Below are 72089 nucleotides of genomic sequence, written 5' to 3'. Positions count from 1 at the left end.
CCTTGTTGTAGCCCGGACATATGCCATCCTGTTTTGTTTCTTTTTCCTTTTTGGAAAAACGGACACAATTTCACCTGTCTCTTTTTGTTTGATTTAGTTTTTCTCCAACAACAGGAAGTAGGGACAACTTGTGTATGCGATTTTTGCTGTTGTTTCCTCCCCCCCCCCCCCCCCCCCGTTAATTGTTGGTTTTGCTGTATTGTACATGTGATATTGTTTTTTTTTTGTTTTTTTTTTGGGGAGATACTGGGAAGGAGTTATTGAGAGTTATTGAGAGACTGAGAGACAGGGATACAAAATGCCACCAAAGAAACAACCTGCCCCTGTGGGTGGTAGCAGCAGTAGGAGATCAATAACAGGTCCGGAAAGTGGGTCCAAACAACAGGGTTTAAATAAATTTTTAGCCCCAAGTTCACCAGGATTTAAAACTCCACAAAAACAAAATACTATAGACCCGGGTTCCCAAGCTCTGACCCAAGATAATGGATTGACGGAGGGAGGAGGAGAGAGGCCGGTATTAGTGTCTTCTACACCCTTAGATGCGAGGATGATAAAGGACATACTCTGCACAGTCTCACGGATGGAGAATGCAATGGGTAGTATAGCAACTCAGATTGGGGCAGTGCAGACGGATGTCAGTATAATAAGGGATGACATGGGAAAATTAGACAACGTTTATTGAGATGGAAAAAAGGGTCCCCGGGCTGGAACAGTCGCTTCAGAATTTAGAGAAGGAGGTCCTCTCTTTAAAGGAGAGGAATACTAAGATGGAGCAAAAAACTAATAAGCCAAGAAGATAGATCAAGAAGATCCAATATAAGGTGTGTGGGGAACCCAGAGCGGGTAGAAGGAGATAATTGTACCGACTATATGGAGAAATGGATAAGGGAAATTGTAGGGGGATACTCTCTCCTCCCTTTTTTTTTGTTGAAGAGCACATAGGGTCCTATGAAAAAGGGCTCCCGGGGGAACACCCCAGACAGATATTGGTTAAATGTTTATTAGTCAGGGACCGCGATGCAATACTATCTGATGTTAGAAATTCGGAAAAATATCAAATAGATGGTAAAAAGATAAGACTGTTTCCTGATTACTCCGCGCATACCAATGCCCATAGGAAAGAATACATCACAGTTAAAAAAAGATTGAGGGAGGCTGGCTTAAAGTATAGTCTACTTTTCCCGGCAAAATTAAGGGTAGAGTACAAGGACAGGACTGTTTTCTTCCAGGCGCCGGGGGAAGTTAGTGAATGGGCGGACGAGGAGGGTCTCTGAGGCGGGGGGGGGGGGGTCAAAAAGAGTCCATATGCTGAGATATGGAGTCACCCCGACTGCTGTATAGTCGAAGGGGGGGCTATTTAGGGTGGGGTGGTATTTTGGGAGGGGTGGTTTGTTTGGGAGGGAGGGGAGAGGGGGACGTGTTTTTTTGCTCCGCCTTTGCTAGATGCTTAGAATCCTTTCGTTGAACGTGAGGGGTTTACGCGAGAGAGTAAAGAGATATGCTATCCTTGAGTGGTTGAAGAGGTTCCTGCCAGCCATCATCTGCCTCCAAGAGACACATCTGGATAAAGAATCCCTAGGATGGTTGCAGAAGAGATGGATAATGGAGGGTTACCATTCAGTGTATACTACTTTCTCTAGAGGGGTCTCAATTTGATACATAATAAGATTAGATTTGAGTTTCTGGCAGTGGAGGTGGATGACTATGGTAGGTACCTCTTCTTATATTGCAATATAGAAGGTGTCAAAATGGTAATCGCAAATGTATATATTCCACCGCCATATAAACCAGATGTTTTGTATAGATTGCACAGATTTATGCTGAATAGAAAAGAAGCTATGATGATGCGATAGGTGACTAATGCGGTAATGGACCCACTCAGGGATAGAACGTCTGGCAGAGGTGGAAGAGCAATAAAGGTGGATTTTTGTAAATTAGCCCAAGAGTTTAATTGGGTGGATGTTTGGCGTCTTCAAAACCAGACGGAACCATGTATTCCTGCTACTCTAAAACACACCAAACTTGGTCAAGGATTGACATGGTTTTGGGAAATAAAAACTTGATATCTCAAAATGGGATTAAGATAAAGTATTTACCTATGGCCCTATCAGACCACACTGCAGTAGTTATCGAATTAAATCTGATTAAAAAAAAATACTATGCCACCATTTAAATTTAACTCCCAGTGGTTAACAAGGATTACAGATAAAGAAAATATAATGGAAGAACTAAAACATTTCTTTTTAGAGAATATTGGCACGGCTAGTAGATTAATTGTATGGGATACTGCTAAGGCATATCTAAGAGGACTGCTTTTTAAAAAGGTGAATTATTGGAAAAAGAGTACCAGAGAATTAAGTAATGCTCTAGAAAAAAAAGTTGAGGTAGCAAGAATGACCTATATAGTACAGCCTACAGAATACAACAGGAAAATATGGGAGGAACATCAAGAAAAATTAAAGGTATATCAAATGGAGAGAAGTAGGAAAGAACTACTTTTCCAAGGGATAAGCCTAGCTTCAGAGGGAGAAAAAGTGGGCAAAATTCTGGCAAGCATTGTAACAAACCAAAGAGGGAAATCATGGATAGGGGCAATCAAAGATAAAACGGGTGAAATAATCACTACACCGGAAGGAATTAAAGAAGTGTTTCTGGACTATTTCCAGGAACTATATAAATCCAGGGCTCAACATTCAAAACAAGATCTGGACAAATACCTAGATAAGATACCTCTTAAACAGATATCTCAGCCCCAAAAAGAATACTTAGAAAAAGAAATACTGACGGCCGAAATAAAGGAAGTCCTGAACAAGGTAAAGCCGAATAAGGCACCGGGGGGTGACGGGCTCCCTTTTGAAATATATGAAGAGTTCTCCAAGGTGTTATTACCGGAGTTAAAAATAACATTGAATGAGGCCAAAAGAATGGGGAATATACCAGAATCCATGAAAGAGGCAATTATAACTTTAATCCCAAAAAAGGACAAAGAACAACTTGACCCAGGATCCTATAGGCCAATATCTCTTTTAAACACGGACGTTAAAATTTTGGCAAAGATTTTGGCCGAGAGGTTGTCGAAAGTAATCGGGGAAGTTATAAATCTGGATCAAACAGGTTTCATACCGGGGAGAACGATTTATTCAAATATAAGAAGGCTGTTTTAAATATTGAAGCTAATAAACTACAATCTGGGGAAAAAAGCTGTGCTCTCATTGGATGCCCAAAAAGCATTCGATTGTATAGAATGGGACTACCTATGGGCGGTATTAAAAGAGTCGGTATAGGTGAGGAATTATAAGTTGGATTCGGCTAATATACCACAATCCTAGAGCAAGGGTGATGGGGATGGGAGCTTGTCCCCGCCTCTTGCCCTATATCGGGGCACTAGGCAGGGATGCCCTCTCTCACCATTACTATTTGCTATTGCAATCGAGCCATTAGCATGTATAATAAGAAATGATAGAGAGATTAAAGGTTTTCAATACGAGGGTGGAGAAGAAAAACTTTTGATGTACGCGGATGATATTCTTTTGTTTATGTACAACACTGGGGATCAGTTAAATAGGGTGCTCGATATAATAGATAGGTTTGGTTCCTTTTCCGGTTTAAATATTAATTGGGGGAAGTCACATATGATGATGTTAGGTGACGTACAATTACAGAGGGAATTAAGGGTTCAGGTGTTAAAGAAACAAGATAACTTTAAATATTTAGGTATACAAATTTCCGGAAATATAGCTGAATACGAAAAACATATACTCCCCTTATTAAAAGAACTCAGGACTAAATACATATTTGGCGTCGTTTACCGATGTCAATACAGGGCGGGTAACCTGATAAAAATGATTTTTCTCCCTAAAATCCTATATGTTCTCCAAAATGCCCCGTTGAGGTTACCGCAGAGTACTTTTAAGGTACTTGATAGTCTAATGGGGGACTTTCTTTGGAAAGGTGCCATCCCCAGGATAAAAAAAGAAGTGTTGCAACTCCCAGTAAGCGAGGGTGGTTTAGCTGTTCCAAATTTTTTCTTTTATTATTTAGTTGCACAATACGGTCACATAAAAGGTACTTTGAATGGTTTGGTTGCTAAACAAGTCATAAATAGATTAGGGTGGAAAGAAGAGTGGAATCACTTGGAGGTTTTAGAATCTGGCATGTTGGCCAAAAAGAGCACAAGTAATAGAATATTGAATTTATTAAATTATATATGGGTGGAGATTAAAAAAATATTAAAGATTAAAGGGTTTCTGCACTACACACCCATTTGGAAAAATATAAATCTTAAGGAATTAGACACGATTAAGAGTTACATAAATTGGGAAAAAAAGGGATAAAATACCTTAGTCAGATAGTGGAACAGGGTAAACTGAAAGATTTTAATATAATAGTTGGTGAGTTTGGGATCCCCCAAAAAGACATGTATAAATATTTTCAGCTTAGGAATGCTCTGCGGATGGCCCTTTAATAAGATAAATATAAAAAAGAAAAATCGTATATAATACATAAATTTACTAAAGAAGGGGAAAGAGGTGGTATAACTGCAAGAAGATATAGGATATTGATGGAGAGTAAAAAGAAACAAATTCTAATACTTGCTGGAAAAAAATGGGAAGGCGAAATTCAATCCCTTACCGAAGATAAATGGGAAGATGCCCTTAGAAGTTACTCAATGGTCTCCAATAGGGGCTCACATAAGATCTCACAGTTCTTTGTAGTCCATAGGTTGCACCGATCCCCACGGTTGTTGAAGATAATGGGTGTGAGAGCTTCGGACGCATGTTCAAAATGTGGGGGAGAAAATGCTGATTTAATACACTGTTTCTGGAGATGCCCAAGGTTGATTAGATACTGGAGGGAAATTTTGGAGACAGTACAGGTAATTCTGAAGGTTTATATACCGGAAGACCCGGTGATCTGCATTTTAGGGGCAACTAAACATCTAAATTTAAATAGAGATATACGTGCGGTTCTCTGTAAAGTGCTATTTCAAGCTAGACTCCTTATACTTAAGAAATGGGTGGGGGCAGATCCCCCGATGGTGAGACAATGGAGGAAAATGGTGGATAATTCTATTAAGGAAGAACGAATGATGGAGTGCCACGGAAAAAAAAATATTGAGGATCTTTGGAAAAAATGGATGCTTTAGGGCAGGATTTACCATAATTTTTTTTTTTTTTTTTTTTTTATATACACGTCCCCCCTCCCCATCTCATAAGGGTGGGGGGAGGGTAAAGGAAAAGGAAAAGATTGGGGTTAATGAGGGAGGGGGAAAAAAATAGTTTAAAACAATTGTTCAGGAAAAAATGGAAACGTACTGTTTAAGATGTGACTTGAAGATATTTATATTTATGATGTGATTGGAATGTATACGTTTTCTTTTTGTATAAATGAAAATAAAGATATATACAAAGAAAAAAAAAAAAGGCAACCTTCCTATTGGTTAGCTATTTAGAATATTCGTCTTTTTTTTTCTCCAATCTGTACGGTCGTTCGCATACTCCTTCCCGACGAGCGTCCCCGTCACCATGGGAACGCATGTGGGATAGAATATACCATCGGATCTGAGTTTTCACAATCTCAGGAAAACTCAGATCCGATGGTATTTTATAATCCACGCGCGTTCCCATGGTGACGGGGATGCTTGTCGGGGAGGAGTATGCGAACGACCGTACAGATTGTAAAAAAAAAAGGCGAATATTCTTAATAATGTTTTATTTTCCATATTAAAACATGATTCCTTCTCTTTTGGTGACGTCATCGGCGCAGGCGCACTGAGGGAGTGCTGAGGAGGCGAGTCTCCTTCTCTCAGAACGCCTGCGCCGAATGAAGACAGGCGCGGGATTTGAAATGTTGACAGGGCCAGCCGGAGGAGGAGAGCGCTCGCTGGCCCTGTCAATCAACAGGAGGAGGGGGCGGTTTTTTGCAGCGGCTACCGGCAATTAGACACCCTACTTGCTGGTAGTGAAGTGATTTGCATATTTTAAAAGATCGATTTTTAAGGAAACAAAGCCACACACAAAGGTAAGAGCCCTATATAGGGAATAGTCGTTAAATAAGGATTTTAACAAGCCCCTAAAATAAATTGCGTTTTGGGGATGACAGAAGCCCTTTAACCACCTCCGGACCGCCTAACGCACATGTGCGTTCCGGAGGTGGCAGCGCTGCGCACAGTCACGCATATACGCGTCATCTCGCGAGACGCGAGATGACGCGAGTATGCCCGCGCGTGCGCAGTTCGCGCCGGCATTTCACGAGAAGTATTTCGTCAGCAACCTGCCAGCCAATGATCGTGGCTGGCAGGTTGCTGATTTTTAAAAAACCAATCAAAGTGCCAGATAGCAGATCATATTTGTAAATATGATCTGTTATATGGCTGCCTGCTCCTCTGCTGGTCTTTTCGTCGGTTGGATCCAGCAGAGGAGAGGCTTCACAGTGAGTACACCAAACAATACACTATAGCCCACTGATCACCCCCCTGAACCCCAATAACCCTTGATCACCCCTTTGATCACCCCTGTCAATCACAAGTGAAAAGAAAAAAGTGATCAGTGCAAACTGTCACTTTTTTTTTTCACTGTTATTGACCGTTAGGTTTTAGGTATAGTTTAGGTCCCTTGGTTAGGTAGTTAGCGATCAGTTAGCGCCCAGCCCACCGCACCGCAGTCGTTATTCGCTGATTAGCGTATCGCTAATCAGCATTTGTACTTTTATAGTATCTGGAAGTGATCAAAACTGATCACGGTCAGATCTATAATAGTACTAGTGTCACTTTAGTTCGCCCTCCACCCAAAACGCAGTGTTTGCCCGATCAGGCCTGATCGGTCGCCCCACACGTGCGTTCGCCCACACCCGCCCCACCGCAGTGACAAAAAAAAATTTTTTTTTGATCACTGCACATTCACTTTACACGCACTGCGGCGATAAAAAAATCAGTTTTGATATTTTTTATCAACCGCAGCGGCCTCCGGTACTTCGCTAGCCTCCCCTTTGTAAGACAGGCTTGCTTTTTTTTCTTGGGTAGTCTCAGGGAATACCCCTAAATTTAGTTGCCCACATGTCTAACAGGGGGTATTCCTCTGAAGAGGCCTACAGGCTTCTGACCCAGTCGGATGAGGAGTGGGAACCCTCATCTGATGAATCCAGCGGGTCAGAATACGAACCTGTAGAAAGCAGTGGCTCTCTGACCCAAAGTTCGGACGAGGAGGCTGAGGTCCCTGATACCACCAGGCGTACCCGGCCCCGTGTCGCTAGACCACAGGTTGCGCAGGATCCGCTTCAAGAGCAGCAGAGTGGGGCTGGTGCTGTCGGATTACGTGGTGAGGCATACACCAGCAGCCCAGCCCTCCCTGGACCTAGTACCAGCACTGCCGTACAACCTGGTGAAGTAGCGAGCACCAGAAGGGCAGTTGAAGCTGGTACGGTGGCACGTGCAGTAGTGGACCCCGTCGCAGCCACCGCAAAGACGTGCCCGTAGAGCCCCTAGAATCCCAGAGGTGCTGGCAAACCCTGATTGGCAGTCCCCAACTTCAGCCGCACCTGTAGTTTTCCCTTTCACTGCCCAGTCTGGAGTTCGGGTTGAGACGGCTCAGATCGGTTCGGCCCTGGGATTTTTTGAGCTGTTCTTGACTGCGGAGCTTTTAGACATAGTTGTGGCCGAAACAAACAGGTATGCCACACAATTTATCACCGCTAACCCGGGAAGCTTTTATGCCCAGCCTTTCCGGTGGAAACCAGTCCAAGTTTCCGAACTTAAAACTTTTCTGGGCCTCCTCCTCAACATGGGCCTGACAAAAAAGCATGAATTGCGGTCATATTGGTCCACGAACCCGATTCATCACATGCCCATGTTCTCTGCTGCCATGTCCAGGGCACGTTTTGAGGCCATCCTGCGGTTCCTGCACTTTAGTGACAACACCGCCTCCCGTCCCAGGGGCCCACCCTGCTTTTGACCGGCTCCACAAAATTCGGCCCCTCATAGACCATTTCAACCAGAAATTTGCAGATATTTATACCCCAGAGCAAAACATCTGCATAGACGAGTCCCTGATACATTTTACCGGGCGCCTTGGCTTCAAACAATACATCCCAAGCAAGCGCGCCCGGTATGGGGTCAAATTGTATAAGCTCTGTGAAAGGGCCACAGGCTATACCCACAAATTTCGGGTCTATGAGGGAAAAGATCAGACCCTGGAGCCGGTCGGTTGCCCTGACTACCTGGGGAGCAGTGGGAAGACAGTTTGGGACTTTGGTGTCACCCTTATTCGGCAAGGGGTACCATCTTTATGTGGACAATTTTTACACAAGTGTGGCCCTCTTTAGGCATTTGTTTCTAGAACGGATTGGCGCCTGTGGTACCGCGCGAAACTAGTCGCGCGGGCTTCCCCCAACGGCTCGTTAGCCACCCGTCTTGCAAGGGGGCAGAGGGCCGCACTGTGTAACGAAGAACTGCTCGCGGTGAAATGGAGAGACAAGCGTGACGTTTACATGCTCTCCTCCATTCACGCAGACACGACAATACAAATTGAGCGAGCAACCCGTGTCATTGAAAAGCCCCTCTCAGTCCACGACTATAACCTCCACATGGGAGGGGTCGACTTCAATGACCAGATGTTGTCTCCGTATTTAGTTTTCCCGACGCACCAGACGCTGGTATAAGAAGGTGTCTGTATATTTAATTCAATTGGCTCTGTACAATAGTTTTGTTCTCTACAGTAAGGCTGGGAGAACTGGATCCTTCCTCAAATTTCAGGAAGAGATCATCGAGAACCTCCTGTATCCAGGAGGTTCCGTGGCCCCAACCACCAGTGTAGTTAGCCGTCTACACGAGCGACATTTCCCCAATGTCGTTCCTGGTACCTCAACCCAACCGTCACCCCCGAAAAAGATGTCGTGTCTGTAGCAGGAGTGGAATAAGGCGTGACACCCGCTATTTCTGTCCTGACTGTCCGGACCACCCTGCCCTATGCTTTGGAGAGTGTTTCCGGAAGTACCACTCACAGGTACACTATTAGCATAGGGATCATCTCACCAGGATAGGCACACAGGGCTATTAGGGCCCATTCACTCACTGCTGCTGCAAACGTCTCCTTTCACATGGGACAAAGTGCATAACGCACTTCGCCACATCTTTGGGCGATTTGCGCTTTGCACATTGTCCCATGGGGAAGGAGAGGTTTGTTCTATAAAGGTAAAAAAACAAAAAAAAAAACAAAAAAAAAAAACAGGTAAGCAAACAGGTTAATGTTTAGTTCCAAAAGTTAAAGTTACATGTTCTGTTCCAAAGTTAATAAAATTATTGCGTTGTGGCCTGGTTTTTTCTTTTTTTTTTTTTTTTTTTTTTACCTTCCAGGTGGACCAACCGATCGACCAGCTGCAGCACCGATGTGCATTCTGACAGAAGCATTGCGCTGCTGTCAGATTACACGCAAGTCGGTGTATGCGGCGCTGCAAGACGGGATTTTCTCCTCTGCAGTGACAGATACGTTTGCCGAGGCATACGAGCTGAGGAGGAGGCGGCGTTCCTATGCTTTGGCAAGCACTTTGTATATATATATATATATAAATAAAAAATCCCGGCAATGATTTATTCATCCACATCGATTGATGTGAATGGAGAAATCTGGTTTGCCAGGGCATACGAGCTAAGTGGGTATGGATGTAGGGCGGAGCTCCTATGTCCTGGCAGACGCCTTTCCCCTCCATTTTTTTTTTTTTGGCAGAGATTTTTTCATCCACATTGATCGATGCGAATGAAGAAATCTGGCCGTTCATTTTTTTTCTTTCAGCCCAGAGGCTGAACGGAAAAAAAATCTCATTACCTGTATGCTCAATATAAGGAGAATAGCAGAAACTCCTAATGCTGGCCATACATGTAATGATTGCGGAGACCCTCAAATGCCAGGGCAGTACAAACACCCCACAACTGACCCCATTTTGGAAAGAAGACACCCCAAGGGTATTTGCTGAGGGGCATATTGAGTCCATGAAAGATTTAAATTTTTGTCCTAAGTTAGCGGAAAGTGAGACTTTGTGAGAAAAAAAAAATAATCAATTTCCGCTAACTTATGCAAAAAAAATAAAAATTCTATGAACTTGCCAGGCCCCTCATTGGATACCTTGGGGTGTCTTCTTTCCAAAGTGGGGTCACATGTGGGGTATTTATACTGCCCTGGCTTTTTAGGGCCCTAAAGCGTGAGAAGAAGTCTGGGATCCAAATGTCTAAAAATGCCCTCCTAAAAGGAATTTGGGGCCCCTTTGCGCATCTAGGCTGCAAAAAAGTGTCACACATCTGGTATCGCCGTACTCAGGAGAAGTTGGGGAATGTGTTTCGGGGTGTCATTTTACATATACCATGCTGGGTGAGAAAATATCTTGGTCAAATGCCAACTTTGTATAAAAAAATGGGAAAAAGTTGTCTTTGCAAGATATTTCTCTCACCCAGCATGGGTATATGTAAAATGACACCCCAAAACACATTCCCCAACTTCTCCTGAGTACGGCGATACCAGATGTGTGACACTTTTTGATGCCAAGGTGGGCAAAGGGGCACATATTCCAAAGTGCACCTTTCGGATTTCACCGGTCATTTTTTACAGATTTTGATTGCAAAGTACTTCTCACACATATGGGCCCCTAAATTGCCAGGGCAGTATAACTACGCCACAAGTGACCCCATTTTGGAAAGAAGACACCCCAAGGTATTCCGTGAGGGGCATGGCGAGTTCCTAGAATTTTTTATTTTTTGTCGCAAGTTAGTGGAATATGAGACTTTGTAAGGAAAAAAGAGAAAAAAAAAAAATCATCATTTTCCGCTAACTTGTGACAAAAAATAAAAAATTCTAGGAACTCGCAGTGCCCCTCACGGAATACCCTTGGGGTGTCTTCTTTCCAAAATGGGGTCACTTGTGGCGTAGTTATACTGCCCTGGCCATTTAGGGGCCCAAATGTGTGAGAAGTACCTTGCAATCAAAATGTGTAAAAAATGGCCTGCAAAATCTGAAAGGTGCACTTGGAATATGGCCCCTTTGCCCACCTTGGCAGCAAAAAAGTGCGACACATCTGGTATCGCCGTACTCAGGAGAAGTTGGGGAATGTGTTTTGGGGTGTCATTTTACATATACCATGCTGGATGAGAGAAATATCTTGGCAAAAGACAACTTTTCCCATTTTTTTATACAAAGTTGGCATTTGACCAAGATATTTTCTCACCCAGCATGGGTATATGTAAAATGACACCCAAAACACATTCCCCAACTTCTCCTGAGTACGGCGATACCAGATGTGTCACACTTTTTTGCTGCCAAGGTGGGCAAAGGGGCACATATTCCAAAGTGCACCTTTCGGATTTCACCGGTCATTTTTTACAGATTTTGATGCAAAGTACTTCTCACACATATGGGCCCCTAAATTGCCAGGGCAGTATAACTACGCCACAAGTGACCCCATTTTGGAAAGAAGACACCCCAAGGTATTCCGTGAGGGGCATGGCGAGTTCCTAGAATTTTTTATTTTTTGTCGCAAGTTAGTGGAATATGAGACTTTGTAAGGAAAAAAGAGAAAAAAAAAAATCATCATTTCCGCTAACTTGTGACAAAAAATAAAAAATTCTAGGAACTCGCCATGCCCTCACGGAATACCTTGGGGTGTCTTCTTTCCAAAATGGGGTCACTTGTGGCGTAGTTATACTGCCCTGGCAATTTAGGGGCCCAAATGTGTGAGAAGTACCTTGCAATCAAAATGTGTAAAAATGGCCTGCAAAATCTGAAAGGTGCACTTTGGAATATGTGCCCCTTTGCCCACCTTGGCAGCAAAAAAGTGTGACACATCTGGTATCGCCGTACTCAGGAGAAGTTGGGGAATGTGTTTTGGGGTGTTATTTTACATATACCCATGCTGGATGAGAGAAATATCTTGGCAAAGACAACTTTTCCCATTTTTTTATACAAAGTTGGCATTTGACCAAGATATTTTTCTCACCCAGCATGGGTATATGTAAAATGACACCCCAAAACACATTCCCCAACTTCTCCTGAGTACGGCGATACCAGATGTGTCACACTTTTTTGCTGCCAAGGTGGGCAAAGGGGCACATATTCCAAAGTGCACCTTTTGGATTTCACCGGTCATTTTTTACACATTTTGATTGCAAAGTTCTTCTCACACATTGGGCCCCTAAATTGCCAGGGCAGTATAACTACCCACAAGTGACCCCATTTGGAAAGAAGACACCCCAAGGTATTCCGTGAGGGGCATGGCGAGTTCCTAGAATTTTTTATTTTTGTCGCAAGTTAGTGGAATATGAGACTTTGTAAGAAAAAATAAAAAAATAAAATCATCATCATTTTCCGCTAACTTGTGACAAAAATAAAAGTTCTATGAACTCACTATGCCCATCAGCGAATACCTTAGGGTGTCTACTTTCCGAAATGGGGTCATTTGTGGGGGTTTTCTACTGTCTGGGCATTGTAGAACCTCAGGAATCATGACAGGTGCTCAGAAAGTCAGAGCTGTTTCAAAAAGCGGAAATTCACATTTTTTGTACCATAGTTTGTAAATGCTATAACTTTTACCCAAACCATTTTTTTTTTGCCCAAACATTTTTTTTTTATCAAGACATGTAGAACAATAAATTTGGCTGAAAAATTTATATATGGATGTCGTTTTTTTTGCAAAATTTTACAGCTGAAAGTGAAAAATGTCATTTTTTTGCAAAAAAAATCGTTACATTTGATTAATAACAAAAAAAGTAAAAATGCCAGCAGCAATGAAATACCACCAAATGAAAGCTCTATTAGTGAGAAGAAAAGGAGGTAAAATTCATTTGTATGGTAAGTTGCATGACCGAGCGATAAACGGTGAAAGTAGTGTAGTGCCGAAGTGTAAAAAGTGCTCTGGTCATGAAGGGGGTTTCACCTAGCGGGGCTGAAGTGGTTAAAAGGACTTTTGGGTCTTTGAAACGTTTTTCAACTAAATAGATTGCGATCACACTTCCTACACTCTCTGTCCCTTCCTAAGCGCAGCTTTGCCTGACTAATAATGAGCCGAACACGCGACATCGGGTGCTATATAGCACCCGATCACGTGTTTCGGCCAGCCAATCACTGTTATGCCAGTAACAAACAAGGCTACGGCATTACAGTGAGGGCAGTACTTACCTGCACGTTTGTTAGCTGCATAGCAGCCAAGAAACGTGCGGGGAGGAGACTCGAGCATGGAGCTCGAGCACATGTGATATTCGGCCGAGTACCGCCATGTGCCGAGCATAGCGATGCTCGAGCCAAACAGCAGTTCAGCCGAGCAAGCTCGCTCAACACTATCTGGAATACATCTGCTAAATGCTGTAAATGCTCTTCATAAGTCTTGGACTAGACCATCATACAAGTACAGCAATACGGATTCAAAGTTTTTGTGCCCAAGACATCTTTCTATGAGTCTCTGGAATGTCCCAGGGGCGTTACACAGTCCAAATGGCATGTAGTTGAACTTGAACAGACCCATTGGGGTAGTGAAGGCTGTTTTCTCCTTATCTTCAGGTGCCATGGGGACTTGCCAATAGCCATTGGTTAGATCCAGGGTTGAGAAATAAGCAGTCCTTGTGTCAAATGTTGTTAATTTGGCGATAATCCACACAGAAACGGATGGTTCCATCCTTCTTCTTTACCAGGACCAAAGGGGCAGCCCAGGGGCTGTGACTATCCTGGATGACATTAGCTGTTTTCATGTCCTGAACCATCTTCTTTACCTGCTGGTATAGGGCAGGAGGCAATGGCCTATATCTTTATTTGATTGGAGGTTGAGTGCCAGTGGGAATAGTGTGTTTTATTAAGCTCGTCTGACCATAGTCCAAGGGGTGTTTACTGAAGACTTGGTAGTGGTCCAACACACCTTTGAGTTGTTCAGCAGAGGTGGTGGCATCTCCGATGTGAAGCTCGGCCCACCAAGGTTGGTCAGACAGATTTTTGGCTGCATCCGCTGTTTGAAGCAATTGCTGTGCCTCAGCAGTAGGGGAATCCAGGACGTCTTGTAGACGGACATGACGTAGACTCGCCACTGGATAATATTTCTTTAGTTCCACAGTTTCATCATTTAGATTGAACAAGCAGATGGGTACTCTTCCACGCGACACAGTGACCAGGCTTCTGGCTACTCGGACAAGAGGGCGATTCTGTTATTGTAGGGGCTCCACGAGGGCCTGGTAATCCTGACCTCGGACCCCGATGCAAGCTTGGCACCATAGCAGGGTCTCTGCTCCAGGTTGAAGTCTAATAGATTGAGCATCGTTGATGCGAACGCGGCAGATTTCTCAGTTAATGAATTTTTGTTGAGCAGTTAGCACTTGGAGGGTCTGGCTGATGACACTGGGTGCCGTTAGTAGGGTTTTCTGCAAGGCTTCTTGCACTTCAGTGTAACAGTTCCCGATTACATTCATCCCAAGGACAATGGGTTCTTCATCGTCATCTGGAACTTGAATCACAACTACTCCCTGGTGTAGGAGTTCGGTATCTTTGATCCGTATGGTGGGTTCCAATAACCTAGGATGGGTACCGTTTGGCCGTTAGTAGCTCTGATGTGGATCCAGGATTTCGTGGGTCAATTGGGCTCCTTTCCGGCATATTTCGAATGCTGATCGGCGAATGGTAGTTACTTGAGATCCGGTGTCGTTCAAAGCAGTAAAATTAACAATACAAAAAAAATATACATAACATTTTCCACCCCCATTTGCTCACCTGTGACAGGCCGGATGCCACCATCTTGCTTGAAGATCTCGGCCGAAATCCTGTGCGGCGCAAGATTACATCATCACGCCGGCTGGCATGTTGACGTATATGACGTCATCACGCCAGCCAGGATGATGATGTTATCTCGCGCCGCTCAGGATTTCGGCCGAGATCTTCAAGCAAGATGGAGGCTGGCGGCCCATTGCGAGCAAATGGAGGAGGTAAGTTTAAATATTTTAGTTTTTTATACTATTTCAGGTTAAATCGATTCGCTGACACGAAGCACAGGGAAATTCAGCTTCTAGGCGAACTGAATTTATCCTAAAATTCAAATTGAATTCCACTTCGTGGTATTTGATTCGGTCATCTCTAAATTCAGTGTCTGCCTCTTTTAACCTTTCTGTTTGATATTTTTAATCAACCTTTATCTTTCTCTTCTGTCGACATTTTCCAAGGTAAAGTTATCTGAGATGTTGAGATTTCTCAGTCTTTGTCGCAGAAATAGTCACTTTCCCTTATGTTGTAATGGTTTTGAGATCTCCTTTAATACAATACATGCCTCTCGTTAGACTTGTTAGTGTGTACACAAGATCGGAGGAGTGGAAGAACCTTCATGATTCTCCCTTGTTTAACTGGAGTCACTAAATCAGTTATTGAGTGGAGAGCTTCAATCTGAGTGTGACTCAAGTCTGGTTATGAAAGCAAGAGTGAGGAATGATGCCTTGCTCAGGTAGACATACAGTATAACCATAGAAACTGAACATAGAAACAAGAAATGAATTGTGTATGAGGAACCCGTGTATGAGCACTTACTGGGACTAAGGTCTCCTCTTCTTCATCCAATCAGATAAAGCCTGAGCTTTCTTCTCCTTCCATCTCTAGAATATTGGCTTTGCATTTCTAGCTATGCTCTGGTGACCTGGGATTCCAGCTCACTTTCTATCACAGCTACTATAGCATCCTGAAGATGTGGGACAGATAATCCTAACACACCTGTAGTCTTCAAAACCATTGTTTCCAGAAGCTGATTTAACTTTTCTGGACCGGAATCCTGTATTGCCCAGAAGACCTATTATTTCTGGTCTGATTTGAGTGGAAATCAGCCGTTCATCCAAAAATCCCTTCTAATTTTCTCTTTACTCATAGTTGATGTTTAGATGTTTGTTCCAACACCTTCTTCCATCTGGATGTTGTTTACACTACATATTTTTAAAAGGAGTCAGTCAGCAGGTTTGACCATGCTAAACTGCTGACAGCAGTAGACTAGGGACCTGGGGACAACACCCAACAACATACTTTTTGTGGAGCTTTTCTCATCAGGATAGTGTGGAATATGAACTTTTATTCTGCCAGGTTCTTCTCTTGCAAGTTTACAGTGAAGAGTTCTTTGCATTGATCTACTTTGCAGTCCCTCACCTCCATGCTGAGGTGACAGCTGTAACATCCAACCAGAAGACCAGCACACGCTGTCACCCTAGGGGCTATGAAGCAGCTGGAGGCAGAGAAACTCTACAGTGAAGCTCACACACTGATGAAAGAAAAGCTCCACAAAAAATGTCTGTTGTGCTCTCCTCCAGCCCCAACCTAGAGCTGTCAGATGTTTAGCATGGTGAGAACTGCTTACAGATCCTCTTTAAAGTAATATTTCAGTCTGACATATTAAATGTCCTATGGTCATAAATATACTGTATAATTCTTCTGACATCCTAGCATACAATCAGCACACAAATAAGTGTTTGCTGATTTGCCGGGTGATCACGCAGAAGAACTTTCATAGGAACTTTGTTCACCTGATCATCAACCCATCTAAAAGGGCCTTTCAGACATGTCAGGGATTTAATCTATTACTTAATTTCATATACTTCTTTAAACTTAACTAGTATACAAAAAGCAAACAAACCACGATTAGAGTGGACTCAGGAGTTCGGGAGGTTAGAGGAAAGCTCACCCTAACGTTATCGGGAACCTGTCCCTTAGAATGGCCATGTGGAGGGCTCTAGAATTGATTGTAGTAGCTCCTGATCTGACCCTAACATACAGAGGTGCTCCCTCAAGCACTGGACCCTGACCGTGGTATTAGATTGGGGTGATCGCCTCACAAGGGCGACTCCAGGTACCACATTACCTACTACTCGAACCTCTCAATGTGCTCTTGAGCTACTCCAATGGGTTTTTCTCTTGTCATGGAGAAAAGGATGGAAAAAATGCTTGGACAATGTCTGGACGATTGCACTCAGTGGACGCTGCCATTACTGACAAGCCTTATAGGGTTTGTCCAGCCCCTAATATTGATGACCTATCCTCAGGATAGGTCATCAATATCTGATCGGCGGGTTCCGACACCTGGGACCCACCTGATCAGCTAATAATGGCCTATTCTTGAGGATAGGTAACCACTTTCGAAACCCTGGACAACCCCTTTAGCTCTTAGGTTAGGCACAGATGAGCTTCGGGTGGATTGTGATTTCCCAGTCTGGACTCTGCTTCTGCATTATAATGATTTACAATGCGTGTGTTTTCCTCCAGACCTCTTCTGTGTTGAATGGCACTGACATAATCTTGTCAGTACAAATCAGTATAGTGGAAGTCGGGCAGAGGGACACACGGCATTATAAATTATTATAACGTCATGAGCAGAGGGAGCACCACCAATGAGGCAAGAGGGGGCAGTGGAAGGCCATGGGGAATTAGCACTTTCCTTGTGGTGAAGGGGTTAGGTTAAGACATTGGCATGGGGAGGCCGTTTCAGTTTTCGCCTCAGTCAGCCGAAAGGCTAGGTGCACCCCTGTTAATGAGGTCCGTCACAGGAGCAGAGTCCAGACATGGTTTTGTAAATTTTTCGATTTGTCTAATGTGTTTTAGACTGAAAATCACCCGCCTTATCGCATCCATCCACAGTTTCGTTATAGACTGGAATATCCTTTACCATTTTCGGTAATTGATTATAGTTTTGTTAATATTGAATGCAGCTGCCCGCTCAGGTCATTTTCTCCTTCTAATGTCCTCATCTTTTGCATTATAAGGCAGGGATCAGCAAGCCTCGGCACTCCAGGTGTGGTGAAACTATGACTCCCAGTATGCACACTTCCTTGGCTGTTCTCAGAACTCCCATAGAAGTGAATGGATCATGCTGGGAGTTGTAGTTCACAACAGCTGGAGTGCTGGAGGTTGCTAACCCCTGTTATAAGGACTGGTATCTGTAACACAGGACACATCACTCATATCTTGCCACCTTATCTTATTATAGTGAATCTGTGTAATATTGCGGACTTAGCCTGACAATCAATGCGTCCTTGACTCAGTTTGACATCCGAGGACATGTATGGCAGATGTCTGCACTTTAAAGATAGTGTCCCCTTCTGGGAGGAGTAAGCACCATTTTAAAACAGCAGGCACCAGGAACTAAGGTCTGCGATTGGCGATAATGCTGATCGCAGACATTTAACCTCTTAGTTGCCTTTGTTCATTGTGACTACAGTATCTGTGGCAGCTCTTTCTGGAAGCGCTGCTCTGACAGGGTGATAAAGGCTCCTCCATGTGGTGATTGGGGGAGCCATAAGCTGTTCATTACCTTCAGCAGCCTCAGTCCCTCCGATGGATCCAAAGCTGCGCAGCTATGTTCCTGCTCAGGCTCTGCCAGTGGCATGGTTCAATAGGAACATAGCACAACTGCCATAGACTGCAATGCTAGTGCACTGGAGACTGTGGCAGAAGCGATCTGAGGATTGGTTGCTCAAGTTGCCTAGGGGAACTTTTAAAATGTGTAAAAATAAGAAAAAAAAAGGTTTTAAAATATAAAAATAAAAAAATGTAATAATTCAAATCACCTCCCTTTCCCCATAAAAAAATAAAAAATCATAGGCATCTCTACAGCACAGAATGCCAGGAGCATTAAAATATTCATTTGTTTATCCCGTACGGTGAATGCTGTAATGGAAAAAATATGGCTGATTCATCGACTGTCACTTCACCTCCCCCAGAAAATTAAATAAAAAGTGAACAAAAAGTCATACACACCCCAAAATGGTATAACAGAAAACTGCAGGTCATCCCTAAAAAAATGAGCCCTGACACGGCTCCATAAATATAACAAAAGTTATCAGGGTCAGAATATGGCAATGAGAAGAAAAAAATGTTTTTATTCCAGCTTTTTCTAAGTATTAAAACACAAGAAAACTACATAAATGTGGTTATCGCTGTCGTCATACTGACCCGGAAGATGAAGGGCATGGGTCAGTTTTACTGCATAAGAAACTGTTAAAACAAAACCCATAAAACTGTGACAGAATTGATTTTTATTCCAATTCCATCCCATTTGGAATTTCCTGCAGATTTCCACTACATTATATGCAATATTAAATGCTGCAATTGAAAAGTACAACTTGTCCAGTAAAACGCAAAATTCTCATATGGCTAATAGTGAAAAAACAAAAAAAAAGTGGAAACGCAAAACTGAAAGGTTTGCAGTACTGAAGGGTTAAACACTGATTTCTACATTCGCTCGCTCGCTCAGCGGTGGCATCTTCTTTCCTTCTCTGGGCGGCTTCCTGTGCCTTAGGGCTGATTGCTCACAGGCTGACTGTCTATGGTAAGTCTCTGGACGTGGAACATGTACGGGTTGTGATAAAACGGATCCTAGTTGTTTCTTATTCACATTTCCTGATCCTGAGAATTTATTGTTTTTGATACATTTCCCCCATTGTAAGAAAAAAAAGCACAATTTCAGGAAGCACATGTCCTGGCTGGCTCGCCAAATGGGGACGTTTAATTCAGAATGTCTTTCTTCTGATGTAAGAGATGTGGAAAGGTGGGCACGGGCAAAAATGAAGAGTCCTCCATGTAGGATAAAAGTAAGAATGTTTAATGGATACAAAAACGTTACAAAATGTAAAGAAAACGTCACAAACTGTGTGTCTGGAAAGTATAAGCCGTGACCCCTGGGATGTGAATGGTAGCATATCCCACCTCAACCTTGTGAATCACTGATGTCCCACCTACAAGAATAGTGATAGAACGCTCTGTCCCGCCGGCCACCGTGTGGGAATTATGGTGCAGAGGCTTCAGAAATATCCTATCCAGAAGATTCAGTAGAACTTGTAACTTCTTCATTTACCTCTCTGCACTTTCAGGGTTTAGGAGTCCAGTGGGCGGTCCCAATCACAATCATAGGGAGAAAGCAGTCAATCCCTGATAGGACCGCCCACTGGACTCCTAACTAGGGTCGAGCGAAGCATTCAAGCTGAAATTTGGTCTTTAGTTTAGGAAAACTTCCATTCGCAACTAATCCAAATTTTCCCACGTTTTGTGGCAACAAATCAGGTTTTCTTAACATCGAGGCTGCATGTGTTAAAAACTGAAAGTAAGAAGCCCGGGGAACTGCATTATCACCCATAATTCCGTGCAGCCCACCAATCCGCAGATTGCCATCTACTGTGATGTCACAGCCCTATAAACCCTCCTCCCGCGCGCTCTCCGCCTTTGTCCTGCGAGCTGAGAATAGTGAGAGACGTGGAGAGCGCTCATGCGCTAGGTACAGTGTTGCTGCAATAACCCACCGGCCATGGCTGGTGTTCGCTGCACTTTGACTTGAGAACTATTGAACTAACACGCTCTTAGAATGAATCCTGACAGTCTAGTTCAATGATACGCAAAGACTGAGCGCCGCAGCGCCCCCTATAGTTCAGACCCACTGTATGGCGGTGAATGTAGAGAGAGCTGAAAAGCAGTGCAGCCCCGATACCAGCGCAAGGAGCCGGAGCCCACACTGTCCACTGCCTCTCCCGCGCGGGCTGTGTCCAAGCAGTGGAATTTCAGAGGGTTTTTTATTGTTATTATTAATTTTTTATTGTATTTTTCTACTTTTCTAGTAGTAGGAACTCTAAAGCAGTTGGTAGGGCAGTGAATGATCCTGCTGGAGCTGCGGAATCGTCCCTGTCTCGTGTCCATCATGTCTAATCTTTGTCAGGAATGTGCACTGGATGAGTTAGGTCACTTAGAAGATCGTTTCCGACCCATCACTACAGCACACAGGGCGACAGGGGCTGCTGCGTACACGCTCCGGTTCCCCCGATCCCTGCCGATCGCGGACATCGGTGCACACACCTGGTGGCGATGGCGCCTGCTGCATGCACCAGTGGGCGCAATTTTTAAATGCCTGGTTGCCAATGCAAATTTACTGTTGGCGGTCTGGAAAAGGTCAAGTAACAAGCCTGACATTAGGCCACTAATTGGGATGAACACCATTAGGCAGAGGGTGCTGGGTATACACGGGTTATTGCGAATCGTGACAAATTAAATTGTAACAAAACAAACTTATTGGCGAACTTTGGCGATTCTGCCGAATCAAACTTTTCTAAACTTCGCTCATCTCTTCTCCTAACCCCAGAATGAAAAGAGATGTAAATAGAGAAATGACGAGTTCTACTGAATCTTTTCCCACAAAGCTATATATGAGTCCGCTCCGCTCCTCCTGCTCTATAACCTGCTGCCTTCAGCTCAGACACCATCTTCAATGTGACAGGCGACATCCCGGGGCCACCATGTGCAATGTGATCTGTAGGTGCCAGGCACTTTGTATTGCCACAATTTTCACACAACAGCATAAATAACAATCTGGTTTTGCAAAAATTGTGGCAACATCACAACATGTAAATGAGCAGCACCCAGTGAGAATAGTCAGGGGTAACGCGGCTTCTAATATGGGGTCACTTAGGGCAGTACCGCCTGTATAGGCAGCCCTGTGTGCAGCAGTAGACAGAAGATCAACAGCAATGCTGATGCAGAAAACACGGATGAGGACGCGTGCAAGGAGATCCAGTCGTAGTAATGAGGAACATAGGTGTAAACTCCAGGCCGGTTGGCAAGGGCGCAGCCATCTCCCCAACTTACAATGCCAGCTTGATACCAAACCCCACTGACTTCACAGACCAGGGGTCCTCCAGAGTCGCCCTGAAACACATAATGAAAGTCCAACAATTGATTTGATCAGGAAATCACTAAATCATTGCAATATCGTAGGTGGGAGATATGGTCGTGTTCGCGGAGGGGCCACATGGAGCTAGTGGGCCACAGCATATAGGCATCCTTATATACTTCACCACAGGGGTTCACCACAGCCTTCTAATTCAGGACTTGCAGTATTGTACGGATGTGACAGAACCTTAAAGGCACCGTGATAACACGTCCCTGTTATCTCCTGACGAAAGCCATTGAAGAATCAATGAATATATTCTTGCTTAAAGCTTATATTACACGGACAGATAATCTTTCAGATCATTACTACCAAACGTTCGCAGTAACGCCCGTTAGTGATGATCTGGCAGTGTAATACTGCCACTGATTGGAGTTTTTCAACAGGTCTAAAAATCCTTGTTTACCTGCAGCAGATTGTGCTGTGTAATCCCGATCTGCTGCCGGCAAACAACGAGTCAGTATGGGGAGGAGCGATGGCATAACGATCACTGCTCCCCATACTGTGGAGGAGATCGCTGCATGTAACAGCAGCAGTCTACTTCTCTAACGAGCTGGCGATTGCTGGGAAGGAACGCTTCCCTCCTGATGTGAGATGGCGAAACGCCTCTCATTGTGTGAACACTGTGTTTGTGTAATAGAAGTTAAATGATCTGGACTGACATTCTGCTGTTTGGCCACAAGAGGTCGCTGTTTCCTAAGCACAGCTGCAGACTGCATTTCTATGTTCTGAGAGGTTAAAGGGGTTGTTTCACCTCAGTAATCACCATTTAATCACTTCCTTGTAGTCCTAGGATGGTTTCTGTAATATAGATTCATTTTCCAATTTGCCCCTCTGACCTCTTATTCCTCTTTATAGTGCCCCAAATTCCATGCTCATTTCTAGGGGTTACGGCCACCACTGTAATGTAAGCAGTGGTTGGCCGCGCAGATGCACAGAAACCCTATCGGCCGGCTGATCTGTTCCTTCCACAGTCACCAGCTTACAAGAAGCAGACCCGGGTCGGTAGGACTAATCGTGCACACATCTCATACAATTTTGGCGTTTAGGATCCTAGAGACTGAGACCAGGCCTGTAGTTAGTTAGATAGTTGTGTTGATCGAGAATGCTCAGCCGAACACCAGTTCGGCCGAATACTGCATGTGCTCGAGCGCAATACTTGAGTCTGCTACACAGCCAATAAACATGCTGTTAAGTACTGCCCTTCGCTGTAATGCCTTAGCCATGTTGGTTACTGGCATTACAGTGATTGGCTGGCCGGAACGCATCATCGGTAGTGTTGATCGAGCACCATAGTGCTCGGGTGCTCTGGCCGAACACATAGGGATGCTCAGATTCTTTACCGAGCACCCGAGTATAATGGAAGTCAATAGGAGAATCCGAGCATTAAAGCAGGCACCGCCTGCTCTGAAGAGGGGAGGGCGTCTGGTTTACAGGAAAAGGTCAGAAATTGATGGAAACACCACCGAAATGGTTCGGGAACAGCATGGGGCGGATGTCTGGACGCATCTTGGACTCCCAGGTCGCTGCTGGGAACGATGTTGTCTGAGTAGTACGCCACTTTTACAGACTGACAATAATACGCACAAAACTGAAGATAAAATCGATTTTAGAGGAAAAATTGTTAGGAAACATTTTTTCCTGTATATTTACTTGTATATAAAGTGCCAAAAATTACAAGTAAGAGGCCCTCCGAAACAACCTGTATATCACATAAAGGAGGGCCTCATTCACATTGTGATACAATAGTTCAGGTAGTGGGACTCCTACACTCATAAAGCCTATGCACTAAGTGAAAGGGCGGCCAAAAATTACAAGGAACCGTCACTCAAATAAACCCTTTATTACACATAAAGGAGGGCATCATACGAAGCCTTGATAAATTATGATTGATGTCCGGCTGGTGACTAGTGATGAGCGGCAGGTGCCATATTCGATTTCGACGAAATATTCGAAAGAATATTCGTTTTATATTCGTCGAAATCGAATATTCGTCATTATTCTTGTTATCGCGATTAAAATGCGATTTAAATAATCGAATTTCGATTTTAACTTAAAGGCTACTCTCCTATTGAAATCGCAATGCGATTAATTCAAGTTATAATAATCGAATTTCGATTTTAACTTAGCACTGCTATATTCCATATTCGTTAATTCTAGCCTAATATAGAATATAGCAGTGCTAAGTTAAAATCGAAATTTGATTATTATAACTTGAATTAATCGCATTGCGATTTCAATAGGAGAGTAGCCTTTAAGTTAAAATCGAAATTCGATTATTATAACTTGAAATAATCTATTGCGATTTCAACTTGGACCTGGTTTACTATGGTTGGCTTGGTAGAATTAGCGAATATGACGAATGTATTCTGCATCTTCGTTTTAGCTACCTATTCATCAACTTCGCTAATTCTAGCAATCATATAGGAAAGATTACTATAGAGACAGCTAAGTTTAATTAGCGATGCGATTATATGACTGCTTTTAAAAAAAAAAAAAAATAGAATAATTATAATACCTGATAATTATTATAATTATTCTATTTATAAAAAAAAAGGAAAGTAATATAATCGCATAGCGAATTAAACTTAGCTGTCTCTATAGTCAACTTTCCTATATGATTGCTAGAATTAGCGAAGTTGATGAATATGGAGCTAAAACGAAGATGGAGAATACTTTGTTATCTTCGTTTTGTGGAATATGACGAATACATTCGTCATATTCGCTAATTCTACCAAGCCAACCATAGTAAAAATTATATGCAATGGCCTTCAGGTGAGCTGACCCTGTAAAAGATTGTAGGTGAAGGCCTGTTGGTGAGATGACCCTGTTAAAAATTATATGCAAGGACCTGTTGGTGAGGTGACCCTGTAATATATAGCACCCGATGATGCCTTCTGGCCAGCCAATCATGGTAATCCCAGGAGCCAACATGGCTACTGGCATTACAGTGAGGGCAGTACTTACCAGTCAGCTTCTGCCCTTCACAAGCAAGGAGTGGGCATGGATGTCTGACCTCTGTGAGGTTTTAAGAAACTTTGAGGAATCAACACAGATGGTGAGCGGCAATAATGCTATTATTAGCGTTACCAACCCACTTCTGTGTCTACTCAAACGCTCGCTGCTCACAATTAAGGTGGACGCTTTGCATGTGGGAGAGGTGGGAATGGGGGAAGACATTACAGAGGGTGATAGCCAGACCACCCTCAGTTTATCTTCTCAGCGCAAATTGGACGATGAGGAGGAGGAGGAGAAGCAGGAGACTGTTGCCTCTGCTACAGAGGGTAGTACCCATGGAAGTTTAATTCCATCTGTTCATGGTGGATGGGCAGAAGAGGAGAAAGAGGATGAGGAGATTGAGAGTCATCCTCCTGATGACGACAGTGAAGTCTTGCATGTTGGAACTCTGGCATACATGGATGACTTTATGTTAGGCTGCCTTTTCTGTAAACTAAGCGTTTTACGCCTTTTGGACAACACCGATTACTGGTTGTTCACCCTTCTTGACCCCCGCTACAAAGAGAACGTCTCATCTCTCATTCCTGTGGTGGAGAGGACTAGCAAAATGGTGCAATACCAGAAGGTCCTTGTGGAAGAATTGCTCCAAAAATGTCCAGCTGACAACGCTGGCGGCAGAGTATGTAGTTCCTAGGCCAACCGAGGGGGGGAAACTAGGGGAACACACAGCAGTTCCAACAGAGGCAGGGCAACACTCTCCAAGGCCTGGGACAGTTTCATGACACCCCGCCAGAACCCTCACCATGATGCGTGGCCTAGTGTCACAAGGAGAGAAAAGCTTTGGAAGATGGTGAAGGAGTACATAGCAGACCGTGTCAGCGTCCTCAATGATCCCACTGTGCCTTACAACTACTGGGTGTCCAAGCTGGACACGTGGCATGAACTGGCGCTCTCAGAGCGGGTATTTAGTGCTGCTGGGGGTATAATAACTGATAAGCGTATCCACCTGTCAACTGAAAATGCTGAGAGGTTGACTCTTATAAAAATAAACAAGGCCTGGAATGACCCTAACTTCTCAACTCCACCAGAGGAAAGCGACTGAACATAAAGGCACTTTAAATGTGTTTTTTATAATGTACTGAATACACTGTATTCCCATGCACCACTTTCACCACAAAAAAGAGTACATGGTTCAGTCTTCCTTTTCTCATCCTACTTCTCCTCCTCTTCCATCATATCAACATGCTTATTAGTCTGCCCTCGCTCCTAATGTTGTAGTGGGTTAGCTCACCTGCAGGCCCTCGCATATAATGCTTTAGAGGGTCAGCTCAAGAGCAAGCCCTCGCATGTAATGTTTTACAGGGTCAGCTCGCCAGCAGGCCCTCAACTACAATCTTTTAGAGGGTCAGCTCACCAGCAGGCCCTCACCTACAATCTTTTAGAGGGTCAGCTCACCTGCAGGCCCTCGCATGTAATGTTTTAGAGGGTCAGCTCACCAGCAGGCCCTCACCTACAATCTTTTAGAGGGTCAGCTCACCTGCAGGCCCTCGCATGTAATGTTTTAGAGGGTCATCTCACCAGCAGACCCTCAACCATAACGTTTTACAGGGTCACCTCACCAGCAGGCCCTCCTCATAATTTTTTCAATGGTCATCTCAGCAGCAGACACTCGCCCATCATTGTTTCGATGCTCAATTCAGCAGCCCTCAACCATAATGTTTTGGATTGTCAGATTACCAGGCCCTTGCTCCTAATGTTTTTGAGGGTCACCAGCAGGTCCTTGCTCCTAATGTTTTTGAGGGTCACCAGCAGGCCATCATTCATAATTTCTCAAGGATGTATGATGCCCTTCTTAATGTGTAATAAAGGGAGTATTTGAGTGCCTCTTCCTTGTAATATTTAACAGCCCTTTCACTTAGTGCATAGGCTTTATGAGTGTAGGAGTCCCACTACCTGAACACTTGTACCACAATGTGAATGAGGCCCTCCTTTATGTGATATACAGGTTGTATCGGAGTGCCTCTTCCTTGTAACTTTTGGAAGCACTTGCACTTTATATACAAGTAAATATACAGGAAAAAATGCTTCCTAACAATTTTTTTCTCTAAAATCTATTTTATTTGGGGTTTTGTGTGTATTATTGTCAGTCTGTAAAAGTGGCGCACTACTCGGACAACATCGTTCCCAGCAGCGACCTGGGAGTCCAAGATGCATCCAGACGTCCTCCCCATGCTGTTCCCAAACCATTTCAGTGGTGTTTCCATCAATTTCTGACCTTCTCCTATGAACCAGACGCCCTCCGGTCTTCAGAGCAGGCGGTGCCTGGTTTAATGCTCGGGTTCTCACATTGACTTCCATTGTGCTCGGGTGCTCGGTAGAGAATCCGAGCATCCCGAGCACTTTGGTGCTCGATCAACACTATTAGTTAGGTTTTCTGTTTGCGTCAGGCCACAAGTGTAACTTTCATTCTTTTTTTTATTTTTCTATGTGGAGGGGCAGTGATACTGACTATTTTTGTAATATAATTTAATTACTGAAATCGCACATTTCTATTAGAAAAATAGCTCTAAAGTTGCCCATTTTGAGCCATAGCAACGCTCCTCTGTCCTCTGTTTACATAACTGTGGAGACTTGCTAACACTGACTGTTGTATAAACAGAGGACAGAGGAGCGTTGCTATGGCTCAAAATGGGCAACTTTAGAGCTATTTTTCTAATAGAAATGTGCGATTTCAGTAATTAAATTATATTACAAAAATAGTCAGTATCACTGCCCCTACACATAGAAAAATAAAAAAATGAATGACAGTTACACTTTAACTGCTCTTAACAAGGACTTGACGTCTAAAGTGTAAGTTCCCACCTGAGAGCTGAGAAGCTTCACAAGTAATTCAAGTCAGGCTGGTGTATTCTGGAGAAGCACTATAGGTACGCGCTGTTAATCAGTTGTTGGCGGAGGAAATTATTATTGCATGGAATGAGATTGTAAGCTGTTGTACCGCAGTCTAGTCCAGATTATGCAACCAAAATAATTGTTCCTGACTATAGGGTAATAACAGGTAAGGCATGGCTGTTCTACTTGAGCCCGCCAGTAGGTAAATTTTCCGCTAATACCTCCAGCATCCATCGGAGGGCGCCGCGCTGTGCAGCACAAGGGTCTTAGCCTCCTGGCTGGGTGTATGTAAATGTATTGTGTGTAACCAGCATCTGTGGTCGCGTTCATGACCACGTTTAAGTAAAATACAGTTTTTGAAAAACTGGTGTTTGGGGTTTCTTTCCTTGTTTGTGACTTCGCTGTATTATCCTGGGGAGCCCACCCCGGTACACGGCCTACACTGACAATCGTCTAGATGATCGCATAGTGTAATATAAGCTTTAAGAGGGTTGTGAAAGAATGAGGGGAGGCAAACCCCCCACTTGGCCAGACCTGTAAAGGAAAGTTGACTGACCTGCTTCCCGGCTCCCCGCTCCTTCTTCTGCAGGCATGCGATGCTTCACTGGGCTTCCTCGATGTTTGACATACCACAGCCAATGCCCTGACACGGTGGAGGCCAACTCTCTTTGCGCCATGACAAATGGTCACATGTGACTGGCTGCGGTTGTCAAACAAGATGTTGCCATCGGAGCATCACAGGCCAGTAGACGGAGTAGGGAGCCGGCGCAGGGAAGTAGATAAGTAATCTTTGCTTTACAAGTCTGGCCAAATGATAGGGTTTCCCAACACCCCGCGCCCCCACCCTTTACCATTGCTTTTAGCTCTGCTACATCTGTAGTTTAGGACAAAAGAGTCTAAAAAAAATTAATAAATAATCTGAAGACTTCTGCCATAAGAAGACTCGTCACCCACCTGGCAGGAGTCCTTCTGCCCAGCCGGGTATCCTGCACAGATCTGGTCACTTGGAATGATCTCCTGGCTGGCACCAATGTTGGAACCGATGTGGTACATGTCATCACAGGCACTGGTGCTGATCAGAGGCACCATGACCTGCTGCAGAGTTTGCGGGTACGGAAGATTCACTGCAGAAAAGAAAATCAATGAGTGAGGTCACACAGGACAAAATTCAGGAACACAAAACCTAAGGGCCATCTCCATCTCTAGGCTCCTCCCTGGGTCCTTCATCCCTTACTTCTTCTCTTACACATAAAGTAGGGAATACACTTGTCTTGTCTTCTTCCTTCTGTGCTCAGTTCCTGCTCTTTGATCATAACCTTCTTTGTATTACTATGAACATTTTTTTTATCCCTCTCAGGATACCCCTAACTATCGCAAATACAGAGGTTTACATGCAATCAATGCTTAGGGTTCCCACTGGGCCGGTCATTTAGTGCCCCTGCAGGATGTTTTTTTCTACCAGGAATAATAATTGCCAGCATTTTCCCTTATGGACTGTTACTAAAAAGCACTTCCATTGTGGAGCGCTCATTAATTCCCCCCACTTGTGTTAAGAAAAAATAAACTCACCTTATCCATTTGATGGCGCCGCGGTCAACACTGGCTGCTCACTGAAAGCTCAGGACAAGATCTGGGAAACGTCATCACGCTGGACCTGTGCTCCAGCACGATGACCTTTTGCAGGTCTTGTCCTGAGCTTGCAGTCAGCAGCGAGTATTAGCCATAAAATGGATGAGGTGAGGTTTTAGGTTTTTTTGCACAGAGAAGAAAAGTAGGCATTATTAATTTAGGGAAGCACTAATAGGAGCATTAGTAATTTTTGGGAGCATTACTATTACTGGGGGCACTAATGGAGGCATTAATATTACTGATGGACTCTAATGGGGACACTATTGCTTCTGGGGGACACTAATGGGGACATTACTATTACTTGCGGCACTTTTACTTCTGGGGGGCACTAATGGGGACATTACTATTACTGGGGGCACTATTAATTCTTGGGGGCATTAATAGGGGCATTATTAATTCTGGAGGACACTATTTGGGACATTAATATTACTGGGGGCATGATTAATTCAAAGTGTACTAAAGGAGATATTACTGGGGGCATTATTATTTCTGGGAGGCACTAATTGGGGCATTAATATTACTGAGGGGCACTAATGGGGCAATATTAATTCTGGGGGCACTACTATGTAATATGGGCATTACTATTACTGGGGACACTAAACTGGGCATTATTAATTCTAAGGGGTGCTAATGGGGTAATTTATATTAATGGGACCATGATTAATGCTGGGGGATGTTCATGAGTGCATTAATATTACTGGGGGCACTAATGAAGGCAGTAATATTACTGGGGGCACTAATGAGGGCAGTAATATTACTGGGGGGCACTAATGAAGGCATTAATATTACTGGGGGCACTAATGAGGGCAGTAATATTACTGGGGGCACTAATGAAGGCAGTAATATTACTGGGGGCACTAATGAGGGCAGTAATATTACTGGGGGGCACTAATGAAGGCATTAATATTACTGGGGGCACTAATGAGGGCAGTAATATTACTGGGGGCACTAACGGCATTATTAATACTGGGAGCCACATTATGACATAGCAACTGAAGACCCAGTGTTAGGCCACGCCCCCATACCCACACCCCCTTGAGGATGTGGCCTTGTCCGGTATCTTTTGAAGGGACAGGTGGCAAGCCTATCAACGCTCCAGATTGTCACCCGCAATATCTCCTCTCTCTCTCAATCTGGCTGTGAAATAATGAAAAAAATTGTCAGAAGTCTCCTGGATGACGCAGCGCCCTGAGCGCTCAGATCCTCCCGATGCAGGTGGCAGTGACCTTGACTAACAGCTCAAACTACTTTCTTATGCTCGAGGTCTGCCAAACACATGTGTATAAAATCCCATATGTCAGGAGATCTCCTTCATCACAAGGTCATTCTTAACTCTACACCCCGTCAAAAAAGTCTACTTCACTAGTGTTGAGCGCGAATTTTAATCGCGAATATCGGCACTTAGCTACATCCCTAGCAACCAATAGGAAAGCTGCCTACCCCTTAGTGTTAATCAAAAATATTCTAATCATGAATACATTACATTGCCGATTTTCACAATCAAGTAAATAATGACTGGAGATCACGAATTCTTGAATTTGCTAATTTATGGTGAATATTCAGCAAAAAAATTCACGAAATATTGCGAATTTGAATTCTGCTTATGCCGCTCATCACTATACTTCACCAGTCCTGTCTCCAATAACCCAAAAATGACTGATACTTTTCCCTCCTGGACCTCTATTCTTTCTTCTGTAGACCACCGACTATCAGAATGCTCTGCCCTACTGCTATTGAGGGCACTGATTTCTCTGGCCGCACTTTCAGTGGATCATTCACTTCTTCTACTTCCCCTCCTCTTCCTCTTGCTGTTGTGGTTTCTCAGGATTCAGTCCTAGGTCCTCTCCATACACTATCTGACATCATGTCCTCCAGTGACTGTCTGTCCTCTGTAACATCATGTCCTCCAGTGACTGTCTGTCCTCTGTAACATCATGTCCTCCAGTGACTGTCTGTCCTCTGTAACATCATGTCCTCCAGTGACTGTCTGTCCTCTGTAACATCATGTCCTCCTGTGACTGTCTGTCCTCTGTAACATCATGTCCTCCTGTGACTGTCTGTCCTCTGTAACATCATGTCCTCCAGTGACTGTCTGTCCTCTGTAATATCATGTCCTCCAGTGACTGTCTGTTCTCTGTAACATCCTGTCCTCCAGTGACTGTCTGTCCTCTAACGTCATGTCCTCCAGTGACTGTCTGTCCTCTGTAACGTCATGTCCTCCAGTGACTGTCTGTCCTCTGTAACGTCATATACTCCAGTGACTGTCTGTCCTCTGTAACATCATGTCCTCCAGTGACTGTCTGTCCTCTGTAACATCATGTCCTCCAGTGACTGTCTGTCCTCTGTAACATCATGTCCTCCAGTGACTGTCTGTCCTCTGTAACATCATGTCCTCCAGTGACTGTCTGTCCTCTGTAACATCATGTCCTCCAGTGACTGTCTGTCCTCTGTAACATCATGTCCTCCAGTGACTGTCTGTCCTCTGTAACATCATGTCCTCCAGTGACTGTCTGTCCTCTGTAACATCATGTCCTCCAGTGACTGTCTGTCCTCTGTAACATCATGTCCTCCAGTGACTGTCTGTCTTCTGTAACATCATGTCCTCCAGTGACTGTCTGTCCTCTGTAACATCATGTCCTCCAATGACTGTCTGTCCTCTGTAACATCATGTCCTCCAATGACTGTCTGTCCTCTGTACCGTCATGTCCACCAGTGACTGTCTGTCCTCTGTAACATCATGTCCTCCAGTGACTGTCTGTCCTCTGTAACATCATGTCCTCCAGTGACTGTCTGTCCTCTGTAACATCATGTCCTCCAGTGACTGTCTGTCCTCTGTAACATCATGTCCTCCAGTGACTGTCTGTCCTCTGTAACATCATGTCCTCCAGTGACTGTCTGTCCTCTGTAACATCATGTCCTCCAGTGACTGTCTGTCCTCTGTAACATCATGTCCTCCAGTGACTGTCTGTCCTCTGTAACATCATGTCCTCCAGTGACTGTCTGTCATCTGTAACATCATGTCCTCCAGTGACTGTCTGTCCTCTGTAACATCATGTCCTCCAGTGACTGTCTGTCTTCTGTAACATCATGTCCTCCAGTGACTGTCTGTCCTCTGTAACATCATGTCCTCCAATGACTGTCTGTCCTCTGTAACATCATGTCCTCCAGTGACTGTCTGTCCTCTGTAACATCATGTCCTCCAATGACTGTCTGTCCTCTGTAACATCATGTCCTCCAGTGACTGTCTGTCATCTGTAACATCATGTCCTCCAGTGACTGTCTGTCCTCTGTAACATCATGTCCTCCAGTGACTGTCTGTCTTCTGTAACATCATGTCCTCCAGTGACTGTCTGTCCTCTGTAACATCATGTCCTCCAATGACTGTCTGTCCTCTGTAACATCATGTCCTCCAATGACTGTCTGTCCTCTGTAACATCATGTCCACCAGTGACTGTCTGTCCTCTGTAACATCATGTCCTCCAGTGACTGTCTGTCCTCTGTAACATCATGTCCTCCAGTGACTGTCTGTCCTCTGTAACATCATGTCCTCCAGTGACTGTCTGTCCTCTGTAACATCATGTCCTCCAGTGACTGTCTGTCCTCTGTAACATCATGTCCTCCAGTGACTGTCTGTCCTCTGTAACATCATGTCCTCCAGTGACTGTCTGTCCTCTGTAACATCATGTCCTCCAGTGACTGTCTGTCCTCTGTAACATCATGTCCTCCAGTGACTGTCTGTCCTCTGTAACATCATGTACTCCAGTGACTGTCTGTCCTCTGTAACATCATGTCCTCCAGTGACTGTCTGTCCTCTGTAACGTCATGTCCTCCAGTGACTGTCTGTCCTCTAATGTCATGTCCTCTAGTGACTGTCTGTCCTCTAATGTCATGTCCTCTAGTGACTGTCTGTCCTCTAATGTCATGTCCTCTAGTGACTGTCTGTCCTCTGTAACATCATGTCCTCCAGTGACTGTCTGTCCTCTGTAATGTCATGTCCTCCAGTGACTGTCTGTCCTCTGTAATATCATGTCCTCCAGTTACTGTCTGTCCTCTGTAACGTCATGTCCTCCAGTGACTGTCTGTCCTCTGTAACATCATGTCCTCCAGTGACTGTCTGTCCTCTGTAACGTCATGTCCTCCAGTGACTGTCTGTCCTCTGTAACATCATGTCCTCCAGTGACTGTCTGTCCTCTGTAACGTCATGTCCTCCAGTGACTGTCTGTCTTCTGTAATGTCATGTCCTCCAGTGACTGTCTGTCCTCTGTAACGTCATGTCCTCCAGTGACTGTCTGTCTTCTGTAACGACATGTCCTCCAGTGACTGTCTGTCCTCTGTAACATCATGTCCTCCAGTGACTGTCTGTCCTCTGTAACATCACGTCCTCCACTGACTGTCTGTCCTCTGTAACATCACGTCCTCCACTGACTGTCTGTCCTCTGTAACATCACGTCCTCCACTGACTGTCTGTCCTCTGTAACATCATGTCCTCCACTGACTGTCTGTCCTCTGTAACATCATGTCTTCCAGTGACTGTCTGTCCTCTGTAACATCATGTCCTCCAGTGACTGTCTGTCCTCTGTAACATCATGTCCTCCAGTGACTGTCTGTCCTCTGTAACATCATGTACTCCAGTGACTGTCTGTCCTCTGTAACATCATGTCCTCCAGTGACTGTCTGTCCTCTGTAACATCATGTCCTCCACTGACTGTCTGTCCTCTGTAACATCACGTCCTCCACTGACTGTCTGTCCTCTGTAACATCACGTCCTCCACTGACTGTCTGTCCTCTGTAACATCCTGTCCTCCAGTGACTGTCTGTCCTCTGTAACATCATGTCCTCCAGTGACTGTCTGTCCTATGCAACGTCATGTCCTCCAGTGACTGTCTGTCCTCTGTAACATCATGTCCTCCAGTGACTGTCTGTCCTCTGTAACATCATGTCCTCCAGTGACTGTCTGTCCTCTGTAACATCATGTCCTCCAGTGACTGTCTGTCCTATGCAACGTCATGTCCTCCAGTGACTGTCTGTCCTCTGTAACATCGTGTCCTCCAGTGACTGTCTGTCCTATGCAACATCATGTCCTCCAGTGACTGTCTGTCCTCTGTAACATCATGTCCTCCAGTGACTGTCTGTCCTATGCAACGTCATGTCCTCCAGTGACTGTCTGTCCTCTGTAACATCATGTCCTCCAGTGACTGTCTGTCCTCTGTAACATCATGTCCTCCAGTGACTGTCTGTCTTCTGTAACATCATGTCCTCCAGTGACTGTCTGTCCTCTGTAACATCATGTCCTCCAATGACTGTCTGTCCTCTGTAACATCATGTCCTCCAATGACTGTCTGTCCTCTGTACCGTCATGTCCACCAGTGACTGTCTGTCCTCTGTAACATCATGTCCTCCAGTGACTGTCTGTCCTCTGTAACATCATGTCCTCCAGTGACTGTCTGTCCTCTGTAACGTCATGTCCTCCAGTGACTGTCTGTCCTCTGTAACATCATGTCCTCCAGTGACTGTCGGTCCTCTGTAACATCATGTCCTCCAGTGACTGTCGGTCCTCTGTAACATCATGTCCTCCAGTGACTGTCTGTCCTCTAATGTCATGTCCTCTAGTGACTGTCTGTCCTCTAATGTCATGTCCTCTAGTGACTGTCTGTCCTCTAATGTCATGTCCTCTAGTGACTGTCTGTCCTCTGTAACATCATGTCCTCCAGTGACTGTCTGTCCTCTGTAATGTCATGTCCTCCAGTGACTGTCTGTCCTCTGTAACATCATGTCCTCCAGTTACTGTCTGTCCTCTGTAACGTCATGTCCTCCAGTGACTGCCTGTCCTCTGTAACGTCATGTCCTCCAGTGACTGTCTGTCCTCTGTAACGTCATGTCCTCCAGTGACTGTCTGTCCTCTGTAACATCATGTCCTCCAGTGACTGTCTGTCTTCTGTAATGTCATGTCCTCCAGTGACTGTCTGTCCTCTGTAACGTCATGTCCTCCAGTGACTGTCTGTCTTCTGTAACGTCATGTCCTCCAGTGACTGTCTGTCCTCTGTAACATCATGTCCTCCAGTGACTGTCTGTCCTCTGTAACATCATGTCCTCCAGTGACTGTCTGTCCTCTGTAACGTCATGTCCTCCAGTGACTGTCTGTCCTCTGTAACATCATGTCCGCCAGTGACTGTCTGTCCTCTGTAACATCATGTCCTCCAGTGACTGTCTGTCCTCTGTAACATCCTGTCCTCCAGTGACTGTCTGTCCTCTGTAACATCATGTCCTCCAGTGACTGTCTGTCCTCTGTAACGTCATGTCCTCCAGTGACTGTCTGTCCTCTGTAACATCATGTCCTCCAGTGACTGTCTGTCCTCTGTAACATCACGTCCTCCAGTGACTGTCTGTCCTCTGTAACATCCTGTCCTCCAGTGACTGTCTGTCCTCTGTAACATCATGTCCTCCAGTGACTGTCTGTCCTATGCAACGTCATGTCCTCCAGTGACTGTCTGTCCTCTGTAACATCATGTCCTCCAGTGACTGTCTGTCCTCTGTAACATCATGTCCTCCAGTGACTGTCTGTCCTCTGTAACGTCATGTCCTCCAGTGACTGTCTGTCACGGCTGGAGGTGGGGGAAACCCCCAGCCGTGCGGTGTCAGGAAATGGTAGGGTTACCACTTGGCCAAACAACACAGAATTAGGGAGCAGGTCACCTCCTGTTGCGTCCCTAACTCTGACCCTGTCTCCTACCTGCATGGGCCGACCTTGATGGTAGGAGGACCCATGCGCAGGAACCTCGGATCCCTACTGACCCTCCGTCGTTCCCTGAGCTAAGAGCTGGGTAGGCAGCCCGTTCCTCCAAGACACGGAGAAACAGGAGCCTAATAAGGCCAAGCTACAAAGGAGACAGAAACACCTTATGGCAGTGACAGGCAAACGCAATCAACACAAAACTCACCTGCCACTGAACAACACAACCAGGAACCCATGTGCAGGTGCTGTTTTTCCAGGACACCAACAATGACAGCACACACAGACATCACACAGGGACCCGGACCATAAGCTGCAATGATACAGAAACCCCACACACACCTAGATAACACCGAATAACAAAGTCTTATGACCAGAAGGGAGGCCCCCACTGGTAGATGGTAATGTACAGGAGGTTGCTCCAGCTATGCCTGGCTGAAAGCAACCTACTGAGCCAAACCAGAGAACAAGGCTATATAGGCCTAGGTGGCCACATCCACCGGTCAGAACACACCCAGTGACATCACACACACTGGGAAGAGAGTTAACCCTTCCAGCACCACAGGAAAGGGAAAACACCAACTAAAAGGGGAAGTACACACAATACATAACACACACCAACACACTCACCTGTTACCGCCAGCAACGGCATGCGTGGCAACCATGTTCTGGGGAACAGCCAGCAGGCCGAGACCCTGCCACCACATGCACACAGCAACAGACGTTGCCGGGGACAACCGCAGGTGAAGGAAGGTGTCTCCGTGCATACAACACATGACCTAGTGCACCACAAACAGACAAAGGGAGTGCACATAAAACACGTTGCCAAGGGCAACCGCACGCATGCCTGTTATCCGCGCAACCGCACCTGAGGCAAACCCCTAAGTGCCCCCAGCTGCGGTTGACACAACACCAAAACCGCGGGTAACTGCATGCGGCTCCCAAGGAGTCACGACCATGACCAAGGGTCGTGACACTGTCTGTCCTCTGTAACATCCTGTCCTCCAGTGACTGTCTGTCCTCTGTAACATCCTGTCCTCCAGTGACTGTCTGTCCTCTGTAACATCCTGTCCTCCAGTGACTGTCTGTCCTCTGTAACATCCTGTCCTCCAGTGACTGTCTGTCCTCTGTAACATCCTGTCCTCCAGTGACTGACTTGTCCTCTATAACGTCATGTCCTCCAGTGACTGTCTGTCCTCTGTGACATCATGTCCTCCAGTGACTGTCTGTCCTCTGTAACATCATGTCCTCCAGTGACTGTCTGTCCTCTGTAACGTCATGTCCTCCAGTGACTGTCTGTCCTCTATAACATCATGTCCTCCAGTGACTGTCTGTCCTCTATAACGTCATGTCCTCCAGTGACTGTCTGTCCTCTATAACATCATGTCCTCCAGTGACTGTCTGTCCTTTGTAACATCATGTCCTCCAGTGACTGTCTGTCCTCTATAACGTCATGTCCTCCAGTGACTGTCTGTCCTCTATAACGTCATGTCCTCCAGTGACTGTCTGTCCTCTATAACATCATGTCCTCCAGTGACTGTCTGTCCTCTGTAACGTCATGTCCTCCAGTGACTGTCTGTCCTCTGTAACGTCATGTCCTCCAGTGACTGTCTGTCCTCTGTAACATCATGTCCTCCAGTGACTGTCTGTCCTCTGTAACGTCATGTCCTCCAGTGACTGTCTGTAACATAATGTCCTTCAGTGACTCTCTGTCCTCTATAACGTCATGTCCTCCAGTGACTGTCTGTCCTCTATAACGTCATGTCCTCCAGTGACGGTCTGTCTTCTATAACGTCATGTCCTCCAGTGACGGTTTGTCTTCTATAACGTCATGTCCTCCAGTGACTGTCTGTAACGTCATGTCCTCCAGTAACTCTCTGTCCACTGTCTGTCCAACCGCTGCACAGATGCCTCCACCCTGTGCCAGTTATCACACTGATGTCTATACCGGCCGACGCCGGTCACTGCATCAATGTTACGGTGCTGTGTGGTTCTCACGGACAGTATGACACATGATTGGCTTTAGTTTTCTTACCACTTGATTCTATAGTGCCCCATCCTGTAACCCAGCAGTTGGTGCCACCAGGGAAGCTCATGGATGCGGCTGGCACACAGACTGGCAGGATGTAGTCAGTATAATTAACAGGACTGGACAGTTTAATCACAGCGATGTCCCCAGAGCTGGTAGCTTCGTTGTACTGGGCATTCACAGTAATACTTTGTACGGTGGACTCAACCTGGTGAGGACTGGTGGTGTCCAGCTGGTACTCGCCGAGGACGACCTTGTAGTCGGAGGGATTTGTAGGTCTAAGAATTAAAGCCAAATATAATATTACACAAAGATAATGAACATCTTCTCCCTCCACAATGTTATTGATGTAGCGGCAGGAACTGAACTGTTTGGGCCGTGAGAACTAATGCCATCATCTTGCCTGCCTTGTGATTAGTGATGACACAGGTTTTGTAACATTTGATTCGGCTGCATCACCGAATTTTACAAAAACAGTTAGCTTGGTGAGGAATAACTTTGTCATGAATCACATTCCGGTGCAATGTAATAATAATTGCAATTTGCACATACATTAATATGTCATTTAATATGAAAGCATATAATAAACTAAATAAATAAATAAAATCATTGTCAGAAGGTACAGCGGCTCACCTGCTTGAGTCATATGTAGAGGTGCTCAAAGTCTAAACCGACTCACCCAGTCAGAAAGGGTACAATTGCAGACAAAAAATTAGACCGGAATCAGCAGATATAACAGAATTTGATGTAAAAATTGGGTTAACGTTTATTAGACTACAAAAATACACATTAGAAGAGAATATATATATAAAAAATATATATGAGGAATCTCACAAACGGGGGCGGGATGCCCAGGTAGTGGAGTGGTACAGAAAAACTAGTGTAGGTTCCCTAACCGTGTCACACAGGGTGGTAAAGGAGGCCCGTGACATTTGGAGCAGGAAAATACGTCAGTTGTGAGCCAGATACTGTACTGATGGAAGATGCTCAGATATCCAGGTAAGTGATCCAAGAATCAATAATGTGATACATACAGTATTCAAACAAGAGATCTCTCCCATCATCTATTTATCCCCAGGACTCTGACGAGGGGACATCCTCTGCGTCTGGAGGAAAGAAGGTTTGTACACAAACATAGAAGAGGATTATTTATGGTAAGAGCAGTGAGATTATGGACTCTATACTGTAAGAGCAGTGAGACAATGGACTCTATACTGTAAGAGCAGTGAGACTATGGGCTCTTTACTGTAAGAGCAGTGAGACTATGGACTCTTTACTGTAAGAGCAGTGAGACTATGGACTCTGTACTGTAAGAGCAGTGAGACAATGGACTCTATACTGTAAGAGCAGTGAGACTATGGGCTCTTTACTGTAAGAGCAGTGAGACTATGGACTCTTTACTGTAAGAGCAGTGAGACTATGGACTCTTTACTGTAAGAGCAGTGAGACTATGGACTCTTTACTGTAAGAGCAGTGAGACTATGACTCTTTACTGTAAGAGCGGTGAGACTATGGACTCTGTACTGTAAGAGCAGTGAGACTATGGACTCTTTACTGTAAGAGCAGTGAGACTATGGACTCTATACTGTAAGAGCAGTGAGACTATGGACTCTTACTGTAAGAGCGGTGAGACTATGGACTCTGTACTGTAAGAGCAGTGAGACTATGGACTCTTTACTGTAAGAGCGGTGAGACTATGGACTCTGTACTGTAAGAGCAGTGAGACTATGGACTCTTTACTGTAAGAGCAGTGAGACTATGGACTCTTACTGTAAGAGCAGTGAGACTATGGACGCTTTACTGTAAGAGCAGTGAGGACTATGGACCTCTATACTGTAAGAGCAGTGAGACTATGGACGCTTTACTGTAAGAGCAGGTTAGGACTAGGGACTCTATACTGTAAGAGCAGTGAGACTATGGACTCTATACTGTAAGAGCGGTGACTGAGGACTATGCGGGGACTCTTACTGTAAGAGCAGTGAGACTATGGACTCTATACTGTAAGTAGCGGTGAGACTATGGACTCGTTACTGTAGAGCAGTGAGACTATGGACTTATACTGTAAGAGCTAGTGAGACTATGGACTCATTACTGTAAGAGCAGTGAGACTATGGGACTCGTTACTGTAAGGGCAGTGAGACTATGAACTCATACTGTAAGAGCAGTGAGGACTATGGACTCTATACTGTAAGAGCAGTGAGACTATGGACTCTATACTGTAATAGCAGTGAGACTATGGACTCTGTACTGTAAGAGCAGTGAGACTATGGACTCTGTACTGTAAGAGCAGTGAGACTATGGACTCTTACGTAAGAGCAGTGAGACTATGGACTCTTACTGTAAGAGCAGTGAGACTATGGACTCTTACTGTAAGAGCAGTGAGACTATGGACTCTACTGTAAGAGCAGTGAGACTATGGACTTTACTGTAAGAGCAGTGAGACTATGGACTCTATACTGTAAGAGCAGTGAGACTATGGACTTTACTGTAAGAGCAGTGAGACTATGGACTCTTACTGTAAGAGCAGTGAGACTATGGACTCTTACTGTAAGAGCAGTGAGACTATGGACTCTTACTGTAAGAGCAGTGAGACTATGGACTTTACTGTAAGAGCAGTGAGACTATGGACTCTTACTGTAAGAGCAGTGAGACTATGGACTCTTACTGTAAGAGCAGTGAGACTATGGACTCTTTACTGTAAGAGCAGTGAGACTATGGACTTTACTGTAAGAGCAGTGAGACTATGGACTCTTACTGTAAGAGCAGTGAGACTATGGACTCTACTGTAAGAGCAGTGAGACTATGGACTCTTACTGTAAGAGCAGTGAGACTATGGACTCTGTACTGTAATAGCAGTGAGACATGGACTCTATAACTGTAAGAGCAGTGAGACGATGGACTCTATACTGTAAGAGAAGTGTATATGGACTTTTTACTGTAAGAGCATGAGACTATGGGCTCTTTACTGTAAGAGAGTGAGACTATGGGCTCTTTACTGTAAGAGCAATGAGACATGGAACTCTATACTGTAAGAGGCAGTGGAGACTTGGACTCTGTACTGTAAGATCAGTGAGACTATTGACCTCTATACTGTAAGAGCAGTGAGACTATGGACTCTAGTACTGTAGGAGCAGTGAGACTATGTAGGACTCCTATACTGTAAGAGCAGTGAGGACTATTGGACTCTGTACTGTAAGTAGCAGTGAGACTATGGACTCTATACTGTAAGAGCAGTGAGACTATGGACTCTTATACTGTAAGAAGCAGGAGCTATTTGGGGACTCTATACTGTTAAGAGCAGTGAGGACTATGGGACTCTTATACTGTAAGAGAAGTGAGACTATGAGGACTCTTTTACTGGAAGAGCAGGAGACTATGGACTCTGTACTGTAAGAGCAGTGAGACTATGGGACTCTTACTGTAAGAGCAGTGAGACTATGGACTCTATACTGTAAGAGCAGTGAGACTATGGACTCTTTACTGTAAGAGCGGTGAGACTATGGACTCTTTACTGTAAGAGCAGTGAGAATATGGACTCTTTACTGTAAGAGCAGAGAGACTATGGACTCTATACGGTAAGAGCAGTGAGACTATGGACTCTATACTGTAAGAGCAGTGAGACTATGGACTCTATACTGTAAGAGCAGTGAGACTATGGACTCTTTACGGTAAGAGCAGTGAGACTATGGACTCTTTACGGTAAGAGCAGTGAGACTATGGACTCTTTACGGTAAGAGCGGTGAGACTATGGACTCTTTACTGTAAGAGCAGTGAGACTATGGACTCTATACTGTAAGAGCAGTGAGACTATGGACTCTGTACTGTAAGAGCAGTGAGACTATGGACTATATACTGTAAGAGCAGTGAGACTATGGACTCTGTACTGTAAGAGCAGTGAGACTATGGACTCTTTACTGTAAGAGCAGTGAGACTATGGACTCTATACTGTAAGAGCAGTGAGACTATGGGCTCTTTACTGTAAGAGCAGTGAGACTATGGACTCTTTACTGTAAGAGCAGTGAGACTATGGACTCTTTACTGTAAGAGCGGTGAGACTATGGACTCTTTACTGTAAGAGCAGTGAGAATATGGACTCTATACTGTAAGAGCAGTGAGACTATGGACTCTTTACTGTAAGAGCAGAGAGACTATGGACTCTATACGGTAAGAGCAGTGAGACTATGGACTCTATACTGTAAGAGCAGTGAGACTATGGACTCTTTACGGTAAGAGCAGTGAGACTATGGACTCTTTACGGTAAGAGCAGTGAGACTATGGACTCTTTACGGTAAGAGCGGTGAGACTATGGACTCTTTACGGTAAGAGCGGTGAGACTATGGACTCTACTGTAAGAGCAGTGAGACTATGGACTCTATACTGTAAGAGCAGTGAGACTATGGACTCTGTACTGTAAGAGCAGTGAGACTATGGACTCTGTACTGTAAGAGCAGTGAGAATATGGACTCTTTACTGTAAGAGCAGAGAGACTATGGACTCTATACGGTAAGAGCAGTGAGACTATGGACTCTATACTGTAAGAGCAGTGAGACTATGGACTCTTTACAGTAAGAGCAGTGAGACTATGGGCTCTTTACGGTAAGAGCGGTGAGACTATGGACTCTTTACTGTAAGAGCAGTGAGACTATGGACTCTATACTGTAAGAGCAGTGAGACTATGGACTCTGTACTGTAAGAGCAGTGAGACTATGGACTCTGTACTGTAAGAGCAGTGAGACTATGGACTCTATACTGTAAGACCAGTGAGACTATGGACTCTATACTGTAAGAGCAGTGAGACTATGGACTCTTTACGGTAAGAGCAGTGAGACTATGGACTCTTTATGGTAAGAGCAGTGAGACTATGGACTCTTTACGGTAAGAGCGGTGAGACTATGGACTCTTTACTCTAAGAGCAGTGAGACTATGGACTCTATACTGTAAGAGCAGTGAGACTATGGACTCTTTACTGTAAGAGCAGTGAGACTATGGACTCTGTACTGTAAGAGCAGTGAGACTATGGACTCTTTACGGTAAGAGCAGTGAGACTATGGACTCTATACTGTTAGAGAAGCGAGACTATGGACTCTGTACTGTAAGAGCAGTGAGACTATGGACTCTATACTGTAAGAGCAGTGAGACTATGGACTCTGTACTGTAAGAGCAGTGAGACTATGGACTCTGTACTGTAAGAGCAGTGAGACTATGGACTCTATACTGTAAGACCAGTGAGACTATGGACTCTATACTGTAAGAGCAGTGAGACTATGGACTCTTTACGGTAAGAGCAGTGAGACTATGGACTCTTTATGGTAAGAGCAGTGAGACTATGGACTCTTTACGGTAAGAGCGGTGAGACTATGGACTCTTTACTCTAAGAGCAGTGAGACTATGGACTCTATACTGTAAGAGCAGTGAGACTATGGACTCTTTACTGTAAGAGCAGTGAGACTATGGACTCTGTACTGTAAGAGCAGTGAGACTATGGACTCTTTACGGTAAGAGCAGTGAGACTATGGACTCTATACTGTTAGAGAAGCGAGACTATGGACTCTTTACTGTAAGAGCAGTGAGACTATGGACTCTATACTGTAAGAGCAGTGAGACTATGGACTCTGTACTGTAAGAGCAGTGAGACTATGGACTCTTTACTGTAAGAGCAGTGAGACTATGGACTCTATACTGTAAGAGCAGTGAGACTATGGACTCTTTACTGTAAGAGCAGTGAGACTATGGGCTCTTTACTGTAAGAGCAGTGAGACTATGGGCTCTGTACTGTAAGAGCAGTGAGACTATGGACTCTTTACGGTAAGAGCAGTGAGACTATGGACTCTTTACGGTAAGAGCAGTGAGACTATGGACTCTTTACACTAAGAGCAGTGAGACTATGGACTCTTTACGGTAAGAGCATTGAGACTATGGGCTCTATACTGTAAGAGCAGTGAGACTATGGACTCTTTACGGTAAGAGCAGTGAGACTATGGACTCTTTATGGTAAGAGCAGTGAGACTATGGAGCTCTCTGCCTGAGGAGGTGGTGATGGTGAGTACAATAAAGGAGTTCAGGAGGGGCCTGGATGTATTTCTGGAGTGTAATAATATTACAGGCTATAGCTACTAGAGAGGGGTCGTTGATCCAGGGAGTTATTCTGATGCCTGATTGGAGTCGGGAAGGAATTTTTTATTCCCCTAAAGTGGGGAAAATTGGCTTCTACCTCACAGGTTTTTTCACCTTCCTCTGGATCAACTTGCAGGATAACAGGTTGAACTGGATGGACAGAGGGCTTTTTTTGGTCTTATGTACTATGTTAAGTGTCCACAAAGCTGTGATGGATAGGTAATATGAGAGTATACTGGTGATATATGCTCACATATAAACAAATGTGCAATGACGGTAGTATTGTCATATCTGCTGATTCCAGATATAGAGTGCCAGTCACATTTTTTGTCTATAAATAAAATCATACTTACCTCATCCATTTGATCGCAAAGATCTTGATTGAAGATCCAGCGCAAAATCTTGAGTGGCACTTGATGATGTCACCACCGTCATGGTGACATCATACGTCACCAAACACAGGATTTAGCTGGGATCATCAATAAGATAGCGGTGGCAATTATTTTTTAACCCGTTTCAGGGAAAATCAGTTTGTTACCAGACAGCATGAGAAAATTTGGCTTTGCGAATCAAATTTTCCCTGAAAATCACTACTTGTTATGTCACCAAAAAGGCACATTAAGCAAAAGGTCTTTTTGTCAATGGCAATGCATTCCTTACATTAAAATCTTCAGTTATGGATCCACTAATGGGACCTCCTATGTGACCACCAAGTATAATTAGCAGCCCTCTATGCTAGGATACAGCTGGCACAGAATAGATGGCACATTGGTGGCTCAGAGCCATGGTTGTTATCTTCTTCCCCTCCCTCCATCTTTCTGACTGTATTTTACTCTTCTTCATGTCCAGCTCTTCCAGTAAAGGACATCTTAGTCAGTTTTTCCCCGGTGACCATGGCTGACGCTGCGCTGTGCTATACCAGTCTGCATCTTGTTTGACTACAGGGTAGATCAGGTCATGGCATATCTGTAGGTAGCAACTTACGATGTGAAGCAATGTGCAGCGGTGAGCACCCACTGGTTGGAGATTAAGGACCCACCACAGATGTGGGAACCCCCGTACTGGAGACTGATTTGCCAGGGCCATGCTCCATCATTTGCATCTGTGCCACCGACGATCCGACTGCTGATTACTCGGCTTCCGCATGTTGGTTGGGCGGCAGTGTTGAAGTCAGAGATGACTGGAGTCACATAGATTGGAAAACAGAAAAGAATATTTTATCTACAATATGAATTTTATCTGGTGTTATAAATAGTTTTAGTATTAAACCATTCTCCAAGTATTTCAGTCAATTTTTAACCCAACACGTGTCATTATTATTCACAAAATGCCTTTTCATTGTCAGTTGAGGTCTTTTCCCAAGACTATAGAGAAATTTGTCAAAGCACAAATTAGACTGGAAGGGTCTTCCACTTGACCAAGTTCCTTTTCCCTTACGTGCCCTTGGACACCACAAAATGTCACCTCTTTTTTGGGGACCTTCAAGTCATGAGGTTGATTCTTTAAATGATTGAATTTATCTTTAACTTTTGAGTTTGGATTTGAGGGCCATCAACCTGTAAAAGGATTGCAAATGCTTGTACCCTTTTGCAAGAAACATTTACATTTGGTTGCTATGCAACAAGTGGTATACCACAAGGATCTGCTGGGAACAGTGGAGACCACAAGAATCTGTACAAGAAGCAGTGGAGACCACAAGAATCTTCAATTGGAGCAGGGAAGACCATAAGGATTTCTACTTGAAATAGTGGAGATGACTGGAAGCTGTACAGTGAGCAGTGGAGATCACAAAGATCTGTACTTGGAGCAGTGGAGACCACAAGGACCTGTACTTGAAGCAGTGTAGACCACGAGGTCATGGCAACTGTGACAGTTTTGAAACATTTCGGGTTCCTTCACTATTCACAGCGGTCTATGTTTAGGCCTTGATTATGGCTCATTTACTATGAGCGACTTTTGCAAACAATGTCTCAACCCACGCCAAGCAACCTCCTGGTCTACGTTAACACCTAAAGGTGTAAGCCACATCACACTCACACCGCATACATTATTAAGGTGCTCCAGTTCATAAATTTGGTGCAGTCAAACAAAGCAAAGCCAGTCGTAAAAAACTGACACAAAACAACCTTAAATATGCAATGAATGATCAGCTTGCCGATCCCTGTGATTAGCTTTGTGCAGGGACCAATTGGCTGTACTTACTGGAGAGTAGCAAGAGGTTGGTGAGGCACCTGAGGCCGGTCATAGCAGATGGGCTTTCTTTCTCGGCAACTTCTGGAGGATGTTCTCATAAGAGGTTCTTTGGTTATGACTTATCTCACTTGATGGTGAGTACAATAAAGGAGTTCAGGAGGGGCCTGGATGTATTTCTGGAGTGTAATAATATTACAGGCTATAGCTACTAGATTTAGGGAGTTATTCTGATTGCCTGATTGGAGTCGGGAAGGAACTTTTCCCCCCTTAAGTGGGGAAAATTGGCTTCTACCTCACAGGGTTTTTTTGCCTTCCTCTGGATCAACTTGCAGGATGACAGGCCGAACTGGATGGACAAATGTCTTTTTTCGGCCTTATATACTATGTTACTATGTTATTATGTTACTATGTTACTATGTTACTAGACTTGCTCAGAATGTGGCTTGATCTGTTCCTATGGAGAAGTCATGTGAGCGCACGCAGGGCTTTCAAGCCGTAGTCAACGGAGGACCCAGCCGGACTGATTGTTGCCTTTGTGCTTGGTCACCACTCCCGTAAATATGTAAATCACACAAGAAAGACAGAAATAGAAAATCACCTGCTGAACGGCAGGCATCACCTGTCATGGACGGGGCAAGAAGTAAAACGTAATAAAAATCTGGTAATCGCACTCACATAAAATGGTCACCGCATAGTGGATGCCGTAAAGTCTAAACCCAGACACAATGGCGGGATTGCTTTTCTTATATTCTACTAGCTGATAGACGCGGCTTCGCACGGGTATATTTCATCTATTTCATTTAATGTTTGCGTGTGTTTTGTTGAAATTTTTGCTCCCTCTCTCCCCCTCTGTAAGCTCTGGAGCACAATGACACAATAGTAAATGATGTCTGAGTGGCACTGACATACATAGATGTGGGTAAACACACGTATGATGGCGTTATCATACAGCGTGCTTAATATCACACCGCGCCGGCACATGTGTTCTGCTTCTTCATATTCCAAACCTTCAAAAAATTGATCCTTATCAGAGGCAGTTGGGGTTTAACCGCACACCCTGTTATGGGTTAAAAATTTTTTTTTTTTAAGTGGCTTGGGGGACAAAGCGGCCAAAAATGATGCCTTTACGGGGTCAGGACGCTGCCCGTATGACACACAAGTGTTAATTGTCCGAAGAAAAAAGTGGCTCCTTGTGAACGAGCCTAAAAAACTTCTCCTTCTAATTGGGAGCAGTAGCCGTGCAGTGTGGATGTGGAAAGGGTACGGATATGGTGGCATGTGGCCACAGCAGGAGCAGTATAGTATGGAACATAGAAGGCTGTCTATGGGTGGTAGTAGTAGTAGTGGTAGTAGTAGTAGTAGTAGTAGTAGTACTAGTATTAGTAGTGGCGACTGTGTAGTTGTAATGGTAGTGGCAGTAGGACTATTAGCAGCAGTGAGTAACAGCTGGGGTAGCGGCATGATGGTGGCAGCAGCAGCCATACAATATGGAACGTGATGGAGGCAGGCAGACAGCGGCAGTGGTAAGATGGTGCACCGTCAGCAAGGCCAGATCTACTCAGCCAGAGGAGTCTGAAAATCCGCTTAGATCCAGGCCTCATTCATTTTGACACTTGCGAAGGACAACCTGATGCGTTTGGGTGTCACCACGTTCAGAGAACTGGGTATGAACTGGAGACTGGCAATAGATTAGGTAGGGCTAACCCTTGATTGGCTGATACAGACTTTCAGCCTGTGGGCCAATCAGGTCAAGCCCTGCCCCTCACTTCCTCCCATTGTCATGTGATCCTCCATCTTCTTCCTCCCTCATGGTTCTCTCCACCAATATTGACAGTAAAATGGCGCCAGGCACTGTTTTACATTATATGTCTTAAACAAATCACAAAAGTTTTGGATTTGTTTAATGGATGCATTTTTGTGAAATTCTTAACGAATCTTTATTGGGCAGACTAGATGGGCTATTCTATCTTTCTATGTTTCTATCTGATTAGTTTAGAATTGATTCCCTCATCTCTAGTTTGGAGACCTTATTAATGAAGTTTGGGGTCTCAGACCAATCCTGGTTTCTGGAGTGGAAGGACATGAGAAAAGAATTATGTGGTCATTTATCAAACTGGTGTAGAACTGACTTCGTTGCCCATAGCAACCAGATTCCACCTTTCATTTTGGACAGCTCCTTTGGAAGATAGAAGGTGGAATTTGACTGGTTGCTATGGGCAACTAAGCTGGTTCTACTTTACACCAGTTTGATTAATCTGCCCCTATATCTCTTTGGAGCTGCTGATAGATTTAGACAGATTTCCAGGTAACTCATTCCTGAGCTGGGTCAGAAGAGACTGGAGCGTACGGAGCCTCCATTCAGGAGATCAGCGATGGAGAACTGGACTTAGACTCGGCCTGTGCTAAAAATTTTGTTTAATGATTGAAAGATGGAAATGTCAAGTGTAGGGATGAGCGAACTCGAACTGTATAGTTCGGGTTCGTACCGAATTTTGGGGTGTCCGTGACACGGACCCGAACCCGGACATTTTCGTAAAAGTCCGGGTTCGGGTTCGGTGTTCGTCGCTTTCTTGGCGCTTTTGTGACGCTTTCTTGGCGCTTTTTGAAAGGCTGCAAAGCAGCCAATCAACAAGCGTCATACTACTTGCCCCAAGAGGCCGTCACAGCCATGCCTACTATTGGCATGGCTGTAAATTGGCCAGAGCACCATGTGACCCAGCCTCTATTTAAGCTGGAGTCACATAGCGCCGCCCGTCACTCTGCTCTGATTAGCGTAGGGAGAGGTTGCGGCTGCGACAGTAGGGCGAGATTAGGCAGATTAACTCCTCCAAAGGACTTCACTTGATTAATCGATCGATCTGCAGCTGTGGATCATTGAGCTGCTGAAATTCAAATGCTCACTCACTGTTTTTAGGCTGCCCAGACCGTTTGTCAGTCACTTTTTTCTGGGGTGATCGGCGGCCATTTTGTGTCTTGTGCGGTGCTGCGACCAAGTGCATCCAAGCTGCGACCAAGTGCATTTAACCCTCAATGGTGTGGTTGTTTTTTGGCTAAAGCCTACATCAGGGTGAAGCTGTCACACCAAGTGCATTTAACCAGCAATAGTCTGTTCATTTTTTGGCCATATACTACATCAGGGGCAAGCTGCGCCTGTCACCAAGTGCATTTAACCCTCAGTAGTGTGGTTGGTCAAGCTGTCACACCAAGTGCATTTAACCAGCAATAGTCTGTTCATTTTTTGGCCATATACTACATCAGGGGCAAGCTGCGCCCGTCACCAAGTGCATTTAACCCTCAGTAGTGTGGTTGTTTTTTGGCTAAAGCCTACATCAGGGTGAAGCTGTCACACCAAGTGCATTTAACCCTCAGTAGTGTGGTTGGTCAAGCTATCACACCAAGTGCATTTAACCAGCAATAGTCTGTTCATTTTTTGGCCATATACTAAATCAGGGGCAAGCTGCGCCCGTCACCAAGTGCATTTAACCCTCAGTAGTGTGGTTGGTCAAGCTGTGACACCAAGTGCATTTAACCAGCAATAGTCTGTTCATTTTTTGGCCATATACTACATCAGGGGCAAGCTGCGCCCGTCACCAAGTGCATTTAACCAGCAATAGTGTGGTTATTTTTTGGCCATATCCCAGTCTAATTCTGTCACTAAATCCATACCGGTCACCCAGCGCCTAAATACTAGGCCTCAAATTTATATCCAGCTAAATCTCTCGTTACCGCTGTCCTGTTGTGGCTGGGAAAGTTATTTAGTGTCCGTCAAAGCACATTTTTTGTTCTGGGTTGAAATACAATTCCCAATTTAGCAATTTCATAATTTAGTGGTTTCTGCTATATCAGAGCTATTTGAAATCTATCCCTAAAAGGGTATATAATATTCAAGGTGCACATAGGGTCATTCAGAATAACTTCACACACACCCGCTACTGTGCATTTCCAAGTCTAATTCTGTCAGTAAACCCATACCTGTCACCCAGCGCCTAAATACTAGGCCTCAAATTTATATCCTGCTAAATCTCTCGTTACCGCTGTCCTGTTGTGGCTGGGAAAGTTATTTAGTGTCCGTCAAAGCACATTTTTTGTTCTGGGTTGAAATACAATTCCCAATTTAACAATTTCATAATTTAGTGGTTTCTGCTATATCAAAGCTATTTGAAATCTATCCCTAAAAGGGTATATAATATTCAAGGTGCACATAGGGTCATTCAGAATAACTTCACACACACCCGCTACTGTGTATTTCCAAGTCTAATTCTGTCACTAAATCCATACCGGTCACCCAGCGCCTAAATACTAGGCCTCAAATTTATATCCCGCTGAATTTGAATACAATACATTGGGCCAAATAATATTTTTGTTGTTGTGGTGAACCATAACAATGAGAAAAACATCTAGTAAGGGACGCGGACGTGGACATGGTCGTGGTGGTGTTAGTGGACCCTCTGGTGCTGGGAGAGGACGTGGCCGTTCTGCCACATCCACACGTCCTAGTGTACCAACTACCTCAGGTCCCAGTAGCCGCCAGAATTTACAGCGATATATGGTGGGGCCCAATGCCGTTCTAAGGATGGTAAGGCCTGAGCAGGTACAGGCATTAGTCAATTGGGTGGCCGACAGTGGATCCAGCACGTTCACATTATCTCCCACCCAGTCTTCTGCAGAAAGCGCACAGATGGCGCCTGAAAACCAAGCCCATCAGTCTGTCACATCACCCCCATGCATACCAGGGAAACTGTCTCAGCCTCAAGTTATGCAGCAGTCTCTTATGCTGTTTGAAGACTCCGCTGGCAGGGTTTCCCAAGGGCATCCACCTAGCCCTTCCCCAGCGGTGAAAGACATAGAATGCACTGACGCACAACCACTTATGTTTCCTGATGATGAGGACATGGGAATACCACCTCAGCATGTCTCTGATGATGACGAAACACAGGTGCCAACTGCTGCGTCTTTCTGCAGTGTGCAGACTGAACAGGAGGTCAGGGATCAAGACTGGGTGGAAGACGATGCAGGGGATGATGAGGTCCTAGACCCAGGGGCGTTGCTAGGGTCTCAAAAGATCCGGGGCACAAGCCCCAATAAATATGCCCCCCCCCCCCCCGCACTATGCTGTACTTGCTATACAGCGGCACTTACCTGTCACATCCAGGGCCTCCAGGTGACGTCTCCTCTCTGTCATCATCTTCTCGGTCTGGACAACTTCTCTCAGCCGCCTCGTCTCTGCAGAGTGTGACACACAGACATCTTAGCTTCCTCACTTTCTATCATTATCCCCCAACTGGAGTCCCCACAGTGTTATCCTGCTGCTTTCTATGCCAAAACCTCAACCCCCCCCCCCCCCCCCCCCATACCCCCAAATACTATCCTAAAGAAACATTACTGCCCCCCATAGTAATAGTGCTCCTCATAGTCCCACCAATAGTAATTCCCTTCTAGAATGCCCTTATTAGTAACACTGCCCCAACCGTGATAATGCTCCTCAACAATGCCCTCCCATATTAATAATACCCTCACAGAGTCCCTAGTAGAAATAAGGCCCCCTATTGTTCCCCCAGTGGCAATAAAGCTCCCTACAGACCCCACAGTAGTAATAAGGCCCCCATAGTGCGCTTAGTAGAAATAAGGCAGATCTACAAGACCCTCCTATAGAGCCCCCAGTAGTAATAAGAACGCCTATAATGTCCCCTGGATTTGCAGTGCCCCCTGCAGTTATAATCCTCCCTCCACCATACAGTCCCATGTAAATAACATCACCTCTTCCCCAGCCGCCTCCAACGCACAATCCCATGTAAACATCACCCCCTAAGGCTACTTTCACACTTGCGTTCATGTACTTGTACAGGACGGATCCGCACCGATAATACAAACGAATGCATCCGTTCAGGACCAATTTGTTTGTATTAGATTTTAATTTCTAAGTCCCAATACGGATCCGTCCTGACTTACATTGAAAGTCAATGGGGGACGGATCCGTTTACAATTGCACCATTTTGTGTCAATGCAAAGGGATCCGTCCCCATTGACTTACATTGTCAGGACGGATGCGTTTGGCTCCGCAAGGCCATGCGGACACAAAAAACGCTGCTTGCAGCATTTTGGGGTCTGCCTCCAAAATGGAACGGGGGACCGCACGGAGCCGAACGAATGCATTCTGAATGGATCCGCATCCATTCAGAATGCATTGGGGTTAAACTGATGCATTTGGGGCTGCTTGTGAGAGACCTGAAACGGATCTCACAAGCGGATCACCAAACGCAAGTGTGAACGGACCCTAAACATTAAGTCCCATGTACATAAACATCATTCCCCCCCACCATCCACTTTCAACATACAGTCCCATGTAAATAACATCCCTCCCTTCCCCAGCCACCTCAAGCACACAGTTCCATGTCAATAACATCCCTCCCTTCAGCCCTAAAATACATCCCAGTTAAATAACTACAACTCCCAGCATTTCTCTACCTCTCCCTTCACTTACCTCGCCTGTACAGACATCACTATTAGGCTCCTTCTCCTCTTGACTCCGGTCCAATCCTGAACTGGGAAGAGGCGAAAGACCTTTGGTGACATCACAGGCCATGTGATCAGCAAAACAGGCTGTGATAGGATGACCTGGATGGTTACATCATCAAGGTCATCCTATCACAGCCTGTTTTGCTGATCACATGGCCTGTGATGTCACCAAAGGTCCTTCGCCTGTCCCAGTATAAGATTCAATTGTATTTGCCGTTCTGTGTACGGCAATACAGTTGCATCTAGCAGGCAGGCAGGCAGGACATTCGGGGCCTGGGACAAAACATCCGGGGCCCAGGCCCCGAATGTTTTAACCTAGCGACGCCCCTGCCTAGACCCCACATGGAATGAAGGTCGTGCCACTGACTTTCACAGTTCGGAGGAAGAGGCAGTGGTGAGACCGAGCCAACAGCGTAGCAAAAGAGGGAGCAGTGGGCAAAAGCAGAACACCCGCCGCCAAGAGACTCCGCCTGCTACTGCCCGCCGCCATCTGGGACCGAGCACCCCAAAGGCAGCTTCAAGGAGTTCCCTGGCATGGCACTTCTTCAAACAATGTGCTGACGACAAGACCCGAGTGGTTTGCACGCTGTGCCATCAGAGCCTGAAGCGAGGCATTAACGTTCTGAACCTGAGCACAACCTGCATAACCAGGCACCTGCATGCAAAGCATGGACTGCAGTGGAGTAAACACCTTAAAACCAAGGAAGTCACTCAGGCTCCCCCTGCTACCTCTTCTGCTGCTGCCGCCTCGGCCTATTCTGCTGCTGCCGCCTCGGCCTCTTCTGCTGCTGCCGCCTCGGCCTCTTCTGCTGCTGCCTCCTCGGCCTCTTCTGCTGCTGCCGCCTCGGCCTCTTCTGCTGCTGCCGCCTCGGCCTCTTCTGCTGCTGCCGCCTCGGCCTCTTCCTCTGCCTCTGGAGGAACGTTGGCACCTGCCGCCCAGCAAACAGGGGATGTACCACCAACACCACCACCACCACCTCCGTCACCAAGCGTCTCAACCATGTCACACGCCAGCGTTCAGCTCTCCATCTCACAAACATTTGAGAGAAAGCGTAAATTCCCACCTAGCCACCCTCGATCCCTGGCCCTGAATGCCAGCATTTCTAAACTACTGGCCTATGAAATGCTGTCATTTAGGCTGGTGGACACAGACAGCTTCAAACAGCTCATGTCGCTTGCTGTCCCACAGTATGTTGTTCCCAGCCGCCACTACTTCTCCAAGAGAGCCGTGCCTTCCCTGCACAACCAAGTATCCGATAAAATCAAGTGTGCACTGCGCAACGCCATCTGTGGCAAGGTCCACCTAACCACAGATACGTGGACCAGTAAGCACGGCCAGGGACGCTATATCTCCCTAACTGCACACTGGGTAAATGTAGTGGCGGCTGGGCCCCAGGCGGAGAGCTGTTTGGCGCACGTCCTTCCGCCGCAAAGGATCGCAGGGCAACATTCTTTGCCTCCTGTTGCCACCTCCTCCTTCTCGGCTTCCTCCTCCTCTTCTTCCACCTGCTCATCCAGTCAGCCACACACCTTCACCACCAACTTCAGCACAGCCCGGGGTAAACGTCAGCAGGCCATTCTGAAACTCATATGTTTGGGGGACAGGCCCCACACCGCACAGGAGTTGTGGTGGGGTATAGAACAACAGACCGACGAGTGGTTGCTGCCGGTGAGCCTCAAGCCCGGCCTGGTGGTGTGCGATAATGGGCGAAATCTCGTTGCAGCTCTGGGACTAGCCAATTTGACGCACATCCCTTGCTTGGCGCATGTGCTGAATTTGGTGGTGCAGAAGTTCATTCACAACTACCCCGACATGTCAGAGCTGCTGCATAAAGTGCGGGCCGTCTGTTCGCGCTTCCGGCGTTCACATCCTGCCGCTGCTCGCCTGTCTGCGCTACAGCGTAACTTCGGCCTTCCCGCTCACCGCCTCATATGCGACGTGCCCACCAGGTGGAACTCCACCTTGCACATGCTGGACAGACTGTGCGAGCAGCAGCAGGCCATAGTGGCGTTTCAGCTGCAGCACGCACGGGTCAGTCGCACTGCGGAACAGCACCACTTCACCACCAATGACTGGGCCTCCATGCGAGACCTGTGTGCCCTGTTGCGCTGTTTCGAGTACTCCACCAACATGGCCAGTGGCGATGACGCCGTTATCAGCGTTACAATACCACTTCTATGTCTCCTTGAGAAAACACTTAGGGCGATGATGGAAGAGGAGGTGGCCCAGGAGGAGGAGGAGGAGGAGGAGGAGGAGGGGTCATTTTTAGCACTTTCAGGCCAGTCTCTTCGAAGTGACTCAGAGGGAGGTTTTTGGCAACAGCAGAGGCCAGGTACAAGTGTGGCCAGCCAGGGCCCACTACTGGAGGACGAGGAGGACGAGGATGAGGAGGAGGTGGAGCAGGATGAGGATGAAGCATGGTCACAGCGGGGTGGCACCCAACGCAGCTCGGGTCCATCACTGGTGCGTGGCTGGGGGGGAAGGACGATGACGATACGCCTCCCACAGAGGACAGCTTGTCCTTACCCCTGGGCAGCCTGGCACACATGAGCGACTACATGCTGCAGTGCCTGCGCAACGACAGCAGAGTTGCCCACATTTTAACCTGTGCGGACTACTGGGTTGCCACCCTGCTGGATCCACGCTACAAAGACAATGTGCCCACCTTACTTCCTGCACTGGAGCGTGATAGGAAGATGCGCGAGTACAAGCGCACGTTGGTAGACGCGCTACTGAGAGCATTCCCAAATGTCACAGGGGAACAAGTGGAAGCCCAAGGCCAAGGCAGAGGAGGAGCAAGAGGTCGCCAATGCAGCTGTGTCAATGCCAGCTCCTTTGAGGGCAGGGTTAGCATGGCAGAGATGTGGAAAACTTTTGTCAACACGCCACAGCTAACTGCACCACCACCTGATACGCAACGTGTTAGCAGGAGGCAACATTTCACTAACATGGTGGAACAGTACGTGTGCACACCCCTCCACGTACTGACTGATGGTTCGGCCCCATTCAACTTCTGGGTCTCTAAATTGTCCACGTGGCCAGAGCTAGCCTTTTATGCCTTGGAGGTGCTGGCCTGCCCGGCGGCCAGCGTTTTGTCTGAACGTGTATTCAGCACGGCAGGGGGCGTCATTACAGACAAACGCAGCCGCCTGTCTATAGCCAATGTGGACAAGCTGACGTTCATAAAAATGAACCATGCATGGATCCCACAGGACCTGTCCATCCCTTGTGCAGATTAGACATTAACTACCTCCCCTTAACCATATATTATTGGACTCCAGGGCACTTCCTCATTCAATCCTATTTTTATTTTCATTTTACCATTATATTGCGAGGCTACCCAAAGTTGAATGAACCTCTCCTGTGTCTGGGTGCCGGGGCCTAAATATATGCCAATGGACTGTTCCAATGTTGGGTGACGTGAAGCCTGATTCTCTGCTATGACATGAAGACTAATTCTCTGCTGACATGAAGCCAGATTCTCTGTTACGGGACCTCTCTCCTCTGCCTGGGTGCTGGGCCTAAATATATGACAATGGACTGTTGCAGTGGTGGCTGACGTGAAGCCTGATTCTCTGCTATGACATGCAGACTGATTCTCTGCTGACATGAAGCCAGATTCTCTGTTACGGGACCTCTCTCCTCTGCCTGGGTGCCGGGGCCTAAATATATGCCAATGGACTGTTCCAATGTTGGGTGACGTGAAGCCTCATTCTCTGCTATGACATGCAGACTAATTCTCTGCTGACATGAAGACAGATTCTCTGTTACGGGACCTCTCTCCTCTGCTTGTGTGCTAGGCCTAAATATATGCCAATGGACTGTTCCAATGTTGGGTGATGTGAAGCCTCATTCTCTGCTATGACATGCAGACTAATTCTCTGCTGACATGAAGACAGATTCTCTGTTACGGGACCTCTCTCCTCTGCCTGTGTGTGTGCTGGGCCTAAATATATGCCAATGGACTGTTCCAATGTTGGGTGACGTGAAGCCTGATTCTCTGCTATGACATGAAGACTAATTCTCTGCTGACATGAAGCCAGATCGTCTGTTACGGGACCTCCCTCCTCTGCCTGGGCCTAAATATATGCCAATGGACTGTTGCAGTGGTGGCTGACGTGAAGCCTCATTCTCTGCTATGACATGCAGACTAATTCTCTGCTGACATGAAGACAGATTCTCTGTTACGGGACCTCTCTCCTCTGCCTGGGTGCTGGGCCTAAATTTATGAAAATGGACTCTTACAGTGGTGGATGACGTGAAGCCAGATTCTCTGCTATGACATGCAGACTGATTCTCTGCTATGGGACCTCTCTCCAATTGATTTTGGTTAATTTTTATTTATTTAATTTTAATTTTTATTCATTTCCCTATCCATTTCCCTATTTGTTTGCAGGGGATTTACCTACATGTTGCTGCCTTTTGCAGCCCTCTAGCTCTTTCCTGGGCTGTTTTACAGCCTTTTTAGTGCCGAAAAGTTCGGGTCCCCATTGACTTCAATGGGGTTCGGGTTCGGGACGAAGTTCGGATCGGGTTCGGATCCCGAACCCGAACATTTCCGGGATGTTCGGCCGAACTTCTCGAACCCGAACATCCAGGTGTTCGCTCAACTCTAGTCAAGTGTTATCCCGCTCAGCCATCCTCGTGGAGACTCCCATTGTCACAATGTCTATGGGACATGACTTCTCCTCCAGGTCATCAAGAAATTCTTCATTGCTTTCATTAATTTAATATGAAAGAACATGTTGAATGTGTTAAGTTACCGGAGAAAGATTTGTCAGATTTAGTTTTTTTCATAGAAAAGATTTAAAGAAGAATGGGGTCATTTATTAAGACCGGTGCTTTAGGCGCTGATGGTTGGCACCGGCCTCTACATAACTTAGGCGCATCCACCTCCAGCTTACAAGAGCCTTAAATCTACGCCAACTCCCTTGCTGGTGTAGATTTAGATAATTATCAAATGTAAAAACTGGTGTAGAAAATAATAAATGAGACAGGCCTAATGGCCCGCCCTCTTCACCGCCAACGCCATGACCACTTTATTTAGAACTGGCGTACGTGATGTGGCAGGGGAAGAATTCCCAGATTTTGCTGTAAATCACCTTTACAACAAAATCTGCGCCAAATATACGCCAAAAAGTCGTATGGCGTATATTTGGTTATTAATGACCCCCAAAGTTTCAGTTGTTTTCTGTTAAGATTTGATCTGTGAGCTGATAATGAATGAAGCTGTGATAATGAGAAATATCAGAATAAAAGATGAAGTTTATGATCCCATTGGATGGTTGTGTTGGTTCTGGGATATCGGTCAGATTGTGGAACCTCTGCTATCTACAACTGGATCCAGCACTGATAGGCAGGGACCAGGGTGAACACCTCAAGATGGTTGAGTTAGGCCTCTTGCACATGAACGATGTGTGCCCGTGGCCGTATTGCGGATGCGGACCCATTCACTTAAATTCATCCGAAATCACAGAGATGCGGAACAGAAGCACGGATCGGAACCCAACAGAAGCACCACGGATTGCTTCCGTGGTGTTTCTGTCTGTGCCTCTGCATTTTTGAGTGGACGTTGCCCGTGCAGTGGGGACTGCATATTGCGGTGCCAAAAGCACGGAACAGAAGCACAACATTCATGCGCAAGAGGCCTAAGGCACATCCATCTCCCCAGCCTGCAATGCCTGTGCACATGTGTGCAGAGACCAGACGTGTAGTCAGGGTTAGAGCTGATACCAGGGAAGCCAGGGTGGAGAACCAGAACCATGAGATGAGAAGGTACAGCCTTGTGATTCAAAGGCCATGCAACATCAGAACCAGATAAACTGTGGAGCAGCTGGACTCAAGCCTAAAAATGCACAAGCCTCCGCTCTGATGGAAAACATCGTAATGTTGCCTCCCTGGGTCAGACATCCCCCGAAAAGTGCCCCTGGTGTAAGCAGAGGAGGAGCACAATGTTGTTCTGAAGTCATCCTCAATAAGGGGTCATTAGTGGGTGCTGAGACTGAGCAAACCTGATCCTGATCGACACTAGCCGCCATATACCGCTCTGTACATGTATACAAGCTACATCCAACCTGTCACACTTTACTGATTGCCACATCCTCTTCTGTAAAGAAAGTGTCAATCACAACCCAGTCTAAGTCTGTTTGTCGCCTGTCCACAGGCACCTCACATGTCCTCAGTTTCATCTCAAGCCGTGTTCTGCAAGCATCTGTTCACATGATACAAAGCTCAGACATAAAACTAAAACCCTGTATATAAAATACGGTACAACACGCTGACGCCTGCAGCCACCACTAGAGGGAGATCACTGTACGCTCCATTACTTGGTGACTGATGATGCACTACACAAAGAAAGTCCGGAAAGACAAAGCGAAAGACAAAAGGATATAAGGAAACACTGAAGAAAAATCTCAACCTTCAAAAAGTAGAACGAAAGATAAATAACACAGCGAAGAAACCTGTGAGAAGGACAGTGGGCGGACACCAATAAAGATGAATACAGTGAAGCTGCGGTATGCAGCACCATCATAGACATCAAAAAGATCATAAAGATCACAGATATCATAAACTGTAATGACTTTGGTCACAAGACTGTAGAATTGTACTTTACTGATAGCAGTGATCTTTCCTGGACACTAACGGTGTCTCCTGGGACTCAGATACCCTACAGGACTTATAGTATGACCATAATGTATACAACTGGATGGTCAAAGAATTGTATTATGAAGCACGTATTAACAATGAAAAATACAGAAAGATCATACTTACCAACATTTGAGTTGGTAAAATCAGAGTATATAAACCTCACCCAGGGGATGCCCCAAACCCACCAAGAAACAACCATTGACCATTTTTTCGGCCAAGGACAGCTCGTATTTGCTGGGACTGTCTCAGAAAATCGGGTACATTCCCAGCAAATTAGGGACAGTTGGCAGCTATTAAATTGAAAGTCACGGTTAGATGACCAAACTAAACAAATGAAGGAAACACCAGTCAGATAATAAAGCAGGTGGATGAAGATGACAGTCAGGTAATGAAGCAGATGGATGAAGATGACAGTCAGGTAATAAAGCAGATAGATGAAGATGACAGTCAGATAATAAAGCAGATGGATGAAGATGACAGTCAGGTAATAAAACAGATGGATGAAGATGACAGTCAGGTAATGAAGCAGATGGATGAAGATGACAGTCAGATAATAAAGCAGGTGGATGAAGATGACAGTCAGGTAATAAAGCAGATGGATGAAGATGACAGTCAGATAATAAAGCAGATGGATGAAGATGACAGTCAGGTAATAAAGCAGATAGATGAAGATGACAGTCAGGTAGTGAAGCAGATAGATGAAGATGACAGGTAATTAAGCAGATAGATGAAGATGACAGTCAGGTAATGAATCAGGTGGATGAAGATGACAGTCAGGTAATAAAGCAGGTGGATGAAGATAACAGTCAGGTAGTGAAGTAGATGAATGGAGATGACTGTCAGGTAATGAAGCAGATGGATGAAGATGACATTCAGGTAGTGAAGCAGATGGATGAAGATAACAGTCAGGTAGTGAAGTAGATGAATGGAGATGACTGTCAGGTAATGAAGCAGATGGATGAAGATAACCAAGTATAATAATTACGCAATAACTGACGCTGATTCCAGCTTTTCCTGACTCTTCACCTAGATTTGTCCCTGAAAGCTGACCCTGAAACCAAACATTATTGTCTCTCCTGCTCCCTAAAGAATCCCTACAAAAAAAAAAAACTAATCTCCAATACTGACTCTAACACAACAGTAGGAGGACTCTAGACCCAGACACAGGAAACCAAATATGGGCAGAGATGAAAGTCAAAGCAGAAACAAAAAAGGGGTTTTCCAATATTTAAATACTGATAACCTATCCTCAGTATAGGTCATCAGTATCTGATTGGTGGAGGTCTGACACCTGGAATCACCCCCCCCCCTTCCCCCGATCTGCTGTTTGAGAAGGCAGTGGAGCTCCTGTGAGTGCTGCTGCCTTCTCTCTGTTTTTCCTAGGCCAGTGACGACACGTTCATCGGTCACATGGTCGAGACGCTGCTGAGCACCATAGAAGTGAATGGGGCTGAGCTGCAATACCAAGAAGAGGCACTATACAATGTATGGCGCTGTGCTTGGTGAACAGGGAGAAGGCAACAACACTCACAGGAGCGCTGGTGCCTTCTCAAATAGTTGATCGCCAGGGGTCCTGGGTGTCGGACAACCGCCGATCAGATACTGATGACCTATCCAGAGGATAAGTCATTAATTATAAAATATTGGAAAACCTTTTTAAACACAGGGACTTTGCAAGAAAACTGAAGAACCAACTACACAAAAAATAAGATGTCAGAAATACACCAGTGCACAGAGCTTACGCTATAACCAGAATCCCATTGCTGAAGCTAACAGAAATATTTAAAGAGATGATAACTAGGGATGAGCGAACTCGAACTGTATAGTTCGGGTTCGTACCGAATTTTGGGGTGTCCGTGACACGGACCCGAACCCGGACATTTTCGTAAAAGTCCGGGTTCGGGTTCGGTGTTCGTCGCTTTCTTCGCGCTTTTGTGACGCTTTCTTGGCGCTTTTTGAAAGGCTGCTAAGCAGCCAATCAACAAGCGTCATACTACTTGCCCCAAGAGGCCATCACAGCCATGCCTACTATTGGCATGGCTGTGATTGGCCAGAGCACCATGTGACCCAGCCTCTATTTAAGCTGGAGTCACATAGCGCCGCCCGTCACTCTGCTCTGATTAGCGTAGGGAGAGGTTGCGGCTGCGACAGTAGGGCGAGATTAGGCAGATTAACTCCTCCAAAGGACTTGATTAACTGATCGATCTGCAGCTGTGGATCATTGAGCTGCTGATCCTCAATTGCTCACTGTTTTTAGGCTGCCCAGACCGTTTGTCAGTCACATTTTTCTGGGGTGATCGGCGGCCATTTTGTGTCTTGTGGTGCGCCAGCACAAGCTGCGACCAAGTGCATTTAACCCTCAATGGTGTGGTTGTTTTTTGGCTAAAGCCTACATCAGGGTGAAGCTGTCACACCAAGTGCATTTAACCCTCAGTAGTGTGGTTGGTCAAGCTATCACACCAAGTGCATTTAACCAGCAATAGTCTGTTCATTTTTTGGCCATATACTAAATCAGGGGCAAGCTGCGCCCGTCACCAAGTGCATTTAACCCTCAGTAGTGTGGTTGGTCAAGCTGTGACACCAAGTGCATTTAACCAGCAATAGTCTGTTCATTTTTTGGCCATATACTACATCAGGGGCAAGCTGCGCCCGTCACCAAGTGCATTTAACCAGCAATAGTGTGGTTATTTTTTGGCCATATCCCAGTCTAATTCTGTCACTAAATCCATACCGGTCACCCAGCGCCTAAATACTAGGCCTCAAATTTATATCCCGCTAAATCTCTCGTTACCGCTGTCCTGTTGTGGCTGGGAAAGTTATTTAGTGTCCGTCAAAGCACATTTTTTGTTCTGGGTTGAAATACAATTCCCAATTTAGCAATTTAAAAATTTAGTGGTTTCTGCTGTATCAGAGCTATTTGAAATCTATCCCTAAAAGAGTATATAATATTGAAGGTGCACATAGGGTCATTCAGAATAACTTCACACACACCCGCTACTGTGTATTTCCAAGTCTAATTCTGTCACTAAACCCATACCGGTCACCCAGCGCCTAAATACTAGGCCTCAAATTTAAATCCCTCTAAATCTCTCGTTACCGCTGTCCTGTTGTGGCTGGGAAAGTTATTTAGTGTCCGTCAAAGCACATTTTTTGTTCTGGGTTGAAATACAATTCCCAATTTAGCAATTTCATAATTTAGTGGTTTCTGCTATATCAGAGCTATTTGAAATCTATCCCTAAAAGGGTATATAATATTCAAGGTGCACATAGGGTCATTCAGAATAACTTCACACACACACGCTTCTGTGCATTTCCAAGTCTAATTCTGTCACTAAATCCATACCGGTCACCCAGCGCCTAAATACTAGGCCTCAAATTTATATCCCGCTGAATTTGAATACAATACATTGGGCCAAATAATATATTTGTTGTTGTGGTGAACCATAACAATGAGAAAAACATCTAGTAAGGGACGCGGACGTGGACATGGTCGTGGTGGTGTTAGTGGACCCTCTGGTGCTGGGAGAGGACGTGGCCGTTCTGCCACATCCACACGTCCTAGTGTACCAACTACCTCAGGTCCCAGTAGCCGCCAGAATTTACAGCGATATATGGTGGGGCCCAATGCCGTTCTAAGGATGGTAAGGCCTGAGCAGGTACAGGCATTAGTCAATTGGGTGGCCGACAGTGGATCCAGCACGTTCACATTATCTCCCACCCAGTCTTCTGCAGAAAGCGCACAGATGGCGCCTGAAAACCAAGCCCATCAGTCTGTCACATCACCCCCATGCATACCAGGGAAACTGTCTCAGCCTCAAGTTATGCAGCAGTCTCTTATGCTGTTTGAAGACTCCGCTGGCAGGGTTTCCCAAGGGCATCCACCTAGCCCTTCCCCAGCGGTGAAAGACATAGAATGCACTGACGCACAACCACTTATGTTTCCTGATGATGAGGACATGGGAATACCACCTCAGTATGTCTCTGATGATGACGAAACACAGGTGCCAACTGCTGCGTCTTTCTGCAGTGTGCAGACTGAACAGGAGGTCAGGGAGGGAGACTGGGTGGAAGACGATGCAGGGGACGATGAGGTCCTAGACCCCACATGGAATGAAGGTCGTGCCACTGACTTTCACAGTTCGGAGGAAGAGGCAGTGGTGAGACCGAGCCAACAGCGTAGCAAAAGAGGGAGCAGTGGGCAAAAGCAGAACACCCGCCGCCAAGAGACTCCGCCTGCTACTGACCGCCGCCATCTGGGACCGAGCACCCCAAAGGCAGCTTCAAGGAGTTCCCTGGCATGGCACTTCTTCAAACAATGTGCTGACGACAAGACCCGAGTGGTTTGCACGCTGTGCCATCAGAGCCTGAAGCGAGGCATTAACGTTCTGAACCTGAGCACAACCTGCATGACCAGGCACCTGCATGCAAAGCATGAACTGCAGTGGAGTAAACACCTTAAAACCAAGGAAGTCACTCAGGCTCCCCCTGCTACCTCTTCTGCTGCTGCCGCCTCGGCCTATTCTGCTGCTGCCGCCTCGGCCTCTTCCTCCGCCTCTGGAGGAACGTTGGCACCTGCCGCCCAGCAAACAGGGGATGTACCACCAACACCACCACCACCACCTCCGTCACCAAGCGTCTCAACCATGTCACACGCCAGCGTTCAGCTCTCCATCTCACAAACATTTGATAGAAAGCGTAAATTCCCACCTAGCCACCCTCGATCCCTGGCCCTGAATGCCAGCATTTCTAAACTACTGGCCTATGAAATGCTGTCATTTAGGCTGGTGGACACAGACAGCTTCAAACAGCTCATGTCGCTTGCTGTCCCACAGTATGTTGTTCCCAGCCGGCACTACTTCTCCAAGAGAGCCGTGCCTTCCCTGCACAACCAAGTATCCCATAAAATCAAGTGTGCACTGCGCAACGCCATCTGTAGCAAGGTCCACCTAACCACAGATACGTGGACCAGTAAGCACGGCCAGGGACGCTATATCTCCCTAACTGCACACTGGGTAAATGTAGTGGCAGCTGGGCCCCAGGCGGAGAGCTGTTTGGCGCACGTCCTTCCGCCGCCAAGGATCGCAGGGCAACATTCTTTGCCTCCTGTTGCCACCTCCTCCTTCTCGGCTTCCTCCTCCTCTTCTTCCACCTGCTCATCCAGTCAGCCACACACCTTCACCACCAACTTCAGCACAGCCCGGGGTAAACGTCAGCAGGCCATTCTGAAACTCATATGTTTGGGGGACAGGCCCCACACCGCACAGGAGTTGTGGCGGGGTATAGAACAACAGACCGACGAGTGGTTGCTGCCAGTGAGCCTCAAGCCCGGCTTGGTGGTGTGTGATAATGGGCGAAATCTCGTTGCAGCTCTGGGACTAGCCAATTTGACGCACATCCCTTGCTTGGCGCATGTGCTGAATTTGGTGGTGCAGAAGTTCATTCACAACTACCCCGACATGTCAGAGCTGCTGCATAAAGTGCGGGCCGTCTGTTCGCGCTTCCGGCGTTCACATCCTGCTGCTGCTCGCCTGTCTGCGCTACAGCGTAACTTCGGCCTTCCCGCTCACCGCCTCATATGCGACGTGCCCACCAGGTGGAACTCCACCTTGCACATGCTGGACAGACTGTGCGAGCAGCAGCAGGCCATAGTGGAGTTTCAGCTGCAGCACGCACGGGTCAGTCGCACTACAGAACAGCACCACTTCACCACCAATGACTGGGCCTCCATGCGAGACCTGTGTGCCCTGTTGCGCTGTTTCGAGTACTCCACCAACATGGCCAGTGGCGATGACGCCGTTATCAGCGTTACAATACCACTTCTATGTCTCCTTGAGAAAACACTTAGGGCGATGATGGAAGAGGAGGTGGCCCAGGAGGAGGAGGAGGAGGAGGAGGAGGAGGAGGAGGGGTCATTTTTAGCACTTTCAGGCCAGTCTCTTCGAAGTGACTCAGAGGGAGGTTTTTGGCAACAGCAGAGGCCAGGTACAAATGTGGCCAGCCAGGGCCCACTACTGGAGGACGAGGAGGACGAGGATGAGGAGGAGGTGGAGGAGGATGAGGATGAAGCATGGTCACAGCGGGGTGGCACCCAACGCAGCTCGGGTCCATCACTGGTGCGTGGCTGGGGGGAAAGGCAGGACGATGACGATACGCCTCCCACAGAGGACAGCTTGTCCTTACCCCTGGGCAGCCTGGCACACATGAGCGACTACATGCTGCAGTGCCTGCGCAACGACAGCAGAGTTGCCCACATTTTAACCTGTGCGGACTACTGGGTTGCCACCCTGCTGGATCCACGCTACAAAGACAATGTGCCCACCTTACTTCCTGCACTGGAGCGTGATAGGAAGATGCGCGAGTACAAGCGCACGTTGGTAGACGCGCTACTGAGAGCATTCCCAAATGTCACAGGGGAACAAGTGGAAGCCCAAGGCCAAGGCAGAGGAGGAGCAAGAGGTCGCCAAGGCAGCTGTGTCACGGCCAGCTCCTCTGAGGGCAGGGTTAGCATGGCAGAGATGTGGAAAACTTTTGTCAACACGCCACAGCTAACTGCACCACCACCTGATACGCAACGTGTTAGCAGGAGGCAACATTTCACTAACATGGTGGAACAGTACGTGTGCACACCCCTCCACGTACTGACTGATGGTTCGGCCCCATTCAACTTCTGGGTCTCTAAATTGTCCACGTGGCCAGAGCTAGCCTTTTATGCCTTGGAGGTGCTGGCCTGCCCGGCGGCCAGCGTTTTGTCTGAACGTGTATTCAGCATGGCAGGGGGCGTCATTACAGACAAACGCAGCCGCCTGTCTACAGCCAATGTGGACAAGCTGACGTTCATAAAAATGAACCAGGCATGGATCCCACAGGACCTGTCCGTCCCTTGTCCAGATTAGACATTAACTACCTCCCCATAACCATATATTATTGGACTCCAGGGCACTTCCTCATTCAATCCTATTTTTATTTTCATTTTACCATTATATTGCGAGGCTACCCAAAGTTGAATGAACCTCTCCTCTGCCTGTGTGCTAGGCCTAAATATATGCCAATGGACTGTTGCAGTGGTGGCTGACATGAAGCCTGATTCTCTGCTATGACATGCAGACTAATTCTCTGCTGACATGAAGCCAGATTCTCTGTTACGGGACCTCTCTCCTCTGCCTGGGTGCTGGGCCTAAATTTATGACAATGGACTGTTGCAGTGGTGGCTGACGTGAAGCCTGATTCTCTGCTATGACATGCAGACTGATTCTCTGCTGACATGAAGCCAGATCCTCTGTTACGGGACCTCTCTCCTCTGCCTGTGTGCTGGGCCTAAATATATGCCAATGGACTGTTGCAGTGGTGGCTGACGTGAAGCCTCATTCTCTGCTATGACATGCAGACTGATTCTCTGCTGACATGAAGCCAGATTCTCTGTTACGGGACCTCTCTCCTCTGCCTGGGTGCTGGGCCTAAATATATGCCAATGGACTGTTGCAGTGGTGGCTGACGTGAAGCCTCATTCTCTGCTATGACATGCAGACTGATTCTCTGCTGACATGAAGCCAGATTCTCTGTTACGGGACCTCTCTCCTCTGCCTGTGTGTGTGCTGGGCCTAAATATATGCCAATGGACTGTTGCAGTGGTGGCTGACGTGAAGCCTCATTCTCTGCTATGACATGCAGACTAATTCTCTGCTGACATGAAGACAGATTCTCTGTTACGGGACCTCCCTCCTCTGCCTGGGTGCTGGGCCTAAATATATGCCAATGGACTGTTGCAGTGGTGGCTGACGTGAAGCCTCATTCTCTGCTATGACATGCAGACTGATTCTCTGCTGACATGAAGCCAGATTGTCTGTTACGGGACCTCTCTCCTCTGCCTGGGTGCTGGGTAGTGTTGAGCGCGAATATTCGAAAAGCAAATTTTTTTCGCGAATATCGCAACTTCGCGATTTCGCGAATATTTCGAATATAGTGCTATATATTCGTAAAAACGAATATTCGTTTTTTGTTTTTCCCCCCCCCCCCACAAAATTACAGTACACATATAATTGATTGTTTCCCAAAGGTCCAACAGCTCAGATCTTACTCACATTGCCTAGAAAGTGATTGAGGCGCGAATCTTCGTAAGGCGATTTTATTAGCGCACATGCGAATTTCGGCACGTCCCAGAACAGAGGCAAAGGGCTTTGCATTCATACATTAGTGAATTGAGTTGCGAATCTTCGTAAGGCGATTTTATTAGCGCACATGCGAATATCTACACTTGTCCCAGAACAGAGGCAAAGGGCTTTGCATTCATACATTAGTGATTGAATTGAGCTGCGAATCTTCGTAAGGCGATTTTATTAACGCAAATGCAAATATCTACACTTGTCCCCAGAACAGAGAGGCAAAGGCCTGTGCATTCATATAGTATAGCACCATATTCGCGAATACGTAGAACTTCGTAAAATTCGATTAACGAAAATTCGTATTTTTTATTTTACTTTCCACCTTACAGATTACATTGATCTGTACTCTGTCAACTACTGTCATCACCCCCCACTGTATCTCGATTGATTCCCAAAAGTCTCACATTCCCTAGAAAGTGATTGAGGTGCGAATCTTCGTAAGGCGATTTTATTAGCGCACATGCGAATATCTACACTTGTCCCAGAACAGAGGCAAAGGGCATTGCATTCATACATTAGTGATTGAATTGAGTTGCGAATCTTCGTAAGGCGATTTCATTAGCGCACATGTGAATTTTGCATAGCATATGTATTATGCGATGCGAAAATTCGAATTATCGCATATGCGAAATAATAACGAATTTGAATAATCGCGAATATTTTACGAATATTCTTTCGAATATTCACAAAATTTCGCGAATTCGAATATGGGACATGCCGCTCAACACTAGTGCTGGGCCTAAATTTATGACAATGGACTGTTGCAGTGGTGGGTGACGTGAAGCCTCATTCTCTGCTATGACATGCAGACTAATTCTCTGCTGACATGAAGCCAGATTGTCTGTTACGGGACCTCCCTCCTCTGCCTGGGTGCTGGGCCTAAATATATGCCAATGGACTGTTGCAGTGGTGGGTGACGTGAAGCCTGATTCTCTGCTATGACATGCAGACTGATTCTCTGCTGACATAAAGCCAGATTCTCTGTTACGGGACCTCTCTCCTCTGCCTGTGTGTGTGCTGGGCCTAAATATATGCCAATGGACTGTTGCAGTGGTGGCTGACGTGAAGCCTCATTCTCTGCTATGACATGCAGACTAATTCTCTGCTGACATGAAGACAGATTCTCTGTTACGGGACCTCTCTCCTCTGCCTGTGTGTGTGCTGGGCCTAAATATCTGACAATGGACTGTTGCAGTGGTGGCTGACGTGAAGCCTGATTCTCTGCTATGACATGCAGACTGATTCTCTGCTGACATGAAGACAGATTCTCTGTTACGGGACCTCTCTCCTCTGCCTGGGTGCTGGGCCTAAATATATGCCAATGGACTGTTCCAGTGGTGGGTGACGGGAAGCCAGATTCTCTGCTATGGAACCTCTCTCCAATTGATTTTGGTTAATTTTTATTTATTTAATTTTTATTTTAATTCATTTCCCTATCCACATTTGTTTGCAGGGGATTTACCTACATGTTGCTGCCTTTTGCAGCCCTCTAGCTCTTTCCTGGGCTGTTTTACAGCCTTTTTAGTGCCGAAAAGTTCGGGTCCCCATTGACTTCAATGGGGTTCGGGTTCGGGACGAAGTTCGGATCGGGTTCGGATCCCGAACCCGAACATTTCCGGGATGTTCGGCCGAACTTCTCGAACCCGAACATCCAGGTGTTCGCTCAACTCTAATGATAACTAATTAGTAACTTCTCTTCTAAACGAGCCTAAGCTGCAGCAGAGGGGTAAGCAGACCACAATAACGGATCGGTGGTACAAGTGCTGTATATAGGCAATGTAACAAACAAGTAAATAGGAGAGGATGACCACAGGCAAAAAGTCGCTGGTCATAACATAAACATCATAAAAGTCGTCTTAAGAGTAAAACTTTTAGATTTTCTTTCTTTGCATTTTATCGAAGCTGGTGGTCAGCCATACATTATGATTGGATAGTAAATGACACATAGATGTCTTGATGGTTCTTCTGCTGTTAGCCCCAGCATTCATCTGTGATCACCCAAGGAAGACCAATGTTTGAAATGTAGCCAACCATGAAATGTATGGGTGGGCTGGATCTAGCAGAATGGGATCTGCACATATGGTAGGTGGATGCGCATAGAGGGGGTCCTGAGTGGGGAATTACCTCTATGGCATCCACATTCTCTAACAGCTCATATGGACAGGTGGCACTTTCCAATCTTCACAATTCCATATGCTACAGAAGTGTTCTCCACAGGTCCAAGGACCACAGGTGACACATTCACGACACTAAATCAACACAACATCAAAGTTTATGGAGGAAAAATCCCTCAGGAAATTTCCCTCTCAGCCAGTCCCTGTCACATGAATTGTAAAGTGATAAGGACATGTCCTTCATCTCTACGGCTCAGGATCCTTAAAGGCAATGTGACATCAGAAAATGACCGATGGTTTTTAGATTTATTTTAGAATTTAGGTGTTTTTTTTCGTAGAGACCACTAGTGTATAAATCCTTCCTGAGAGACGCTTTACAGCAGAAACATGGACCACAGAGACAATAGTCTGGAGGGGGCCCCACTGACTTCAATAGAGGAGTTTAGAAACATACTCTGTGACTTGTTCAGAGGTCGTTGTGCAGGGAGGGGGAGTAGATAAAATGTGAATGATAAAGCCTATGTAATCTATATTTAGGTGTATATAGTGTGAATGGTGAATACTGAGTTATCTAATGTATATACAAGTGTTGTGTGTATTCCTGCCTGTAATGATAATGAGATGACTTCTGAGTGTGAGGACTATAGAAGCAGCTGCTCACTGGAGGAAATCCTGAGTGCAGCCATATCACTGGGTGGAACCCGAGGCAGGTAAAGTCAGTCCAGAACAGAAGCCGCTCCTGGAAATACTCTTCAGAGGTCCAGAAAGGAAGCGCCAATACACAAAATAAAAAAGCGGACTCTTGAGCGCTGACTGATAAAGGTGGACTCATTAAAATGTAAATACAAACGATGAGCAGAGTGCAGTAACATGTTTTAAAGGGGGCTCTCCCTTCTTCAGCAGACCCAGATGGGAGGGAGACCCTCTTAAACATGTTACCTCCGAATTGTTTCCATTTACATTTTAATAGAAGTCCACTTTTATCAGCGCTCCCCATTTCCCTTCTTATTTTGTGCTATTGAGTAGTGACCTCTATGGAACAAGAAGTGGAATAAAACTCTGTGACAGACCTCAGGTGGTGTAGTAGGCATTACCTGCAGTCCTATGTAACACCCCGGACACGATAGTAACAGTCACTTACTGACGTGTAGGACCCCCAGCACATAGAATGGGATCTTCTCCATTTCTCAGCAGCAGGTGGTCGCTTTGCTTCCTCGGAGGGGAGAAGACGACTCCAAATAAAACTTCGCTTTACAAGGAGGCGAAGGCTTTTCTGTTTATTATATTTTATGACTATTTTTTTTACCTTTGGTCATCATATATAGTACTTTCAATAAAATTTTAGACTTTGGAATATGGTGGCTCCCCCTCTCGTCACTGTGGTGCTCTGCTGGAAGTGACTCACCTGATCTCTATGAATGATTGTGTAATGATCAGCACTCGCCACCTGTATCTTTACTTTTACTTTGTTTCTACAATCTCCCTTATTTTATTAATATTTTACAATAAATATGTTATATGTGTGAAATACAGATGGTGGGTGCCGGCTAATCATTACTTTCAATAAAATGTTTGGCCTCTGGGGCCGCATCCCATTGTCCTTTAAGTTTGCCCTAAAAATACTTCTTCACTTATCAGTGTCCCCCACGTTCCCTGCACCCTACTGAGGGGAAAAGGGGCGGAGAGAACCATCAGAAACAGGGGGAGATCTCTGGCAGATTTAGGTCAGATTCAGTAGCACCAGCAGCTAGATGAAGGACCTACACACACTCTGCAGAAGGACATAAAAAAAAAAACTATTATGGACTTGCTTCATTTTGCATTTAGGAAGCAAAAGAACAATAACATAAATTAGGGCAAAAGTCCCCTTAGTCTTTAAAGGCTATGGACACATTTTTTGTAATATTTTATTGTACTCATTTTGAGCTAAAATCATATTTTCAATTGATCTTTATTAAAAAAATGTTTGCCTGTGCCTTGATCTTGACCTTCACATTTGTTGGTTAAGAACTATAAGTGGTCTTCATCACAGATTAAGGTGTAGTGTCAGGAGGAGCTGTTGCAGTGCAGGGACATAGACCCTCACTGTCACTGTTTCTGTCCAGCAGAGGGAGCCCGTTCTCAGCTAGAGATAACAGGGGAAGACAAAACCTGCTGCACAGGAAGAGCAGTTCAGCCAGAGCCTGGAGAAGGAGAGGAGTGCAGTGCAGGAGATCCAGAGCAGGGTCCGTTACCAGAGCTCAGGGGTGGTGTGATGTGGCCCCCAAGTGAAGCAGTGCAGGAGTTCCAGAGCAGGGTCAGTTACCAGAGCTCAGGATGGTGTGATGTGGCCCCCCAAGTGAAGTAGTGTAGGAGATCCAGAGCAGGGTCAGTTACCAGAGCTCAGGATGGTGTGATGTGGCCCCCAAGTGAAGCAGTG

General features: G+C 45.8%; 1 protein-coding gene across 1 annotated transcript; it reads right to left on the bottom strand.

Annotated features, from left to right (window-relative positions):
• Positions 1-21425: 21425 nt before the first annotated feature.
• LOC122945562 (serine protease 33-like) lies at positions 21426-51425 on the bottom strand. The gene is made up of 5 exons (XM_044304627.1): positions 51372-51425; positions 45024-45219; positions 37932-38203; positions 28492-28661; positions 21426-21665 (listed from the first exon to the last, which is right to left on the bottom strand). The coding sequence occupies exons 1-5, from the start codon at positions 51415-51417 to the stop codon at positions 21426-21428; spliced, it is 924 nt and encodes a 307-aa protein (XP_044160562.1). The 5' UTR covers positions 51418-51425.
• Positions 51426-72089: the final 20664 nt, after the last annotated feature.

Source organism: Bufo gargarizans, chromosome 8 (assembly GCF_014858855.1).
Source record: "Bufo gargarizans isolate SCDJY-AF-19 chromosome 8, ASM1485885v1, whole genome shotgun sequence".
In the NCBI taxonomy this organism is placed as follows: Eukaryota; Metazoa; Chordata; class Amphibia; order Anura; family Bufonidae; genus Bufo; species Bufo gargarizans.
This window is presented reverse-complemented; position numbering and strand designations above follow the sequence as displayed.

What these genes read in the sequence shown, in the direction of transcription:
- LOC122945562 (XM_044304627.1), bottom strand. Translation starts at nt 51,417, where the DNA reads ATGATGACAGAGAGGAGACGTCACCTGGAGGCCCTGGATGTGACAG. An exon ending in GCTGCACATTGCTTCACATC is followed by an intron (nt 38,204 to 45,023) that starts GTAAGTTGCTAC and finishes TTTAATTCTTAG; the next exon opens with ACCTACAAATCCCTCCGACT. An exon ending in GGCAGAAGGACTCCTGCCAG is followed by an intron (nt 21,666 to 28,491) that starts GTGGGTGACGAG and finishes TATGTGTTTCAG; the next exon opens with GGCGACTCTGGAGGACCCCT.